Raw genomic sequence first — 72089 nt, 5'->3', positions numbered from 1 at the left:
GTGCCAAAACGAAATTTCTTTGCCAATTTGAAAGCACACTTACTGCTCTTTTTTTTTTGGGCCAAGTAAAAATCTCTTTTTACACTTTGAAATCACTTTTACAGACTGACACATTCTGAAACCTTTTTTTTAAATTTATTTAAATGCACATGTCCAAGCTGTTTTTTTTTCAGACCACCACCGTGTGTATTCTCTGTGACTGCCTACACTCCAGCAGGGGCAACCAGCCTTAGTGATGCTGAATGTATTTGCATTACAGACTTAAACCTGAAAACCCCACTCGCTTCTAATTACTGTGCATGACTATACATGGCAAGCACATGGGTGTGTGCTAACCCTCTGCTTCTTCCCCCAAAAATTCGCTCCTCTTTTCCATCTACTGCAACTGTGAAATCACCAGAGCAAGACGCAATAAATTTCTGCCTATAATTCTTCTATGGACACAGAGTCATGTTTTCACATTAGTCCCAAAACGAAATTTCTTTGCCAATTTGAAAGCACACTTACTGCTCTTTTTTTTTCGGGCCAAGTGAAAATCTCTTTTTACACTTTGAAATCACTTTTACAGACTGACACATTCTGAAACCTTTTTTTTAAATGTATTTAAATGCACATGTCCAAGCTGTTTTTTTTTCAGACCACCACCGTGTGTATTCTCTGTGACTGCCTACACTCCAGCAGGGGCAACCAGCCTTAGTGATGCTGAATGTATTTGCATTACAGACTTAAACCTGAAAACCCCACTCGCTTCTAATTACTGTGCATGACTATACATGGCAAGCACATGGGTGTGTGCTAAGCCTCTGCTTCTTCCCCCAAAAATTCGCTCCTCTTTTCCATCTACTGCAACTGTGAAATCACCAGAGCAAGACGCAATAAATTTCTGCCTATAATTCTTCTATGCACACAGAGTCATGTTTTCACATTAGTGCCAAAACGAAATTTCTTTGCCAATTTGAAAGCACACTTACTGCTCTTTTTTTTTCGGGCCAAGTGAAAATCTCTTTTTACACTTTGAAATCACTTTTACAGACTGACACATTCTGAAACCTTTTTTTTAAATTTATTTAAATGCACATGTCCAAGCTGTTTTTTTTTCAGACCACCACCGTGTGTATTCTCTGTGACTGCCTACACTCCAGCAGGGGCAACCAGCCTTAGTGATGCTGAATGTATTTGCATTACAGACTTAAACCTGAAAACCCCACTCGCTTCTAATTACTGTGCATGACTATACATGGCAAGCACATGGGTGTGTGCTAAGCCTCTGCTTCTTCCCCCAAAAATTCGCTCCTCTTTTCCATCTACTGCAACTGTGAAATCACCAGAGCAAGACGCAATAAATTTCTGCCTATAATTCTTCTATGCACACAGAGTCATGTTTTCACATAAGTGCCAAAACGAAATTTCTTTGCCAATTTGAAAGCACACTTACTGCTCTTTTTTTTTTGGGCCAAGTGAAAATCTCTTTTTACACTTTGAAATCACTTTTACAGACTGACACATTCTGAAACCTTTTTTTTAAATTTATTTAAATGCACATGTCCAAGCTGTTTTTTTTTCAGACCACCACCGTGTGTATTCTCTGTGACTGCCTACACTCCAGCAGGGGCAACCAGCCTTAGTGATGCTGAATGTATTTGCATTACAGACTTAAACCTGAAAACCCCACTCGCTTCTAATTACTGTGCATGACTATACATGGCAAGCACATGGGTGTGTGCTAAGCCTCTGCTTCTTCCCCCAAAAATTCGCTCCTCTTTTCCATCTACTGCAACTGTGAAATCACCAGAGCAAGACGCAATAAATTTCTGCCTATAATTCTTCTATGCACACAGAGTCATGTTTTCACTTTATTGCCAAAACGAAATTTCTTTGCCAATTTGAAAGCACACTTACTGCTCTTTTTTTTTTGGGCCAAGTGAAAATCTCTTTTTACACTTTGAAATCACTTTTACAGACTGACACATTCTGAAACCTTTTTTTAAATTTATTTAAATGCACATGTCCAAGCTGTTTTTTTTTCAGACCACCACCGTGTGTATTCTCTGTGACTGCCTACACTCCAGCAGGGGCAACCAGCCTTAGTGATGCTGAATGTATTTGCATTACAGACTTAAACCTGAAAACCCCACTCGCTTCTAATTACTGTGCATGACTATACATGGCAAGCACATGGGTGTGTGCTAAGCCTCTGCTTCTTCCCCCAAAAATTCGCTCCTCTTTTCCATCTACTGCAACTGTGAAATCACCAGAGCAAGACGCAATAAATTTCTGCCTATAATTCTTCTATGCACACAGAGTCATGTTTTCACTTTATTGCCAAAACGAAATTTCTTTGCCAATTTGAAAGCACACTTACTGCTCTTTTTTTTTTGGGCCAAGTGAAAATCTCTTTTTACACTTTGAAATCACTTTTACAGACTGACACATTCTGAAACCTTTTTTTAAATTTATTTAAATGCACATGTCCAAGCTGTTTTTTTTTCAGACCACCACCGTGTGTATTCTCTGTGACTGCCTACACTCCAGCAGGGGCAACCAGCCTTAGTGATGCTGAATGTATTTGCATTACAGACTTAAACCTGAAAACCCCACTCGCTTCTAATTACTGTGCATGACTATACATGGCAAGCACATGGGTGTGTGCTAAGCCTCTGCTTCTTCCCCCAAAAATTCGCTCCTCTTTTCCATCTACTGCAACTGTGAAATCACCAGAGCAAGACGCAATAAATTTCTGCCTATAATTCTTCTATGCACACAGAGTCATGTTTTCACATTAGTGCCAAAACGAAATTTCTTTGCCAATTTGAAAGCACACTTACTGCTCTTTTTTTTTTGGGCCAAGTGAAAATCTCTTTTTACACTTTGAAATCACTTTTACAGACTGACACATTCTGAAACCTTTTTTTTAAATTTATTTAAATGCACATGTCCAAGCTGTTTTTTTTTCAGACCACCACCGTGTGTATTCTCTGTGACTGCCTACACTCCAGCAGGGGCAACCAGCCTTAGTGATGCTGAATGTATTTGCATTACAGACTTAAACCTGAAAACCCCACTCGCTTCTAATTACTGTGCATGACTATACATGGCAAGCACATGGGTGTGTGCTAAGCCTCTGCTTCTTCCCCCAAAAATTCGCTCCTCTTTTCCATCTACTGCAACTGTGAAATCACCAGAGCAAGACGCAATAAATTTCTGCCTATAATTCTTCTATGCACACAGAGTCATGTTTTCACATTAGTGCCAAAACGAAATTTCTTTGCCAATTTGAAAGCACACTTACTGCTCTTTTTTTTTTGGGCCAAGTGAAAATCTCTTTTTACACTTTGAAATCACTTTTACAGACTGACACATTCTGAAACCTTTTTTTTAAATTTATTTAAATGCACATGTCCAAGCTTTTTTTTTTTTTTCAGACCACCACCGTGTGTATTCTCTGTGACTGCCTACACTCCAGCAGGGGCAACCAGCCTTAGTGATGCTGAATGTATTTGCATTACAGACTTAAACCTGAAAACCCCACTCGCTTCTAATTACTGTGCATGACTATACATGGCAAGCACATGGGTGTGTGCTAAGCCTCTGCTTCTTCCCCCAAAAATTCACTCCTCTTTTCCATCTACTGCAACTGTGAAATCACCAGAGCAAGACGCAATAAATTTCTGCCTATAATTCTTCTATGCACACAGAGTCATGTTTTCACATTAGTGCCAAAACGAAATTTCTTTGCCAATTTGAAAGCACACTTACTGCTCTTTTTTTTTTGGGCCAAGTGAAAATCTCTTTTTACACTTTGAAATCACTTTTACAGACTGACACATTCTGAAACCTTTTTTTTAAACGAAATTTCTTTGCCAATTTGAAAGCACACTTACTGCTCTTTTTTTTTCGGGCCAAGTGAAAATCTCTTTTACAGACTGACACATTATGAATCCACCATGTGTAACTACAACAAAAACAATTCCCATTTCTATTATTCATTTCTTAAGTTACCACATACATCCCCTCTCAAACTGTAAACTCACCTTTAAATTTAGTTAGTTGTGAAAGAAATGTGTCACTCAAACAGCAGATTATCAGAGCCAGGATCTCTGTTCTGTACACCTCTCTCCTCTCAGCAGAACCAGATAATGGCAAACTTTCCCTCTATTTTTCCACACATATACATGTAAGTTTCAAATCTCAGTGCTTCCCCCTTTTTTTCAAATGTAATGACACATTTCTATTGGTTGAAAACCAACCCTTTTCCAAAAGTACCCTGCCCCCAACTTGACTTCTGCCTAGTACCCTTCCCCCAACTTGACTTCTGCCTGCTACCATAGCAACATCTCATGGAACACTGCTGTGTGCAGTTAGGTCAGAAGTTCGACACACAATGTTTCAATTCCACAGAGCAAGAGTGCTTGACTTTTCAATCCTAACTGCAAATCCATAGTACTGTTCTTTGGTTACACATTTTTTTGTACCAATACAAAACATGCTTCTATTAATTTTCACATACAGCCTAGTTTTTTTTCTAGAATGGTATGAAACAGCCAATCAGTTCTTTTTGTTTTGTAAAAAATATGTATGCCTCCATTTCCAAACTGTCTTTCTTTTCATATTGCCATTCTACTGAAAGACACCTCCTGAGTGCATCCAGTTCTCCTTTGAAGATGTTCACAGTGTGGATTGTAGGGCACAGCTATGTCTTCTGGAGTGAAAAGTTTGCAGAGAAAACAGATATGGTGAGAGACCTTGCTTTGCCAAATGTAGACATTAAATGGATTGGTCAGAGAGGGTTAAAGTGGCACCAATTGATGCCATTGGTGAAATCCTTCATGCAAATCCAACACCCTGACCTCATAATAGTGCACTGTGGTGGCAATGACCTAGGCACTTTGACTGGGGTAGGTCTGGAAATGCTTATGAAGGACACCTTTGCACAACTGTTTACACTTTTCCCTAAAACTGCCTTTGTGTTTTCCAACATATGCCAAAGGCAAAAATGGAACTGGTCCAATCATTTCTGTCCACAGATTGACAAAGCAAGAAAGCACGTCAACAAATCTGTTTCTGCTTTCCTCCGTGACTATGGTATGGGTGCCATTTACCACAACAACTTGCGTTACGACATGCAAGACATTTATAGAGGAGATGGTGTGCACTTCAATGATGAAGGGAACAGAGTCTTCCTCTTGAACCTTAGACTCTGCATCGGTACTTACTTGTAAGTACCACTAAAAAAATGACTCCATAAACACAACAGCTCTTTTTAGAGCTCCCTAATTTCTAAACTCTTAAATCTGATTTTCATTTATTTATTTTTATTTTTTTTACCGTACGCTTACCGTGAGCTTACCGTACGCGTACCCCGTGATTTTTTTTAAAATCAATAAATGTTTTTTTTGTACTTTTCTGTCCTTCTTTGACCCCCTTACAATTGTTAGGGGGTCTGTAACTCTCCTCATTGCCCCCTTTCTTTGTTTTCACTCTTTTTTTTCAGAGTGAAATACACAAAATGGCGGCCGCCGCTTCCTGGTTTCGGCCGATTCGAATGTTTACTAAGATCTAAGAGCCAATCAGAATCGCGCTCGCGCACGCCACCGTACGCTTACCGTAAGCGTACGGTAAGCGTACCGTAAGCTGGCTCAGATATATATATTGATTTAAAGGCTATTTTCTCAGAATCTACTGAACAGATTTACACCAAACCTACAAAAGGCACTTCCTTGACCTAGGGACTACCTCTCTGCCAAATTTCTAGTAATTCTGTTCAGCCGTTCGGGCTGTAGCTCGTTCTAAAGGTCCTATGGAAAAATGCATGGGAAAAACGCGTTTTGGGACCCCCCTTTTATCTCAGCCCCCGCTTGACGAATCCCCCCGAGACTTTCAGGGTAGGAGCGGAGCGTAGCGCCCCACCTATTTTGAGAAATTCGCGAGGATTCGTCGACCGGCGCCAAAGTTATTCAAAATAGAATGTTGAGGTTTTCCTATGGAAACGTGGTCCTAACTATAACTACCTACTGGCGACCGCCAGTAGGTAATATATATATATATATATTATCTACTGGCGGTCGCCAGTAGATAGTTATAGTTAGGACCGTGTTTCCATAGGAAATCCGCAACATTCTATTTGGAATAACTTTGGCGCCGGTTGTCGAATCCTTGCGAAATTTTCAAAATAGGTGGGGCGCTCCGCTCCTACCCTGAAAGTCTCAGGGGGATTCGTCAAGCGGGGGCTGAGAAAAAAGGGGGGTCCCAAAACGCGTTTTCCCCATGCAATTTTCCATAGGGACCTTTAGTCCAAGGTACAGCCCAAACGGCTGAACAGAATTACTTGAAATTTGGCAAAGAGGTAGTCCTCAGGTCAGGCATGTGCCTTTTGCATATATGGTGTCAATCTGTTCAGTAGTTCCTGAGAAAATCAAAAGTAAAATCACATATATATCTGGGCGGAGCCTAACCACACATCTCATCGTGAGATCTGATTGGCTGTCAGCACTTCATCCAAGAAGTGTTGGCAGCCATCTTGGGACCAATATACATGATAGCACCTCATTAAAAAGCATTTCAGTTAATAGAAGGTTTTAAGACTTTAGTTACATTATAAATCATTTGTTGATGGTACCATACTCATTTTAGGAATTGTGGTGTGTTCTAAGGTGATTTTACCATGTGAAAAAGCCTTCTGCTGTGATATCACGAACCATGTTTGAGAGAAACAGGGGTGGGGGAATCATATCGCCCGACGCCCGAACCATGTTGTTTATATTGACGGGCAAGAAGATTTATTGTCTATTTATGTCCGACGGACATGTAGACATTAATCACGTTTTAATCACGTTAAAACAACAGGCTGTGGGCACTCTGGGGCTCACAGCCAATCCGAAGCTTGCAGAGAGCCTTTGGCGGCATCTGATTGGCTAGCAGCCCATGACTGGGCTCTAGCCAGTGATTGGCTGGGGGAGTGAAACGTCACTCAGTCTCTGCAAGCAGTAGTCCGTGGCCGCCACGAGGCTTGCAATAAGCATTCAGGTAAAATAAGCAGGTTTGCCCGCTTGAATTGTGGGATATTGTGACGGAGGTGCTGCGAATTTCTTTTAATTAGTACAAAAGCCTAGGCCTGGCCCGCCTCGCGCCTCAGATGAGGACGTCAAAAAAGCGTATCGCAAGCAGGCGCGCTGCGCTACCACCGCTTCATGGGGGAAACACCCATTACAACGAATTCAGATTCACACGCTGCCATCGCAACGCGGGTTTAACATCGCGGGTCCGGAGCCTTCATACCGCAGATGGAAACAGATCTGCAGATTAATGCTTTCAAAAGATACATCTGTTGGTGACTTGCAATTTATAACTTAAAGTCCTAATATAGAATAGTGAACTATTAACTTTCAGCCCAGAACTGCATAAACACACCGCCAAATACACATTACAAAATTGATTAATGTTGCAAAGAGGGTACATTTGGCGAAAAGATCCGTGTTTTGTATAGTTGAGGTTGTGACCTCGGTGAAGTTAGTGCAGAGGGTTAATATGCCTGCTGCAAAGAACATGTACGAAGTCGATTACAGAGTGCATAGGATGGAAACAGATCTGCAGATTAATGCTTTCAAAAGAGACATCCGTTGGTGACTTGCAATTTATAACTTGAAGTCCTAATATAGAATAGTGAACTATTAACTTTCAGCCCAGAACTGCATAAACACACCGACAAATATACATTACAAAATTGATTAATGTTGCAAAGAGGGTACATTTGGCGAAAAGATCCGTGTTTTGTATAGTTGAGGTTGTGACCTCGGTGAAGTTAGTGCAGAGGGTTAATATGCCTGCTGCAAAGAACATGTACGAAGTCGATTACAGAGTGCATAGGATGGGAACAGATCTGCAGATTAATGCTTTCAAAAGAGACATCCGTTGGCGACTTGCAATTTATAACTTAAAGTCCTAATATAGAATAGTGAGCTATTAACTTTCAGCCCATAACTGCGTAAACACACCGACAAATATACATTACACAATTGATTAATGTTGCAAAGAGGGTACATTTGGCGAAAAAACGATTCTTATTATTAAAGGAAGCTCCCAACTTTGCTGTTTCTTTTTCGATACAACTTACCGATTCGCAAGGAACGTAGGGCTCACGTCTGGCCAGCTGCAAAAGTGAGGGGGAAATGGCAGGAGGCACGCTGGCTGAAACCTTTTATATCCCACCCATACGTTTTTACAAGGCTGACGGTAAATTAGTACATTACGTATGGTTTGAAATGTACGTATTTTGTGGGAAAAAATACACAGCCAAGGGTGACGGTAAATTAGTACATTACGTATGGTTTGAAATGTACGTATTTTGTGGGAATAAATACACAGCCAAAAAAAATGGAAAAAAAGGGGAATAGAAATAAAAGAATTGCCGTCAGGGTTAAGGGGAGGGGGCGCAGGGGGGCAGGGACGCGATAATATCGCTTGACAAGTTTTCCTTTAGCATTATTATTGCACAGCATTCAATGGTTTACTGATTTTAATAAAGCAAAAATATATTAATGTCAGCCGGAGCCCTTAGGTTTGATGTGGAACGGGGGTAGGTGGGACAAGTGGATTTTACAGGACATGTAGATCTCAGTGGCATTTTGTCCCTTGGACAACTAGATTATTTGGAAAATTCCACACCCCTGAAATAAAAGACCGGCATCGCGCCGGAGGCCACGCCCCCTCCTTGCAGCACTCTGCAAACGCGCCCCCTGTCCAGTTGTAAGTTGAGGAATTAATTCCCCTTCAATACTGAGGGTCCCTGAGGGCCAACTAACCCAACAGGTATCTCCAGTATGCGCCAGGGAGCTGCGTTGCAGACAGGTGTTCTGAGGCCATGCCCCTTTTTACACCTCCATGCAACGCAGCTCTGTGGCGCTTACTGGAGGTACCTAGTGGGCTAGTTTGACCCTAGGGACCCTTAGGATTCAAGGGGACTTAATCTCTCAACTCAGAACGCCCACAGGCCCTGTGGTGCATTTTTAAGTTGGGGAAATAATTCCCTTTCAATCCTGAGGGACCCTGGGGTCCAACTAGCCCACCAGGTGCTTCCAGTAAGCACCACTGCTCTGCGTTGCAGAGAGGTGGTGCAGGCCGTGCCACTTTTTTCACCTCTCTGCAACGCAGCTCTGTGGCGCTTACTGGAGGTACCTAGTGGTCTAGTTGGACCCTAGGGACCCTCAGGATTCAAGGGGACTTAATCTCCCAACTTAAAACGGCTACAGGGCGTGTTTACACAGTGGGGAAGGGAGGGGATGGGGCATGAGGTGACGTGTTCAAACACGCCCTGTGGTGCATTTTAAGAGGTAGTTTTAATCCCCTGCCCTATTATATACTAGGGGCTTACAGAGGAGGTCATGCTAATCACAGGGGGACCCCAACACATTGTGTGCCCTAGTGTATGTAGGTGTTTTCACTGTATTCTGAGTGTCTTTTAACATAGCACTGGCTCTAGGACTGGTTAGTCAGACTCAGTTATCACCAGTATCCGTCTGAAAAAGTTGAGGGTACAGGATGATTTTGCAACAAGGCTTGTTTCTGCTCTTCTGTTTGTTCTTTATGCACGTTATACTTCTTCCTGCACTTTTCTTCGTCTTTGAGGACTTCTGTTGCTTCTTTCTGCATTTCTTCTTTTTCTTTCTGTGCGTTTTTCCTTCTTTCTTCACATGTCCTATCTCTGTAGGCATAGCTAGAAATTAGCATTTAAAAAACCTTTGAAATTCACTGAAAAAAACATAGGTTTCAGGCACGTTATAGCTAGGAATTAGCATTTAAAAAACCTTAGAAATTCACTGAAAAAAACCATAGGTTTCAGGGGCGTTATAGTTAGCTGGACTTTTCACTCGTACAAAACCATAGAAATTCCCCCGTTATAGTTAGTTCAGCTAACTATAACTTGCGCGCCCGCAATGCACTGCTGATGACGTCACATATTACATCACTCATGACATGGTCAGTGACATCACTCATGACATCACTGATGACATCACTGATTACATCATCCTTGTGATAGAGTGGCAGACCTCCTCTCCCCCTAATATAACCTTTGATACACACATTCAGAAATAGAAATTAAAATTTTCAAAACAATGAACATACCAATACCAGTTACAACAACCTATTCAGTAATTGTAAGATCCACATCCACATCCACTCATTCACCAACAGTCCTATACAGTCACTCATACATGTACTCACTCATCATATGTACTCATACACCTATACATCCTGTTACACAACGCCACTCATCCATAAAGTTACTCACACACATAGTCACTTATGCTAATAAAGAATCAAACATCCGTTTACCTGCATATACAGTTATACACACACCACCACACTTACTTCTACAGAAACTTACACATACTTAGTCTTTTTAACAATCACTTATAGAAACACATACTTATTCATACAGGAACTCTTTCAATCTCTCACTCTCACATATACTCACTTATATATACCAATAGTCACATATACTAGTTTAAAACATATGTAGTTACTCATAAAGACACTATTGAGACAGTCTATCACTCACTAACACACCCATGCACACACTCATCCACCCATACAGTCCTGCACACATGCTGTCTTCAACACATACAAACAGTGAGTCACTCATTCATGCACCTATGCACTACGTAATACCCCCACCGAACCATACAGACACTCAGACACTCATACTGATACTCAAAAAAACAACTAATAACCTATATAGACACTCATGTAGCTACTCACCAACCCATGCAGCCACTTATACACAAAGTGAGAGACTGATACAGATATTTACATATTTAAACATTACTCACTAAGCCATGTATTCACTAAGATACACTTAATCAGTCAGTTATACAATCAATTTTTCAAAAACAAATCATCCATTTAGACACTTATATACCCATTTATTCTTCCATCGACCTTGAGTTATACATATATAAAACATATGTAATTTTCTGAAAAACACACATTCACTGGATGATGTCATCAGTGATGTCATTTGAGATGTCATCAGTGATGTCATGAGTGATGTCACTGACCATGTCATGAGTGATGTAATATGTGACGTCATCAGCAGTGCATTGCGGGCGCGCGAGTTATAGTTAGCTGAACTAACGATAACGGGGGAATTTCTAGGGTTTTGTACGAGTGAAAAGTCCAGCTAACTATAACGCCCCTGAAACCTATGTTTTTTTCAGTGAATATATATATATATATATATATATATATATATATATATATATATATATTCACTGAAAAAACCATAGGTTTCACACATGTTATAGTTAGCGGAAAGTTTACTGATAAAAAACCAATGAAATTGCCCCGTTATAGTTAGTGCTGGCAACTATAACTCACGCGACCGCAATCCTCTGCTGATGCTAATACTGTATTTAGACACTTATTTGCCCATGTCTTCTTCCATACATTTTTAGCTATACATATATTACAAATATTTTTTTTTATAAAGACACATATGTCATCAGCAGAAGATTGCGGTCGCGTGAGTTATAGTTGCCAGCACTAACTATAACGGGGCAATTTCATTGGTTTTTTATCAGTAAAATTTCCGCTAACTATAACATGTGTGAAACCTATGGTTTTTTCAGTGAATTTGCAAGGTTTTTTAAATGCTAATTCCTAACTATAACGTGTGTGAAACCTATGGTTTTTTCAGTGAATTTGTACGGTTTTTTAAATGCTAAGTTACTTTACGCCATTCGAGGCGTGCGCGCCCACTTAACGCAGTTCGTTCCGTGCACGGTTTTTATCAACTTTAATAAGCCCTGTACATTTGGTGGCCTTCGGCCACCAAAAGCACAGGGGGTGGGGTCAATGTGGATATTTTTTTTTTTATTTCGATTTTATAATTTCATGTTGCCAAAATTTAGTTTTTTTTCTGATGTGATAAGCCCTGTACATTAGGTGGCCTGCGGCCACCAAAAGCACAGGGGGTGGGGTAAGTGTGGATAGTGTTTTTTTTAATCTCTATTTTTTAACTGTACGCGTACGGTAAGCGTACGGTAAGCGTACTCGGCGAAATTGCCGAAAAAAAAATAAAACCGTTTTTGCTCTTGGGGGATGTTTGGGGACTCCCTCAACATGACTATGTGGGAGGGAGTTGTCAAAACAGCCCCGTAACATGTTTTTTGGCATCATGTTTGATAAATAACACTCAGTGCGAGAGACAAAATGGCGGACGCCGCTTCCTGGTTTCGGCCGATTCAAATGTTTACTAAGATCTAAGAGCCAATCAGAATCGCGCTCGCGCACGCCACCGTACGCGTACGGTAAGCGTACGGTAAGCGTACCGTAAGCGGGCTCAGATATATATATTGATTTAAAGGCTATTTTCTCAGAATCTACTGAACAGATTTACACCAAACCTACAAAAGGCACTTCCTTGACCTAGGGACTACCTCTCTGCCAAATTTCTAGTAATTCTGTTCAGCCGTTCGGGCTGTAGCTCTGTCTAAAGGTCCTATGGAAAAATGCATGGGAAAAACGCGTTTTGGGACCCCCCTTTTATCTCAGCCCCCGCTTGACGAATCCCCCCGAGACTTTCAGGGTAGGAGCGGAGCGTAGCGCCCCACCTATTTTGAGAAATTCGCGAGGATTCATCGACCGGCGCCAAAGTTATTCAAAATAGAATGTTGCGGATTTCCTATGGAAAAGGGGTCCTAACTATACCTACCTACTGGCGACCGCCAGTAGGTAATATATATATATATATATTAGGGTTCACAAGTGCCAAAGCTTTAGGACGCACTCTCCATCAGCAACCTCCGTAATTAAGGCAGCAGCGCAGTTAGCTGATGCACGGGTCAATCAAACTTGCCTTACGCGTTTCAGACTTTCTGTACGTCCTTGATCACAGGCATGGGTGGCAGCATGATAAATGGCAACAGACTTCTGATGTATTTCACTAGTATCTTTTATTGCCAACAGGTGCGGCTTCACGTGGTGTCAAAATAGCATTGTGGGATCAGTAGTCTCTGAAATAAACACCAACAGTTCATGATAAGACTTAAAGCTGTCAACTCCATATTTCTTTAAACAATACAGCCATTAATGGGCTTCCCCTGCTCAGCACGCTGCGTTGCAAAATATTCTGCCAAACTGATAGACTGAAGCAGGCTCCCAGCTCCAGGAGCCCATCAGCCCGCTTTCGTCCGCGGTGGTGCAGTCCCCACGGCAGGCTTGCCGTGTAATTTATTAGGGTTCACAAGTGCCAAAGCTTTAGGACGCACTCTCCATCAGCAACCTCCGTAATTAAGGCAGCAGCGCAGTTAGCTGATGCACGGGTCAATCAAACTTGCCTTACGCGTTTCAGACTTTCTGTACGTCCTTGATCACAGGCATGGGTGGCAGCATGATAAATGGCAACAGACTTCTGATGTATTTCACTAGTATCTTTTATTGCCAACAGGTGCGGCTTCACGTGGTGTCAAAATAGCATTGTGGGATCAGTAGTCTCTGAAATAAACACCAACAGTTCATGATAAGACTTAAAGCTGTCAACTCCATATTTCTTTAAACAATACAGCCATTAATGGGCTTCCCCTGCTCAGCACGCTGCGTTGCAAAATATTCTGCCAAACTGATAGACTGAAGCAGGCTCCCAGCTCCAGGAGCCCATCAGCCCGCTTTCGTCCGCGGTGGTGCAGTCCCCACGGCAGGCTTGCCGTGTAATTTATTAGGGTTCACAAGTGCCAAAGCTTTAGGACGCACTCTGCATCAGCAACCTCCGTAATTAAGGCAGCAGCGCAGTTAGCTGATGCACGGGTCAATCAAACTTGCCTTACGCGTTTCAGACTTTCTGTACGTCCTTGATCACAGGCATGGGTGGCAGCATGATAAATGGCAACAGACTTCTGATGTATTTCACTAGTATCTTTTATTGCCAACAGGTGCGGCTTCACGTGGTGTCAAAATAGCATTGTGGGATCAGTAGTCTCTGAAATAAACACCAACAGTTCATGATAAGACTTAAAGCTGTCAACTCCATATTTCTTTAAACAATACAGCCATTAATGGGCTTCCCCTGCTCAGCACGCTGCGTTGCAAAATATTCTGCCAAACTGATAGACTGAAGCAGGCTCCCAGCTCCAGGAGCCCATCAGCCCGCTTTCGTCCGCGGTGGTGCAGTCCCCACGGCAGGCTTGCCGTGTAATTTATTAGGGTTCACAAGTGCCAAAGCTTTAGGACGCACTCTCCATCAGCAACCTCCGTAATTAAGGCAGCAGCGCAGTTAGCTGATGCACGGGTCAATCAAACTTGCCTTACGCGTTTCAGACTTTCTGTACGTCCTTGATCACAGGCATGGGTGGCAGCATGATAAATGGCAACAGACTTCTGATGTATTTCACTAGTATCTTTTATTGCCAACAGGTGCGGCTTCACGTGGTGTCAAAATAGCATTGTGGGATCAGTAGTCTCTGAAATAAACACCAACAGTTCATGATAAGACTTAAAGCTGTCAACTCCATATTTCTTTAAACAATACAGCCATTAATGGGCTTCCCCTGCTCAGCACGCTGCGTTGCAAAATATTCTGCCAAACTGATAGACTGAAGCAGGCTCCCAGCTCCAGGAGCCCATCAGCCCGCTTTCGTCCGCGGTGGTGCAGTCCCCACGGCAGGCTTGCCGTGTAATTTATTAGGGTTCACAAGTGCCAAAGCTTTAGGACGCACTCTGCATCAGCAACCTCCGTAATTAAGGCAGCAGCGCAGTTAGCTGATGCACGGGTCAATCAAACTTGCCTTACGCGTTTCAGACTTTCTGTACGTCCTTGATCACAGGCATGGGTGGCAGCATGATAAATGGCAACAGACTTCTGATGTATTTCACTAGTATCTTTTATTGCCAACAGGTGCGGCTTCACGTGGTGTCAAAATAGCATTGTGGGATCAGTAGTCTCTGAAATAAACACCAACAGTTCATGATAAGACTTAAAGCTGTCAACTCCATATTTCTTTAAACAATACAGCCATTAATGGGCTTCCCCTGCTCAGCACGCTGCGTTGCAAAATATTCTGCCAAACTGATAGACTGAAGCAGGCTCCCAGCTCCAGGAGCCCATCAGCCCGCAATGCTATTTTGATACCACGTGAAGCCGCACCTGTTGGCAATAAAAGGTACTAGTGAAATACATCAGAAGTCTGTTGCCATTTATCATGCTGCCACCCATGCCTGTGATCAAGGACGTACAGAAAGTCTGAAACGCGTAAGGCAAGTTTGATTGACCCGTGCATCAGCTAACTGCGCTGCTGCCTTAATTACGGAGGTTGCTGATGGAGAGTGCGTCCTAAAGCTTTGGCACTTGTGAACCCTAATAAATTACACGGCAAGCCTGCCGTGGGGACTGCACCACCGCGGACGAAAGCGGGCTGATGGGCTCCTGGAGCTGGGAGCCTGCTTCAGTCTATCAGTTTGGCAGAATATTTTGCAACGCAGCGTGCTGAGCAGGGGAAGCCCATTAATGGCTGTATTGTTTAAAGAAATATGGAGTTGACAGCTTTAAGTCTTATCATGAACTGTTGGTGTTTATTTCAGAGACTACTGATCCCACAATGCTATTTTGATACCACGTGAAGCCGCACCTGTTGGCAATAAAAGGTACTAGTGAAATACATCAGAAGTCTGTTGCCATTTATCATGCTGCCACCCATGCCTGTGATCAAGGACGTACAGAAAGTCTGAAACGCGTAAGGCAAGTTTGATTGACCCGTGCATCAGCTAACTGCGCTGCTGCCTTAATTACGGAGGTTGCTGATGGAGAGTGCTTCCTAAAGCTTTGGCACTTGTGAACCCTAATAAATTACACGGCAAGCCTGCCGTGGGGACTGCACCACCGCGGACGAAAGCGGGCTGATGGGCTCCTGGAGCTGGGAGCCTGCTTCAGTCTATCAGTTTGGCAGAATATTTTGCAACGCAGCGTGCTGAGCAGGGGAAGCCCATTAATGGCTGTATTGTTTAAAGAAATATGGAGTTGACAGCTTTAAGTCTTATTATGAACTGTTGGTGTTTATTTCAGAGACTACTGATCCCACAATGCTATTTTGATACCACGTGAAGCCGCACCTGTTGGCAATAAAAGGTACTAGTGAAATACATCAGAAGTCTGTTGCCATTTATCATGCTGCCACCCATGCCTGTGATCAAGGACGTACAGAAAGTCTGAAACGCGTAAGGCAAGTTTGATTGACCCGTGCATCAGCTAACTGCGCTGCTGCCTTAATTACGGAGGTTGCTGATGGAGAGTGCGTCCTAAAGCTTTGGCACTTGTGAACCCTAATAAATTACACGGCAAGCCTGCCGTGGGGACTGCACCACCGCGGACGAAAGCGGGCTGATGGGCTCCTGGAGCTGGGAGCCTGCTTCAGTCTATCAGTTTGGCAGAATATTTTGCAACGCAGCGTGCTGAGCAGGGGAAGCCCATTAATGGCTGTATTGTTTAAAGAAATATGGAGTTGACAGCTTTAAGTCTTATCATGAACTGTTGGTGTTTATTTCAGAGACTACTGATCCCACAATGCTATTTTGATACCACGTGAAGCCGCACCTGTTGGCAATAAAAGGTACTAGTGAAATACATCAGAAGTCTGTTGCCATTTATCATGCTGCCACCCATGCCTGTGATCAAGGACGTACAGAAAGTCTGAAACGCGTAAGGCAAGTTTGATTGACCCGTGCATCAGCTAACTGCGCTGCTGCCTTAATTACGGAGGTTGCTGATGGAGAGTGCGTCCTAAAGCTTTGGCACTTGTGAACCCTAATAAATTACACGGCAAGCCTGCCATGGGGACTGCACCACCGCGGACGAAAGCGGGCTGATGGGCTCCTGGAGCTGGGAGCCTGCTTCAGTCTATCAGTTTGGCAGAATATTTTGCAACGCAGCGTGCTGAGCAGGGGAAGCCCATTAATGGCTGTATTGTTTAAAGAAATATGGAGTTGACAGCTTTAGGTCTTATCATGAACTGTTGGTGTTTATTTCAGAGACTACTGATCCCACAATGCTATTTTGATACCACGTGAAGCCGCACCTGTTGGCAATAAAAGGTACTAGTGAAATACATCAGAAGTCTGTTGCCATTTATCATGCTGCCACCCATGCCTGTGATCAAGGACGTACAGAAAGTCTGAAACGCGTAAGGCAAGTTTGATTGACCCGTGCATCAGCTAACTGCGCTGCTGCCTTAATTACGGAGGTTGCTGATGGAGAGTGCGTCCTAAAGCTTTGGCACTTGTGAACCCTAATAAATTACACGGCAAGCCTGCCGTGGGGACTGCACCACCGCGGACGAAAGCGGGCTGATGGGCTCCTGGAGCTGGGAGCCTGCTTCAGTCTATCAGTTTGGCAGAATATTTTGCAACGCAGCGTGCTGAGCAGGGAAAGCCCATTAATGGCTGTATTGTTTAAAGAAATATGGAGTTGACAGCTTTAAGTCTTATCATGAACTGTTGGTGTTTATTTCAGAGACTACTGATCCCACAATGCTATTTTGATACCACGTGAAGCCGCACCTGTTGGCAATAAAAGGTACTAGTGAAATACATCAGAAGTCTGTTGCCATTTATCATGCTGCCACCCATGCCTGTGATCAAGGACGTACAGAAAGTCTGAAACGCGTAAGGCAAGTTTGATTGACCCGTGCATCAGCTAACTGCGCTGCTTCCTTAATTACGGAGGTTGCTGATGGAGAGTGCGTCCTAAAGCTTTGGCACTTGTGAACCCTAATAAATTACACAGCAAGCCTGCCGTGGGGACTGCACCACCGCGGACGAAAGCGGGCTGATGGGCTCCTGGAGCTGGGAGCCTGCTTCAGTCTATCAGTTTGGCAGAATATTTTGCAACGCAGCGTGCTGAGCAGGGGAAGCCCATTAATGGCTGTATTGTTTAAAGAAATATGGAGTTGACAGCTTTAAGTCTTATCATGAACTGTTGGTGTTTATTTCAGAGACTACTGATCCCACAATGCTATTTTGATACCACGTGAAGCCGCACCTGTTGGCAATAAAAGGTACTAGTGAAATACATCAGAAGTCTGTTGCCATTTATCATGCTGCCACCCATGCCTGTGATCAAGGACGTACAGAAAGTCTGAAACGCGTAAGGCAAGTTTGATTGACCCGTGCATCAGCTAACTGCGCTGCTGCCTTAATTACGGAGGTTGCTGATGGAGGGTGCGTCCTAAAGCTTTGGCACTTGTGAACCCTAATAAATTACACGGCAAGCCTGCCGTGGGGACTGCACCACCGCGGACGAAAGCGGGCTGATGGGCTCCTGGAGCTGGGAGCCTGCTTCAGTCTATCATTTTGGCAGAATATTTTGCAACGCAGCGTGCTGAGCAGGGGAAGCCCATTAATGGCTGTATTGTTTAAAGAAATATGGAGTTGACAGCTTTAAGTCTTATCATGAGCTGTTGGTGTTTATTTCAGAGAGTACTGATCCCACAATGCTATTTTGATACCACGTGAAGCCGCACCTGTTGGCAATAAAAGGTACTAGTGAAATACATCAGAAGTCTGTTGCCATTTATCATGCTGCCACCCATGCCTGTGATCAAGGACGTACAGAAAGTCTGAAACGCGTAAGGCAAGTTTGATTGACCCGTGCATCAGCTAACTGCGCTGCTGCCTTAATTACGGAGGTTGCTGATGGAGAGTGCGTCCTAAAGCTTTGGCACTTGTGAACCCTAATAATATATATATATATATATATATGAAATCCAACAGGCTGTCTCCCACCTCCAAACGGCGAGGAAGAAGCACACGGACACCAACTCGTGCTTCTCCGGTTTTTAATGACAATCAGCACCCACACAGCACGCCTTTACGCGTTTCGGCCACCAGATGGCCTTGATATATATATATATATATATATATATATATATTATCTACTGGCGCTTGCCAATAGATAGCTATAGTTAGGACCGAGTTCCCATAGGAAATCTGAAAATTCTATTTTGAATAACTTTTGCGCCGGTTGACATATCTTCGTGAAATTTTCAAAACGAATGGGGCGCTCCGCTCAGCTCCTACCCTGAAAGTCTCTGGGTGATTCGTCAAGCGGGGGCTGAGAAAAAAGGGGGGTCCCAAAATGCGTTTTCCCAATGCATTTTCCCATAGGACCTTTAGTCGAAGGTACAGCCCGAACAACTGAACAGAATTACTTGAAATTTGGCAAAGAGGTAGTCCTCAGGTCAGGCATGTGCCTTTTGCTTAAATGGTGTAAATCCGTTCAGTAGTTCCTGAGAAAATCAAAAGTAAAATCACATATATATCTGGGCGGAGCCTAACCACACATCTCATCGTGAGATCTGATTGGCTGTCAGCACTTCATCCAAGAAGTGTTGGCAGCCATCTTGGGAGCAATATACATGATAGCACCTCATTAAAAAGCATTGCAGTTAATAGAAGGTTTTAAGACTTTAGTTACATTATAAATCATTTGTTGATGGTACCATACTCATTTTAGGAATTGTGGTGTGTTCTAAGGTAATTTTACCATGTGAAAAAGCCTTCTGCTGTGATATCATGAATCATGTTTGAGAGAAAACTATTTTCTCATGCTTTTCCCACAGAGGTTTGGAAGGTGATCTATAAGCTAACTGAGAGCATATTTTCTGGAAATTCACATTATCTTTCTCAGTCATGTGAGAATGAAGTCTGACATTCTCAGTAAAACATGTACATCCAACAAGGGCAGAGACTGTCAGTTGATTCCTTTGTGTTCTACTGCAGCTTCCCAGAGTGTTCTAAAGAACAACTAGAGCGCTAACAGTCCTACTTATGACAAACGTATGGCACACCTGAAGCCATCTTGGTTGGAATAAAGTGGTAATTCTTAAAACATTTAATTTAAAAAGGAACAAAATGAGGGGGTTCATTTTGCCATAGAAAGTATGATTAGTGCTGCAGAAAGAAATATTAGGCCACATTTTGAGTGACTTCTCAAATCCTCTTCTATTTCATTAAACAATTCTGACATGCAGACTGAAACATGCACTTTCAATACCAGCAGCAGACTTCCCTGGTGAGCAGTAGCTTTACTACAGTGATCTAATAAGCAACTAGAGTGCTAACATTCTGAATTTATGGCAAATTTGTGACACATCTGAATGCCTTCTTGATGGAATCAAAGTAAAAAACTGAAAGTATTTCCTACTGAGGAGACTGTAGTAAATGAGGAAATTAGGAAACATCATAACAAATAAGTCTCCCAAAATGGCCACCAGAGACAAAAGAGCCCAAATGTAGCCCAAATATCACCCAGATGTAGCCCAAGTATAGCCCAATGACAGAATGTCCCAGAGTGTTCTAACGAGCAACTAGAGCGCTTACTGTCTTACTTATGACAAAAGTATGGCACACCTGAAGCCATCTTGATTGGAATAAACTGGTAACACCTAAAACATTTAATTTAAAAAGGAACACAATGAGGGGGTTCATTTTGCCATAGAAATTATGATTAATGCTGAAGAAAGAAAAATTAGGGCACATTTTGAGTGACTTCTCAAATCCTCTTCTATTTCATTAAAAAATTCTGATATGCAGACTGAAACATGCACTTTTAATACCAGCAGCAGACTTACGTGGTGAGCAGTAGCTTTTCTACAGTGATCTAATGAGAACTAGAGTGCTAACATTCAGAATTTATGGCAAATGTGTGACATATCTGAATAACTTCTTGATGGAATCAAAGTAAAAAACTGAAAGCATTTCATACTGAGGAGACTGCAGTAAATGAGGAAATTAGGAAACTTCATAACAAATAAATCTCCCAAGATGGCCACCAGACACAAAAGAGCCTAAATGCAGCACAAATATCACCCATATGTAGCCCACATGTATCCGAATGACAGAAGTGTGCAAAACACTTATTTTTTATGTATTTGCAGTTTTATATAGGGCAGACTTGTCAGGTATTGGAATGCTTTACATGAGCATTGGTTACATCACACAAGATCAAATTCATTTTGGTTGTAGACATGGGGAGATTAAGTGATTTGACCACAATCACAGAATGTTGAGCTGAAGCAGAAACTCCAACCTGGTTCCCCAGTTGCAAAGTCTGAAGCTCTGGAAGTAACACCACATCCTCTCGCCAAGGTGCAACATTTAATCAAGTGGTCAACTCGATAAAAAAACATAAAGATTACAAATAATTTTAAAGTTCTTTGTCGCTATTTGAAAACTCTGAAAATATGTCCTCATTTTTGTTTTTTAAAGCACTAACCATAATTTTGATGCAAATAAAACCCTCTCATATATGTAATTTCTAAAGGAAATACTCTAGGTATTACAGTTTTGATTACATCAAGATGACGTTAGGCGTTCCACACTTTTGTAATAAATATAGAATGTTAGCAATCTAATTGTTCATTGGGATACTGTTGAGAGGCAGAGGCCAGGGACACGGACTCTGAAAATTGAAGGCAGGTAGGAGAGTGCAGAGGCAACAATTTGACCACACTGGGCAGGCAGGAAGGGCAGTGGCAGCACAACAGACTATGGAGGGCAGTGGAAAGGGGGGCAGGGGCAGGGGCAACAAACCAACAATACAGGACTGGCAAGAGAGGCTGTGGCAATATAATAGACCATTGTGGGCAGAAGGAAGAGGCAGTGGTACTACAACCATACATGCCAACAGACCCGTTTCAGCCAGGAAACGTCCAATGTTTTTAAGCTCAAATGGGCTTTATTTGATCTATCTCCTGTCTACAATCTCCTCTTTTTCAATGAAACTCAAAGGGGAAGATCAATACCCCAGTTTTTTTTCAAAATCTCCCTCTTACCAAGATCAAAATGTTCGCAAGTACGGTACATTGAATCATGTTAGGAAGGAGGAATTGGGGTAGGGACATGGACTCAGATAACAGAGGACAGGAGGGACATGGAGAGGTGCACCAAACTGACCCTACAGGGCAGGCATCAGTGTTTGCAGCAGCACAATACACCACACAGCGCATGCGGGACGGGAGTGCAGCACAACAATCCATAGAAAGCAATAGGGAGGGAACAGGACCATGCACATGGACAACAGAGAACAGATGGGAAAGAGGCAATGGTAGCTAGCTGACCATAATGGACAGACAGGAGAGAAAGCTGCAGCATAACAGACCATAAGGGGCAGGAGGGACGGATCAGGGGCATTACAATGGAACAGACAAGCCAGGAGGGAGGGAATAGGGGTCTGCACATGGAAACAGAGGGCTGAGGGCAAGGGGGCAGGGCAGGAGCAGCAAGATGACCATGGAGGTCAGGCAGGTTGGGCACTAGAAACAAAACACAGCATGGAGAGCAACAATGAGACTATGGTGGCATACACACAGACCATGGAGGGAAGGTGGGAGGGGGTCAGGGGCAGCTAGCTGACCACACAGGGAAGGTGGGAGGGGCCATGGCAGCACAGAAGACCATGCATGGCAAGCGGGAGGGTTAGTGGCAGCACAATAGCTATGATGGGCAAGAAGGAGGGTGCAGGGGCATACACAAAGGACCATGGAGGATAGAAGGGAGGGTCAGGACCTGGGCACAGACAAGAGAGTTCAGTGGAAGGGGCCTCACAACAGACCACGCGGGGCAGGCAGGAGGAGCCGTTGCAGCACAACAGATCAGGGAGGGCAGAAGGGTGTGGCAGTAAAATGGACGATGGAGGACAGGAGGAAGGGGATAGGGGCATGGCATGTGGACAGGCAGGGTGGAGGTGGCAGGGACAGGTTAAAGTCATCTGACAATGCTAGGCAGGTGGGAGGGGAGTGGCAGCTCAACAGAACACTCAGAGTAGATAGGAGTGGCAGGTCCATGGAACATAGTGGGCAAAAAGGATGGAGCAGGGGCATGTACAAAGGCATCGGAGGGCAGGGGGAAGGAGAATAGAGGCAGCAAGCTAAGCACAGAGGCTAAGCAGGAGGTCAATGATGGGCCATAGAATTGGGCAATGGAGGGCAAGAGGAGTGGACTGGTACATCATGCTAAATGGAGGGCAGTGGCAGCACATCAGACCATGCATGGCAGGAGGGAGGAGGCTAGTCCATGGATTCAGACAACAGAGGATAGGGAGGAGGTGGATGGGGCAGCAAGCTAACTGTTCAGAGAAGGCGGGCATTAGGAACTTTATTGTTTTTAAAATGTGTGTCTGTGCGAACTACTTAAAATATGAACAAGTATGCAGCATAATCTCACTTTTATTCAGGAAGAAGAGGACGTTTGTGACTGTGACTCCGGGCTCACTTGGCAGAAACACCCCCTGACCCTCCACCCCCATCGTAAAATGTAATGCCCGTGAAAAGGGTAGGTGGACGCAGTGTTATATAGAACATAGTCCTGAGAGCACGATTGAAAATGAACACTAGATGTAGTGTTTGGTATAAACTATGCACCAAAAAGTGTGATATAAGATGAACCGGGGCATGAAATATAATATGCAATACATTGTGCGCAATGACAGATTCATTGGAGAGCACGAGATAGCACAGGCACTAGCGCGTGCTATGCGATATGCGCCTTGGAGTGTAATATGCACAGGGCAGTGTTGTGTAACATAACTAGTCTCTAAAGTTGTAATATAAAATATGTGCTGGGGAGTGTAACGTTGCATATGCACTGTGACAAAGATATGGATCCCAGATTGTAATATGTACGGCATAGCGCTGTGCGTTATAACATACACATCGAGGAAGGCACGTTAGATGGGGCAATATAACCCGTGCAAAGGCAAGTGTGGCATGACATATTCACGGGGTGGTGTTACAGTGCACATGGGCTAGAGAGTGTCATAGCATACGCACTAGCTGGTGGAATACAACACAGAGGTGTGAGGCAATCGGCGGGCACTGGTGGGTGTACCACAGCATTGGGCTCAGCCAGGAGCACGCTGTGACTCTCAAGTGAGGTTCGTCTCCTTTCCAGAGAGTAAAATAAAAAGTATTACACATCCGGCGGTGGATGTGTTTTTTATTAACCGTGAGGGGGGTTTCTTGCATAGTTTGGTCGAATTTTTGTCGAATCCCCTTTGAATGGCTTGGTGTGCGTGCATATTAAATGTGCCCGTCAATAGCTACCCATGTTTGTATAAATAAACGACAAGGGTGTCTACTTGGAGAGTACCCACCGGTGGGGGCGCCGGGATTTGGCATGGTAGGGTGTCAGACACGTCACAGCTTCACTAGCGGTGTAAATACATTCCATGTGGATTCATTCTATGCATAGTCGCCTTTTAATGAATATCACGCAAATCGTCATGGTGATAGGTACATACGGTTTGTCCAGCATGTCCTAGGTGTTACTATAAATATATATATTTTTAAAATAATAAAAAACAAAGGCCGGCCCCGGTGGATGGGGTCCCCGGAGCCATAAGTGGCCTGAGGAGGGGGGCAACGCAGCCCCCTCCTAAAGAATTTAAATTAACAAAAGGCCATGACCCGGGGGTTGGGGTCCCCGGGGCCGATTAAGGCCTTGGGAGGGCCAAATTAATTTTTTTCAACAAAAAAAATTAGGGTGCAGGCCCTGGGGGATGGGTCCCCAGGGCCAGTAAATTAGAAAAAGAAGGGGGGCCACACAGCCCTCCTTCTTCAAAAAATAAAATAAATAAAAAACCGGCATCTCGCTGGAGGCCACGCCCCTCCTTGCAGCACTCTGCAAATGCGCCCCCTGGCCACTTGTAAGTTGGGGAATTAATTCCCCTTCAATACTGAGGGTCCCTGAGGGCCAACTAGCCCAACAGGTATCTCCAGTGTGCCCCAGGGAGCTGCGTTGCAGACAGGTGTTCTGAGGCCACGCCCCTTTTTACACCTCTATGCAACGCAGCTCTGTGGCACTTACTGGAGGTACCTAGTGGGCTAGTTTGACCCTAGGGACCCTTAGGATTCAAGGGGACTTAATCTCTCAACTTAGAACGGCCACAGGGCGCGTTTACACAGTGGTGAAGGGAGGGGACGGGGCCTGAGGTGACGTGTGCAAACACGCTCTGTGGCGCGTTTTAAGTTGGGGAAATAATTCCCTTTCAATCCTGAGGGACCCTGGGGGCCAACTAGCCCACCAGGTGCTTCCAGTAAGTGCCACTGCTCTGTGTTGCAGTGAGGTGGTGCAGGCCGTGCCCCTTTTTACACCTCTCTGCAATGGCGTTTACTGGACGTACCTAGTGGGCTATTTTGCCCCTAGGGATCCTCAGGATTCAAGGGGACTTAATCTCCCAACTTAAAAAACGGCCACAGGGCATGTTTACACAGTGGGGAAGGAAGGGGACGGGGCCTGAGGTGACGTGTGAAAACACGCCCTATGGCGCGTTTTAAGTTGGGGAAATAATTCCCCTTCAATCCTGAGGGCCCCTGGGGGCTAACTAGCCCACCAGGTGCTTCCAGTAAGCGCCACTGAGCTGCGTTGCAGAGAGGTGGTCCAGGCCGTGCCACTTTTTACACCTCTCTGCAACGCAGTTCTGTGGCGCATACTGGAGGTACCTAGTGGGCTAGTTGGACCCTAGGGACCCTCAGGATTCAAATTAACTTAATCTCCCAACTAAAAACGGCCACAGGGCGTGTTTACACAGTGGTGAAGGGAGGGGACGGGGCCTGAGTTAACGTGTGCAAACAAGCCCTGTGGCACGTTTTAAGTTGGGGAAATAATTCCCCTTCAATCCTGAGGGACCCTGGGGGCCAACTAGCCCACCAGGTGCTTCCAGTAAGCACCACTCCGCTGCGTTGCAGAGAGGTGGTCTAGGCCGTGCCCCTTTTTACGTCTCGCTGCAACGCAGCTCTGTGGCGCTTACTGGAGGTACCTAGTGGTCTAGTTGGACCCTAGGGACCCTCAGGATTCAAGGGGACATAATCTTCCAACTTAAAACGGCCACAGGGCGTGTTTACACAGTGGGGAAGTGAGGGGACGGGGCCTGAGGTGACGTGTGCAAACACGCACTGTGGCGCGTTTTAAGAGGTAGTTTTAATCCCCTGCCCTATTATATACTAGGGGCTTACAGAGGAGGTCATGCTGATCACAGGGGGACCCCAACGCATAGTGTTCCCTAGTGTATGTAGGTGTTTTCACTGTATTCTGAGTGTCTTTTAACATAGCACTGGCTCTAGGACTGGTTAGTCAGACTCAGTTACCACCAGTATCCGTCTGAAAAAGTTGAGGGTACAGGATGATTTTGCAACAAGGCTTCTTTCTGCTCTTCTGTTTGTTCTTTCTGCACGTTATCCTTCTTCCTGCACTTTTCTTCGTCTTTGAGGACTTCTGTTGCTTCTTTCTGCATTTCTTTTTTTTCTTTCTGTGCGTTTTTTCTTCTTTCTTCACATGTCCTATCTCTGTAGGCATAGTTAGAAATTAGCATTTAAAAAACCTTTGAAATTCACTGAAAAAACCATAGGTTTTAGGCACGTTATAGTCAGGAATTAGCATTTAAAAAACCTTAGAAATTCACTGAAAAAACCATAGGTTTCAGGGGCGTTATAGTTAGCTAGACTTTTCACTCGTACAAAACCATAGAAATTCCCCCATTATAGTTAGTTCAGCTAACTATAACTCGTGCGCCCGCAATGCACTGCTGATGACGTCACACATTACATCACTCATGACATGGTCAGTGACATCACTCATGACATCACTGATGACATCTCAAATGACATCACTAATGACATCACTGATGACATCATCCTTGTGATAGAGTGGCAGACCTCCTCTTCCCCTAATATAACCTTTGATACACGCATTCAAAAATAGAAACTACAATGTTCAAAACAATGGACATACCAATACCAGTTACAACAACCTATTCAGTAATTCTAAGATCCACATACACATCCACTCATTCACCAACAGTCCTATACAGTCACTCATACATGTACTCACTCATCATATGTACTCACACACCTATACATCCTGTTACACAACGCCACTCATCCATAGAGTTACTCACACACATAGTCACTCATGCTAATAAAGAGTCAAACATCCATTTACTTGCATATATAGTTATACACACACCACCACACTTACTTCTACAGAAACTTACACATACTTAGTCTTTTAAACAATCACTTATAGAAACACATACTTATTTATATAGGAACTCTTTCAATCTCTCACTCTCACATATACTCACTTATATATACCAATAGTCACATATACTAGTTTAAAACATATGTAGTTACTCATAAAGACACTATTGAGACAGTCTATCACTCACTAACACACCCATGCACACACTCATCCACCCATACAGTCCTGCACACATGCTGTCTTCAACACATACAAACAGTGAGTCACTCATTCATGCACCTATGCACTATGTAATACCCCCACCGAACCATACAGACACTCAGACACTCATACTGATACTCAAAAAAACAACTAATAACCTATATAGACACTCATGTAGCTACTCACCAACCCATGCAGCCACTTATACACAAAGTGAGAGACTGATACAGATATTTACACATTTAAACATTACTCACTAAGCCAATCTATTCACTAAGATACACTTAATCAGTCAGTTATACAATCAATTTTTCAAAAACAAATCATCCATTTAGACACTTATATACCCATTTATTCTTCCATCGACCTTGAGATATACATATATAAAACATATGTAATTTTCAGAAAAACACACATTAACTGGATGACATCATCAGTGATGTCATCAGTGCTGTCATTTGAGATGTCATCAGTGATGTCATGAGTAATGTCACTGACCATGTCATGAGTGATGTAATATGTGACGTCATCAGCAGTGCATTGTGGGCGCGCGAGTTATAGTTAGCTGAACTAACTATAACGGGGGAATTTCAATGGTTTTGTACGAGTGAAAAGTCCAGCTAACTATAATGCCCCTGAAACCTATGGTTTTTTCAGTGAATTTCTAAGGTTTTTTAAATGCTAATTCCTAACTATAACGTGCCTGAAACCTATGGTTTTTTCAGTGAATATATATATATATATATATATTTGTAAGCCTTGATTATTTTCCCTTCCAAGGTTATCAATGACTCTTTGGCCCATATCAAACATGAATCATGACTTAATTATTAATGTATGATTGTTAATTTTGAATTATGACTTTATTTACAGTTTATTCTTTCAAAGTTTAGGAATGGTTTTGCAGTAGACCTGCGAGCTTATAGAAGGTCCAGGGAAACAAATACTCAGGTAAGAACTAAAAGCGTAAGAGTACACATAAACATTATTGAAAGTATATAGAACCTGCCAAATAGAGAACAGGCAAAACTTTATATCTTATTTAATGCTTAGAGATCTGTGAACCATTAAAGAAAGCTTAGCATCACCAAGATTTCCTATACATTTGAGAAGTCGAGGGGCCATTTTCGACAAAGTGCCCCAGGGGCACAGTGGACGTTTGTGCCATATTTGTGCGCCCCCTGGCACTTTGGTATAACAGAAGGAGCCTCAGACACTTGTGTGGCCCCTACTGTAATACTGAAAGTACTGGCACACATACAGGGCAGAAGGTGTGGGTTTTGGAGCCAGTGGCTTCAGGACAAATGGAGTGGGCCCTATCCTAGTAAGAGAAGGGGAGGTCACCTATGTGGTGGACCTTGGCACTTGCAGGAACCCCAAAAGGATCATCCCTGTGAACTGCCTTAAACCCTATCATGACAGGGATGAGGTGGCCATGCTGATGGTCACTGATGATGATCTGGAGGATGAAAGTGAACCTCTCCCTTACCTCCTCTCTCACAACCCTAAAGATGGGTCAGTAGAAGGACTGCTCTTTTCAGACACTCTCTCTGCCCAACAGCAGGCTCACTATAGGCAAGCCCTGCAAAAGCATGCTGAGCTCTTCTCTTAGACTGCCGGTCAGACAAGCTGGTATACACATGATTTGGTCAATGGGGACAACCTACCTGTCAAAAATAAAATCTACAGGCAGTCTGATCATGTGAAAGAGAGCATCAGAGCTGAAGTAAGCAAAATGTTGGAATTGGGAGTCATCGAACCCTCTGAGAGCCCCTTGGTCAGCCCAGTTGTTTTAGTCCCCAAACCTCATACCAAGGGTGGTAAAACAGAGCTGAGATTTTGTGTGGACGACAGGGGCCTCAATGCAGTAACTAAGACAGATGCACACCCAATTCCTAGAAATGATGAACTGATTGACTGACTGGAGGCAGCTACGTTTCTCAGTACTTTTGATTTGACATCAGGCTACACGCAGATTGGCTGAACCCTGGAGCAAAAGAGAAATCTGCATTCTTAACACCAGATGGGCATTATCAGTTCGCTGTTATGCCCTTTGGACTAAAGAATTCCCCTGCCATCTTCCAAAGGTTGGTGAATAAACTCCTTGCCGGGCTGAATCCTTTAGTGCTGCTTATCTCAACGATATTGCTGTCTTTAGCTCCACTTGGCAGGATAACCTTATCCACCTTGGTAAGGTCCTGGAGTTTCAGTGTAATGCAAGTAAGTGCCAGAAAAGGCAGGATTTGTTTGTATAATTGGTCCCACCTTGTAGGTGAAGGCCAAGTTCCACCATTAAAACCTGAGATCCAGACAATTGTGTGACTGGGTAGCTCCAACCACCAAACTCAAGTCAGGGCATTCCTTAGCTTGACTGGATACTACTGGAGGTTTATGAATGGATATGAGTCCATTGTGCCCCCCCTAATGGAACTGAATTCTAAGAAATGCTGAAGCAAGTAAAGTGGACAGTGAGCTGTCAAAAGGCTTTTGACACTCCGAAGGAAGCGAGGTGCTCAACACCCATTCCAAAAGCTCCAGAATATTTGAAGCAATTCATGGTGCAGACAGATGTCTCTGAACATGGGATAGGAGTGGCCCTAACCCAAACCAATGACGATGGCCATGACTAACCTTTTGCTTTAATTAGCAGGAGGTTCCTCCCCAGAGAGCAGCATTGGAGTGCCATTGAAAGGGTAGGGTTTGCTGTGGTTTGGTCTCTGAAGAAGTTGAGGCCATACTTGTATAGTTCCCACTTCCTTGTTCAAACTGACCACATGCCTCTCAGATGGCTGATACAAATGAAAGGTGAAAACCCAAAACTGTTAGCTGGACCATCTCCCTACATGGTATGGATTTTACAGTGGAACACCAACCTGGGACTGACCATGCCAATACAGATGGCCTTTCTAGGTTCTTACACTTAGAAGATGAAGACTCTCTTGGGAAAGGTTAGTCTCATCCTCTTTCATTCGGGAGGGGGTTGTGTAGGAAAGTTCCCATTTCGACATGGTCACCCACACTTTTTTTGCATGGTATTTGATGTGATTGTGACTGGAAGTGCACTGGGTCCTGCTAACCAGGCCCCCAGTGCCAGATCTCTTTCCAAAAACTGTGCAATTGCTTCCCCCAATTGGCAATACCTTTGGTACCCTCTGAAAGTCCCTAGTAAATGATACCCCTGGTACCTGGGGCCTGAGGTACTAAAATGGTCTCTAAGGGCAGCAGCATGAATTGTGCCACCCTAAGGGCCCCTGTACCGGGCTCATTCAAACTGCCACTGCAGGCTGTGAGTCTTGGTGCAGACAAAAGGGACAACACGACATGGCACACAGCCCGTGTGCCATGCACACCGACACTGCATGGAGTGGAGATAAGTCACCCCTACAGCAGACCTTACAGCCCTAAGGCAGGATGCACTATACTACATGTGAGGGCTTCAACACATGAGCAGGGATGTCCATGTGCTGTTCAGTTCCATTGCTGCCAGTACAAGTAAACAGGGAAGCTATTTTACAAGTGTGTGCTGGACACTGGTAGAAACAAGTTCGCCTCCTACATGATGGCTTCACTGAAAAAGGGATGTTTGGTATCAAGAATCTCGTATTAATAAACCAGCGCTAATGGCAGTGTCGAATTGAGTTTTACATGCACACCAAGGGCCCCACAGAGGTGCCCCCTGCAAACTTACCAGTTAAAGATGTGATCACTGCCTGGTTCTAGCCAGCCTGGCTCAAGAACAAAATAACATATCTAGGCAGTAAACATGGGTTGATTATGAATCAATATCAAAATTCTAATGAATTGAGACAGTGTACTCTCACTGCAGTCAAAATAATTTTAAATCATTTTATTTATATTGAATAAAACATCAGACAATATGTACAAAGAAGCGATAAGAATAGCAACAACATAAGATAGACATTACTAGCACAAAACAGTGATTCCAACAAAATACATAATAACAGGGAAAAGGTGATACATATACTGGCTTATGAAGCAAGAAAAGAAAGATGGTAATTTCAGTACAGAGCTGTAATTTTCTACACGCGTTTCGGCATTAAAATGCCTTCTTCAGGAAAAAGCCAAAATAATTTCTAAATAAAAAGACACTAATGGGTTTGTATAGACAATTTATAAACACATGTACATACATATAATTTCAACAATCGATAAGAACTTTGTTTCTTAAAAAGATGTTTAGAGACCTATGTACAGAGTATATTAGGTCATCTATATGTACATATATATGTCATAGTGGAGTACACTGTATCCATATTGAAAATGTTCACAAGTATGAGGTTGGCACACACAAAAGAAAGGAGAAAATGAAACCCAATATTGGGAAAGAGTTACTGATATAATGCATCAGAAAAGAAATAAAAGATATAATGATATAGTTAAGAGACAAAAAGCTGTCTCAGGATAAGACACCTCCGTGCTAAAGCGTGAAAGAGATGAAACAAAAACAGTGTACTTGCTACTTGATGAGAGTTCAAAGAAAGCCAATCACCAATAAAAAAGAAGACATAATCAAATATACACATCTATTACCTACTATGTCCCTGATGGACATGCAGAGAAAGAAATTTCTCAGGATACAATTAACAAGCTGCAAATGTGGTAAAAAGATGCCGCATATCCAGGGTCTGGCGATGCACGGAGAAACCCGCGACCGAGATGTCCTAATGTTGGATCTATATGTAGTCTAGAGCAAGCAGACTAGGGAATTCTGTAAAGAATAAATTGAAAATGATCAGGCACTGCTCCAATATTTAGTCGAATATCTAAAAAGATGGAAAGGAGTATTTACCTAGGCAAACTCTAGTTCTATGGAAGAGATTCAATCAACCATGGATGGCGCTTAGTCCTAAGTCGCCAGGGTTACCACAGATTACAATGAAGTGGCCTGGGTAGTAATTTACTGCTGGAGGCTGGAGGAAATCAATTAGAGAGTGTCAAGAAGATCACCAAAATAAAAATAGTAAAACTAGTAAAATGGAACTCATGTGCTGAGGAACAGCGCATACATGTTAGAGAAACTAGGCTAGGAAAGCAGCGAGTAAACTTAAAGTTATGGCCTGGCACCAGAGACGAGTTTCTGACCCCCAAGGGTGAGTGCCTTTGCTCTCCGGGGGCCATAAACCAAGCCTGTTGGAGCAGGGGTTGCCTGGCACCCCCACCCACAGGATAACATGCAGATTAGTATTCCAAGACTTGGAAGCTTCAAAGAGGCTTGCCACCTTTGGTACATGAATCTGGCTTCTCTCACAGGAGACACAACTGGCCCCCTTTGTCCAGAGCCCTTGGACACCTGGACAGGCAGTAAAATGAGCTAAGCAAGACAGGTGTGTCCACCCTCAGGTGAGTACTACCCATGAACTGGGTTACCTGAAGTGGATACGACTTTTCAGAAGTGAACATCTTGCTGATGAGAAATTTAGGATCTCTAGAACAGGGTTATTTCCCCGGGAAGTGGTCATAAGGGGGTGTAGTAACCCAAGGGGTAAGTAGCCCATGGGCTACTACCCTACACTACCACAACACGCCTAAATTCAGTATTTAGGGGAGCCCTGGAACCAGAAAATCAGATCCGGTAGGCCTATTCACCTATGCTCGACAATTGCACCAAAGTCATTGTGCCCTACAAACTGCTGATCCTTCAAAGACTGGGAGGACTGCCAGTACTGCTCCAAAGACTCAGGAACATCCGTGGAACAGCAGACCTGTTCCCCTGCATCTTGCAGGTACCAAAGACTGAGCTGGAAGGTTAAAAGACCGTTAAAACCCGACACCGGAAAGCACCACTGCAACCGAGCCACCTAGCCTGACCTGAAGGATCAATCAATCAATCAATCAATCAATCAGTCAGATGTTTTGTAAAGCGCAACTACTCACCCGCAAGGGTCTCAAGTTGCTGGGGGGTAGCTGCTGCTCCGACGGGGTGCTGTGGTTCAGCCGAAGAGCCAGGTCTTGAGGCCATTCCTGAAATGAGGCAGTGATGGTGAATGCCTGAGGAAGAGAGGTAGTGTGTTCCAGGTCTTTGCTGACAGGTAGTAGAAGGATCTTCCTCCGGCTGTGGCCTTGCAGATATGTGAGACATTAGCAACGGCCCATTAGGTGGTGTGGAGGTCTCTGATGGGTGCATGGAATGCGAGGCGGTGCTTGATGTGTACAGATCCCTCGTCATGTAGGGCTTAGTAGGTGTGTGTGTGGAGTTTGAAGGTGATTCTTGTGTTGTCTGGGAGCCAGTGGATGTTTTTCCGGTGGACGGTAATGTGGCTGCAGCAGGGGATGTTGAGGATGAGTCTGGCGGATGTGTCCTGAATGTTCTGCAGTTTCTTGAGGAGTTTATGGTGAAGCCAGCATAGAGTGCGTTGCAGCAGTCAATTCTGCTACTGATGAGTGCATGGGTGACCATCTTTCTGGACTCTGTGGGGATCTAATTGAAAATCTTTCAGAGCAGGCGAAGCATGTGGAAGCAGGATGATGAGACGGTGTTGATCTGGTGACTCATGGCGAGCAAGGAGTTCTGGATGATGCAGAGGTTTGTTGCGTTGTCTGTGGGGGGGTTAAAAGAGCTGAGGGACACCAGGAGTCATGCCAGGAAGAGGAGGTGGGGACCATGATGAGGACTTCGGTCTTCTCTGAATTGAGCTTGAGGTAGCGTCACCAGGTGGCAACAGCCTTCATCCCATTGTGAAAGTTGTTCTCGGCGACTGAGGGATTGTTGTTGAGGGAGAGAATCATCTGGGTGTCATCGGCATAAGAGACAATGTTAAATTTGTGGTTCCTGACAATGGCTGCTAGTAGGGCCATGTAGATGTTGAAAAGTGTGGAGCTCAGGGAGGAGCCTTGAGGCACTCCGCAGTTGATCTCTGTGGGTTCTGAGAGGAACGGAGGTGGTCTGACTCTCTGTGTTCGGCCGGTGAGAAAGGAGCTGATCCATTCCAGGGCTTTGTAGTGGATGCCGGCGTCATGGAGTCATGGAGTCTTGTGCATAGGATGCAGTGAGAGACAGTATTGAAGGTGGCTGAGAGGACCAGGAGGATGAGGGCTGTGGTCCCGCCTCAGTCGAGGAGGGAGTGGACATCATCTGTGGTGATGAGGAGGAGGGTTTCAGTGATGTGGTTTCTTCGGAAGTTGGATTGGGAGAGTTTCAGAATGTGGTTTGCTTCAACGAACTCTGAAAGTTGGCCAATGGTGCCAGCGCAGTGCCGATATCCTGATAACCTATGAAGAAGAAGGACACCGACGTGCCATGAAAGAAGAAAACAGAGGAAGAGCAACTGGCTTGGCTCCAGCCCTGCCAGTTTGTCTGCTGTTCCCAGCCAAAACTGAACCAAACGCATCTCGTCCTGTAGCTGTTGTGCCTCCAAAACCTGGGTGGACTGCTTGCCTTCAATGAAGACTCAAGAGCTCTCGTGGAGCAGCTTAGCTGCTTCCCTGCATCTGGCAGGCACCCCAAAGAAGACTGTGAGTTCTCCAGACCAAAAGAATCCGTCACCGCGAAACACCACTTCACCAAATGCTTCCGAGCCTGAGCTGAAGTGGACTAATTGTGCCAGCTCGGTCACCGGGCCCTCCAGAGACAAAGCCCACCTTGGACGTACCCACTGGGGACTTCCAGATGTCACATGCAGCCTCTGTTTGCAGGGCTCCTATACCGCGAGTGCTCCCAGTGATGAAAACCCGATGCCTAAAGACTGCTCTGCATCTCTGCATAAAGAGCGGCTTTAAAATCTGACATTGTATCTTATCAAGTTTAAGCAGTCTAATAAAGATGAACGTTTAAATTTGTGGCCCCAAGGTGCAATTATTTGCAGAGTAAAAGAGTGCATTAAATAGCTCCACTTTTGAAATATCGGAAAGATAGTGTCCCCCAAAATGTTAATAGGAGCATGTGCATTTGGTGGTTCAGATATGCTGATATATAAGAATACCTCCTTCATTTGTCCCAGGACTCTAGCATATAACTCGCAGAGGGTTTTCTTGCAACATAATTGAGGACTCTTATCCTGGATTTTCCCTTGTACCACTCTCTCAACTCCCCCTTTTATAGGTGGGATGCCTCTGTTACTCTAAATTTGCCCAACTTCAGAGTCACTGCAATTTGGTTTTACTGATCAATTTATAACATGCGCAGTCCATTTTAGTTTGCTCCTTGAGATTTCCAGAGAACAAAGTCTTGATACTTTTTGACCACGGTTGAATTTGTCTCTGACATGTATCATCTAGACCGGAAAAGAGAAAGAAATAATCAGATGCTGCTCAAGAAGCATGCGTATTGTAAATCATTTCGTAGTCACTGCACAGTAACATTATTAATTTTGTTTTTTCTAAGTCTTCTGATCATCATTGTCAGCATACTATTGCACATGTATTGCCCTATTACTAAGCGTGCTTACAATATAACTGCAGAACATATTATGGCTTTATATACTGACGGCGAATTTTCTGGTATGAAAATGCAACAACTTGATCCGATGACCCTGCAAAATCGGAACAAGTAGATAGACAAAGAAACGCTCTTATGAATGGTATGTATCCTCTTCTGGCCGAAGGGTTACCTAAGGCTACTCCGGAAATACCAAAAGACTTAACTCCTCCATTGCTCCCGATAAAAGCACATCCCAAAGCACATCCCAAAACAGCAAAAGACGTTTTCCTTTCCTCCTATTTAGATGACGCAGCTCCCGAGTATGCTAATGCCATACCACCAACACCGCTTGCCGATGGTGTTCAACACCAAGAGCACCCGTCTGTATCCCCGCAACTACAAACTCCTACACAAGTTCCAACAGGTTCGTCCGTTTCTACAGTTTTTCCCGCATCTACAATCTCTATCCTACGCCCAACGAATCCGTTCGTGCCTAGCACCTCAGATGGTGCTACAGGAGGTACGACAGACATGTTTGCCACACCGCCGCGAAATAAACAGACTCTTAGAGATTTAGCACTCCAACGTACACCCCAACTAGCGACATCCGACATGTTTAAAGAACAGCTTGTGGATTGTAGATACGACCCAGTACCAGGTAGACAGGATAAATTGCTCATATCATCCCTACGGATAAGACGAGCTACATTATATTTAATGACGATACCAGGAATGGGTGAACACCTAGACAATATATATCGCTTTGTCCAAACAGGGCAAGGTCCCGAAAGTATTAACGAAGCTATGGAATACCAGAAAGTGGATGTCCAAAGACAACTACTACGTTTTTTCATAAATTGTGTACTTAGGAATCAGGACAGACCTGGGGCAGATCACGATACCATGCAAAGACTTGCCAAATGGGGTCAGAACATATCAGAAGAGAAACATGATAGACAGGCGTGTATAATCGGCATGTGTCGAAAGATCCGCAAGGAAGTAGAACGAATACATAAAGAAAGACGAGAAACCGACAGAGTAGAATCAGAAGAAGAGGAGAAGCAAGAATCAGAGCAATTAGAAACAATAGCTTATGTAGGTAGAGGAAGACCCCATAATAATACCAGAGGTTTTAATGACCCGATACGTCCAATACGTCCAGAATATAATAGACATTTTCCAAACCCTATGCTAAATACGAAATCCCCTGAACACTTATTCCAAGCCGCTGATAAATTACTCCGAGATCGAAGGGGGTACCACATGCTCGATTCCATGGACGAACAAGAATTAGCCAGGTCAGCAGTACAATGGGCTGACAGTCCCGGCGAATACAATGATGATGTACTTGCACACACGTTTCTGAATCTAGACCCATATGAACAGCGTTTAGCTAGTATATACATGATTCAACACCTCCTTATATTATATAAAAGCCAACACTCCGATCAAGGACCCTTACCTGACATATTGACAGAACTACTCACGAACATATGGAGAGGGTCAGGTACTGATTTGATTAAGGAAATTCTAGAATCCCGAAACCAATATTTAAATTTCGTATGCCCAGAACACGTTCCAGTTCCCATTATGGGAAGAAAAATGTATCACATAGATAGACAGAATCCGTTACGCGAAGTGCACCCAATAAGAGGTGCCGGTGATAATTTTACACGCGTATTTGTATACACGCCTATAACTAAACTGGAATTATTAGAAATGAAGAAAGTAGTACCCAGCCATGACAAGGACCCAGCAGGTTTCCACCGTGAGATAAAAGACATGTTACTCATGGGAGAGTATACCTACCCCGATATTATGAAAATATTAAAAGTCCTATTACCCGCCGGTGTTTATGAGAAACTCAAGGAAAAGGAATGGGAGGTGGGAGACCAAAAGATAGATTGGACAGCATTAGAAAACGAAGAAAAGGCCCGAGCTGCAGGAGCAGGGCTTGGGGAAAAGACTACAGCACTAGCAGGATTACTAATACAGGTACTGCCACGTTTATTAACTACGAAAAAGGAAGACTGGGGTGCAATCTCAGCCTGTAAACAAAAACCAGATGAAGACACTAGTGATTTCTATTCCCGATTTGAAAAATGTTTTGGTATAAATAGTGGCATAAAAGCAAGTAGCGAGTCATATCCACATCTGTTTGTGACAAAATTAGTTGAAAATTCTCTGCTACAAGTCAAGAATAGAGTATTGAAGTTCGAAAGTACCTGGCAAGGTAATACCCCATCACAGATGTTACAGATGTTACAATATCACCACAATAGAATTAGAGAAGAACAAGAACACGAACAAAGACGTATGAAAGATACAAAAATGAAAATGCTTGTTGCACAGTCAGTTCCAGCCGATAGTCATCAAAAGGGTGATTCCGCAGGTCCTGCGAAAAGGACATGCAACTATTGTAAACAACCAGGTCATTATATACACGATTGTCCAGTCCTGAAACATAATATTGCAACAGGTAGAACGCATGAGAGACCACGTCCACCTAGACAGGATCAGAATCAACAACAAATCCCTCAGCATGCACAACATAGGTTAGCTCCGCAACAACTAGCTCCGCAACAGGCAGCTCCACAACAGATCGTAGCACCACCACAAGCGCAGCCTATTGCTGCAACACAAGCAACGACACAACAAATGTATCAGTATGCACAAACAGATACTCATGAGATAGCCTAGAGAGGGAAGTTGGCTTACCCCTTATTGAGGTTCCTGTAGACCAAGAGGGACCTTATGTACATAGTGAACTATTAGGGGAAGACAGAAAGTTTTTACTTGATACAGGGACAAGCAGAACAACTATAAAGCGCAGTGAAGTTCCAGGGGCACCCCTCCCAGGCTCACAGAATATTTCCCTTGGATTCTCAGGAAAACCTATAATCAATGACGTAACACAACCTCTACCACTTACGGTCGGTCCATTGACACGTACTACAGATTTATTGCTTACTAAATCATGTCCAGAAAACTTGTTAGGTATAAAAACATTGAAAGCTCTAGGAGCCATAATATGTTGTTCTCCGGAAGGAGTACGACTATTTTTACGTGACTTTAAAGGTCACTACGTGTCCAGAGACATGGATCACCGACTGCAGAATTTACCTACACATTTATGGGCACAAGGCCCCACTGATGTTGGTTGCATGAACATTACCCCATATCGAGTCACACTGAAAACAGGAATAGTACTACCACGAATGCGACAATACAAGTTACCACCAGATGCTGTAGTGGCTTTACTGCAAATCATTGACGAGCTCATTGCACAAGGAGTGGTTGTCGAAACCGACTCCAATGTATGTAATTCCCCGATAATTCTGATTCTTAAAAGAACGGATCCAAAAGCACCACCAGTATATCGATTAGTTATTGATCTGCGCGAATTAAATAAATGTATTGTACCACAATACCCTGTGGTCCCAGATATCTCTTCATTACTCACAGCTATTGACTCAGAAGCAACGTTCTTCACTGTAATTGATCTCAAGAATGCTTTCTTTAGTGTCCCAATCGATCAGGAAAGTCAATATCTGTTCGGTTTTAGTTTAAATGGACGAAGTTTTAAATTCACACGCGCACCTCAAGGATTCACAGAAAGCCCCAGCATCTATAGCCAAGCACTGAAACGAGAACTTGACAGTATCCACATGCCAGTTAACACTGCCTTGCTTCAATATGTCGATGATCTGCTGATCACCGCCCGAAGCGAACCTGAATGTGAAACAGCGTCACTGACGGTTTTAAAATTTCTGGCCGACAAGGGGCACAAGGTGTCCCCTTCTAAGCTGCAATTCTGTGTCCAGCGAGTTGTTTACCTTGGGCACTCGCTGTCCAAGGAGGGAAGGCAGCTTACATCTGACCGCATCCAGTTAATTGCTAACATGCCGCCACCCAAGACACAAAAGGAGGTGCGGGCTTTCATAGGCCTCACTTCATACTGTAGGCAGTGGATCCCTCAATATGCATTTCTAGCAAAACCACTCATCCAGTTGACAACACAGGAGGCAGCCACATCGACTGTCCTCCCTTGGACTCAAGAACATACACACGCCTTTGAAAGCTTAAAGAAAGCTTTATGCCAAGCACCTGTCCTAGCAACACCATGTTACAGTAAACAGTTTACACTCTTTGTTACAGAACGCGAAGGTACTGCCTTGTCAGTACTCACTCAGGAACAAGCAGGATCACACAAACCATGTGCTTATTTCTCTAGTACATTAGATCCAGTAGCTCAGGCTCTTCCAGCGTGCCTGAAATCAGTGGCAGCAACAGCTTTAGCAATCAGACAAAGCGATGCCATAGTGTTAGGACACCAATTAACAGTACAAGTACCACACGCAGTAGAGGTTCTTTTGAACCGCACACAAACACAACACTTGACTATAGCGAGACTCACCGGTTACGAATTAACATTGTTTCAGCCACATATAGAAATCAGACGTTGTAATACGTTAAATCCTGCCACACTGTTACCGTTAGGCGGAACAGATCCATTGGCACATGATTGTGTCGAAGTCATTACTATCACGACGAAACCCAGACAAGACTTGACAGATATCCCTTTGTCAGATCCAGACTTGATATTATATGTAGATGGGTCATGTATGAGAACAAGTACAGGAGAGTTAGTGGCCGCTTACGCAGTCACAACAGACACTGAAGTCATTGAAACAAATTGTATTAACACTTTGTCAGCTCAAGCAGCAGAGCTCACCGCTCTGACACAAGCCTGTATTCAAGCCACAAATAAAAAAGTCAACATATACACAGATTCACGTTATGCATTCGGAGTCGTCCATGACTTCGGCGTACTGTGGCGAGAGAGAGGTTATTTAACTTCTCACGGTGCCCACATCCAACACGGACCACTCATTCAAGCACTATTAGACGCGATTCATCTACCTACTGCAATATCGATTATGAAATGCAAAGCCCATACAAAAGTTACCGAAATTATTTCTCAGGGTAATGACCTAGCTGACAGAACAGCTAAACAGACTGCTCAGAATCAGACTCACACAACTGACATGACAAAGACAATAGTTCCGACACCAACACATTGCATGACAGTTAAGGATCCCGCCCTTGATGTAATTGACATACAGACACATGCGAAACCAGAAGAAATAAAGAAATGGACTGAATTAGGAGGCAGAATCCGTGGTATTAGAGGTTTTAAAATGCTTTATTCCTATACAAAGGAATACAATTCGAATTGTAGGCATTCTATTCCATCACCACGAAAGTTCAGGAAGGAAGGGCATATATTATTGACAGATAGGCAGTTTTATAGAAAATACATTACAGTGAAACAGATGCAAGAGGCGTAACAGCTGATAATACAGATAAACTGTGCATACGTAGCTAATAGAGGCGTATACATGGTCGTAATTTAATAAACGTCATCATACATGATGTCACAAGTGGGTGGATCCATAAGAGAATCCTGCAATGTCAGCAGAAATATTTGGCAGAGATGCGCGCGCAGCCGCATGACGTATTATTGACGTGCAACTAGAGGGTGAAGGGGACTTGACATTTAGCTCTACATGTGGAGACAGAAGTCTGGGGTTATGTCAACCTAATCCCAAATCATATCTAATATCCTATGTTTAAAGAACTGTGTTATCCAAAAAGAGAGGTCTCTTAGGATAGAATCTATTCTATACTGACTATACTGACTGTTAGTGCCTGTACAAGCGTCTAAGTGTCTACACTAGATGCGAGGGGGTAGGAATATTCCATGGTAACAGGGCTATGAATTACTTGCATGAGGACAGCGAGGCCTGGCCCTTTGCGCGGTAGCTGGAGGATTGTTTACCTAAACTACTAGACAGGAATGCATCGGATGAGGAGCGGAGGAGATAATCTTGAAGGTGAAATACAGTTTTTGGCAGGCGACAGGCTGGATCAGGCACCGTTAGCCGCGCAGGGAGTAGGACAAAGTTCATGGATACAGATGCGGGCTCAGACTGGAGCTTTCAGAGGCAGAAGGCAGGAAAAGGCTTGATGACAGAATTCGGGCCTACTCGCCTGAATCTGTAAAATGTGGAAAGTGAACCACATAAAGTCGTTGGCCTTTCATACTTAGGAATGGAATATCTGACCCATTCATGGCGGATCTGAAAGAGGACATGTTGACGGTGGACGCACATATATTTGCGTCTTAAAAACTGGAGCAGGAGGGAACATACATGTACTTATAGCATGTACATGGAGCCGTTGGGGTCTACGATAGGGGACATAACTGATCACAAAATTCATATTTCCTCATTCCCTCCTTGTCCCCTACGGACCCTCAGGAGATATCGATCTTCATCAATCCATCGATCTGTTCATATAGCATCATTTGTTCTTCTTTCTTCTTCCGGGATCTCGAACGAAAACTTGGATGTGGGATACACGAGGTGGCACACAGACCACAAATCGCTGGCCCACATTGTAGACATAAGCAGCAACTGAATAGTATGAGAAAGCCAATACCTAGGAAGGATAGTATTCTCCATCCCCAGGCTGACAACACGCCCCAGAACCAACCGGACCAAGTCCAGGTGCCTGGACTCTGGTGTATCTGGCTTACAATCTTATGAAGGCGAGTTATGGCTTTATATACTGACGGCGAATTTTCTGGTATGAAAATGCAACAACTTGATCCGATGACCCTACAAGCTCCGCCCCTATCGGCCAGGATGACGTCAAGGACAAGACGATTTTGAAGCACAACAATCCGCATAGCAGACTGCTCTTCTGTTAAATTGCTTAAGGCGGAAATAGTTTCGTTCACTACTGCTTCAAGGGTTCTGGTTAATCTACGTATCAGCTTACTATTAGTGACTGTACCTATATAGGGAAAGAAACCTTTATTGAAATCTGTGTATTTTTCCCATGCTGTTTCAGTGTAATCGACAATTGGGAGATCTCTCTGCTGTCTATTGTGTACTAAATGGGTATTTCTATGATAATCAGGAGGAGCTAGGAAAACAGGTGGTAGAAGGAATGCTATGTAACAAGTACCATCCCAATCTAAAGGTAGACGTATATATGCGGTCTGGCCACATATAAAGTAGGAATGGCGAGAAGCTCTAAATGTAGACTTGCCTTGATCACTGAATTTTATTACAGTGGTGCATTTACTATGGCCCATGTGTATGGAACCATTCTTTCTTACACATAATTCCCCTTTTACTGGGAATACTGACATGGCTGGCAAGATTGGTGTAGCTTCAGATTCAACGTTCAGGATCATGAAGTTAAGTGTAAAATTACCTAATCCATATACTTCATTTTCTAGATCAGTTCCTGTTCTTTTGGGAAGTCCCTCCTTGTTAGGGTAGCAGACTTTAAGCAAAACTAAGTTCAGGTTTCCCCATACCCAGTTGTCTTGATAAACCGCGGAATTTGAATCTAGGGAATTAATCAAACTAAACCATGCTCCACAGGAGCCATTGTGTGTGAACGGATAGGGAAAGAGGGGCAAAACTCCCTTATAGTTCTGATAGGGAGGGAGTCGGCCACATATCCAACAATTTGTGGCATTGCTAGTTTGATGGGAATGATGTAGCATACTAATGAATGTGTTGTTGCGCAGCGCAAATCTATAGGACAACTCATGCGGAGGTAATTCTCTAAAAGAATGTTCTGCAGTTATATTGTAAGCACGTTTAAGAATAGGGTAATACATGTGCAATAGGATGCTGACAATGATGATCAGAAGACTTAGAGAAAACAAAATTAATAATGTTACTGTGCAGTGACTACGAAATGATTTACAATACGCATGCTTCTTGAGCTGCATCTGATTATTTCTTTCTCTATTCCGGTCTAGAGGATACATGTCAGAGACAAATTCAACCGATTCACCTTGGAGAGGACTTAAACAATCAAATTGTCTGACTTACTAGACCTCAATTTTAGTTTGTAAAGTTCTGGTTTTGTTAATTCAGCCAAGGGGAGCTTTGAGTCTGTCTGTGAGGGAATACAGGGTTGAGTATCTACACGCGATGGTAGTCCATAAAATTTCTTGATATGACTCGAGTGCAACCACCCCTTCCGTCCCTCGATTTTCACGGCTGTCCTTGTGGTGAGTAGAACCAACTTCGGTGACTTCCACCTAGGATCCAGTTGGGTCTTCCGGTCAAAATTCCTGACCAGCACCAGGTCCCCAGGAACCACGTCATGGGGCTTCACCTCAGTATTGTCGGGAAAAGCTGCGGATACCTGTGAACGACAAGATTGTAGTGCAGACATCAAGGAAGCCAGGTAATCTGTCAGCATATTACAGTCAACATCAGTGATTTTGCGAGGTATAGGCGTCCCCCACATATTTGGTGGTCTACCGAAGACCACCTCGTACGGGGATAGCCCTGTTCGAGAATGTGCTACTACTACATAAATTGGCGCCCGAATAGGGACACTTTCTCATCTCACGCGCCGGTGGTGCGTTGCAGGCCCGGTCTCCTGCCACAGCTGAACGGACAAAAACGCGTGCCTGCAGGATTTCCTGTATCTCCCTCCGGCCAAGCGGGGACGACTGAGGCTGCAATCAACACCCAGACGAGGCGGTGAGAAGTGCGAAGTATCCCGACCAGAGCCTAGCTGAGAGAGCAAGATCAGAGGTATACAGAGACCAGCCAGGTTCCGAAGTTCCGAGTCCAGTCGAGTCGAGTCCAGTCCGGTCCAGTTTCAGTTCCGTTCCGAGGCCTTCCGTTCCGAGCTACCCGGTGAGTACCATTACCGGGGAGGCATTTAACGTGCACATAGTCTGTGCCGATCAAGACGGGTTTGGGTACACAAATCCGGTCTGCACTGTTTTAGCAGTGTATCTGTACTGTTTAGCAGTATATATAGTATGTTTTGCATATAAATAAGTATAAATAATTATTATCTAGTGTCAGTATAATGTCAGTAACTAGTTTTCTATTAGTTATCATTGTTCGTAAAACTATTAAGTGTTAAATGTTTTAAATACGTTCTATATATTGTGGTGTGAATGACTGTTCATTATTGTGTTTTTTCGTATAAAGTGTGTTCTAGTAATAAGGTCTAAAAATGCCGCTCTTTTCGAAACTAAGACAGATCAAAACTAGAAAAGGTGTACTCGAAGAAGCTGTTCCCATCCCACCGAGGGACATTCCAGGGTACTTTATGTATCATAAGCATGGCCTAGATGCCGTATTATTTCTTGATTTATGGGTGGACTACACCAAAGAATTACCAGAGAGTCAGAGATGGCCCGCAGCGGGGACCTGGGATGCAGATTGCATCATGAGAGTAGAAGAAGAGTTATGGAAAAAGAAAGCCAGACAGTCACAGAAAGATGCCATTGAATTATGGCGTAAAGAATCATATAGACGTACGGAAAAAGCACTCAGACAGGAAGAGAAAGGTAGAGAGAATTCAAACAAAACCAGAGAAAATCTATTACTTGAGGAAGGTACCCGAGTAAAATCAGAACAAGTAGATAGACAAAGAAACGCTCTTATGAATGGTATGTATCGTCTTCTGGCCGAAGGGTTACCTAAGGCTACTCCGGAAATACCAAAAGACTTAACTCCTCCATTGCTCCCGATAAAAGCACATCCCAAAGCACATCCCAAAACAGCAAAAGACGTTTTCCTTTCCTCCTATTTAGATGACGCAGCTCCCGAGTATGCTAATGCCATACCACCAACACCGCTTGCCGATGGTGTTCAACACCAAGAGCACCCGTCTGTATCCCCGCAACTACAAACTCCTACACAAGTTCCAACAGGCCCGTCCGTTTCTACAGTTTTTCCCGCATCTACAATCTCTATCCTACGCCCAACGAATCCTTTCGTGCCTAGCACCTCAGATGGTGCTACAGGAGGTACGACAGACATGTTTGCCACCCCGCCGCGAAATAAACAGACCCTTAGAGATTTAGCACTCCAACGTACACCTCAACTAGCGACATCCGACATGTTTAAAGAACAGCTTGTGGATTGTAGATACGACCCAGTACCAGGTAGACAGGATAAATTGCTCATATCATCACTACGTATAAGACGAGCTACATTATATTTAATGACAATACCAGGAATGGGTGAACACTTAGACGAAATATATCGCTTTGTCCAAACAGGGCAAGGTCCAGAAAGTATTAACGAAGCTATGGAATACCAGAAAGTGGATGTCCAAAGACAACTACTACGTTTTTTCATAAATTGTGTAATTAGGAATCAAGACAGACCTGGGGCAGATCACGATACCATGCAAAGACTTGCCAAATGGGGTCAGAACATATCCGAAGAGAAACATGATAGACAGGCGTGTATAATCGCCATGTGTCGAAAGATCGGCAAGGAAGTAGAACGAATACATAAAGAAAGACGAGAAACAGACAGAGTAGAATCAGAATTAGAGAAGAACAAGAACACGAACAAAGACGTATGAAAGATACTAAAATGAAAATGCTTGTTGCACAGTCAGTTCCAGCCGATGGTCATCAAAAGGGTGATTCCGCAGGTCCTGCGAAAGGGACATGCAACTATTGTAAACAACCAGGTCATTATATACACGATTGTCCAGTCCTGAAACATAATATTGCCACAGGTAGAACGCATGAGAGACCACGTCCACCTACACAGGATCAGAATCAACAACAAATCCCTCAGCATGCACAACCTAGGTTAGCTCCGCAACAACTAGCTCCGCAACAGGCAGCTCCACAACAGATCGTAGCACCACCACAAGCGCAGCCTATTGCTGCAACACAAGCAACGACACAACAAATGTATCAGTATGCACAAACAGATTATCCCGATTATCAGCGATACTCATGAGATAGCCTAGAGAGGGAAGTTGGCTTACCCCTTATTGAGGTTCCTGTAGACCAAGAGGGACCTTATGTACATAGTGAACTATTAGGGGAAGACAGAAAAATTTAACTTGATACAGGGGCAAGCAGAACAACTATAAAGCGCAGTGAAGTTCCAGGGGCACCCCTCTCAGGCTCACAGAATATTTCCCTTGGATTCTCAGGAAAACCTATAATCAATGACGTAACACAACATCTTCCACTTACGGTCGGTCCATTGACACGTACTACAGATTTATTGCTTACTAAATCATGTCCAGAAAACTTGTTAGGTATAAAAACATTGAAAGCTCTAGGAGCCATAATACGTTGTTCTCCGGAAGGAGTACGACTATTTTTACGTGACTTTAAAGGTCACTACGTGTCCAGAGACATGGATCACCGACTGCAGAATTTACCTACACATTTATGGGCACAAGGCCCCACTGATGTTGGTTGCATGAACATTACCCCATATCGAGTCACACTGAAAACAGGAATAGTACTACCACGAATGCGACAATACAAGTTACCACCAGATGCTGTAGTGGCTTTACTGCAAATCATTGACGAGCTCATTGCACAAGGAGTGGTTGTCGAAACCGACTCCAATGTATGTAATTCCCCGATAATTCCGATTCTTAAAAGAACGGATCCAAAAGCACCACCAGTATATCGATTAGTTATTGATCTGCGCGAATTAAATAAATGTATTGTACCACAATACCCTGTGGTCCCAGATATCTCTTCATTACTCACAGCTATTGACTCAGAAGCAACGTTCTTCACTGTAATTGATCTCAAGAATGCTTTCTTTAGTGTCCCAATCGATCAGGAAAGTCAATATCTGTTCGGTTTTAGTTTAAATGGACGAAGTTTTAAATTCACACGCGCACCTCAAGGATTCACAGAAAGCCCCAGCATCTATAGCCAAGCACTGAAACGAGAACTTGACAGTATCCACATGCCAGTTAACACTGCCTTGCTTCAATATGTCGATGATCTGCTGATCACCGCCCGAAGCGAACCTGAATGTGAAACAGCGTCACTGACGGTTTTAAAATTTCTGGCCGACAAGGGGCACAAGGTGTCCCCTTCTAAGCTGCAATTCTGTGTCCAGCGAGTTGTTTACCTTGGGCACTCGCTGTCCAAGGAGGGAAGGCAGCTTACATCCGACCGCATCCAGTTAATTGCTAACATGCCGCCACCCAAGACACAAAAGGAGGTGCGGGCTTTCATAGGCCTCACTTCATACTGTAGGCAGTGGATCCCTCAATATGCATTTCTAGCAAAACCACTCATCCAGTTGACAACACAGGAGGCAGCCACATCGACTGTCCTCCCTTGGACTCAAGAACATACACACGCCTTTGAAAGCTTAAAGAAAGCTTTATGCCAAGCACCTGTCCTAGCAACACCATGTTACAGTAAACAGTTTACACTCTTTGTTACAGAACGCGAAGGTACTGCCTTGTCAGCACTCACTCAGGAACAAGCAGGATCACACAAACCATGTGCTTATTTCTCTAGTACATTAGATCCAGTAGCTCAGGCTCTTCCAGCGTGCCTGAAATCAGTGGCAGCAACAGCTTTAGCAATCAGACAAAGCGATGCCATAGTGTTAGGACACCAATTAACAGTACAAGTACCACACGCAGTAGAGGTTCTTTTGAACCGCACACAAACACAACACTTGACTATAGCGAGACTCACCGGTTACGAATTAACATTGTTTCAGCCACATATAGAAATCAGACGTTGTAATACGTTAAATCCTGCCACACTGTTACCAGTAGGCGGAACAGATCCATTGGCACATGATTGTGTCGAAGTCATTACTATCAAGACGAAACCCAGACAAGACTTGACAGATATCCCTTTGTCAGATCCAGACTTGACATTATATGTAGATGGGTCATGTATGAGAACAAGTACAGGAGAGTTAGTGGCCGCTTACGCAGTCACAACAGACACTGAAGTCATTGAATCAAATTGTATTAACACTTTGTCAGCTCAAGCAGCAGAGCTCACCGCTCTGACACAAGCCTGTATTCAAGCCACAAATAAAAAAGTCAACATATACACAGATTCACGTTATGCATTCGGAGTCGTCCATGACTTCGGCGTACTGTGGCGAGAGAGAGGTTATTTAACTTCTCACGGTGCCCACATCCAACACGGACCCCTCATTCAAGCCCTATTAGACGCGATTCATCTACCTACTGCAATATCGATTATGAAATGCAAAGCCCATACAAAAGTTACCGAAATTATTTCTCAGGGTAATGACCTAGCTGACAGAACAGCTAAACAGACTGCTCAGAATCAGACTCACACAACTGACATGACAAAGACAATAGTTCCGACACCAACACATTGCATGACAGTTAAGGATCCCGCCCTTGATGTAATTGACATACAGACACATGCTACACCAGAAGAAATAAAGAAATGGACTGAATTAGGAGGGATCCAAACAGATCAAGGATGGATGACGAAGGAAAAATCTATATGGTTTCTTCCCGACTCAATGGTCCAAGTCATCATTAACACAATACATAGTCCAGCGCACCTAGGAGAAAAAGCTATGCTAGACAGTATTCAGCACATTTGGTTCAACAAACATTTACAAGCAGCAGCTAAATAAAAAGTTCGTACCTGTATGATATGTTGTCAGTTTAATCCAGGTAAAAGCATCCCCGTAGAGCAGGGTGGATTTCAAACTCCCGATCATGCTTTTGAAGTCCTCCAGATGGATTATATCCAGATGGAACGATGTCGAGGATTCAAATATGTTCTCGTAGTTGTCTGTGCTCTTTCCCGTTGGACAGAAGCATACCCGGTTTCAGATTACACTGCCCCGACTACTGCCAAACAGTTAGTTCGAGAATTCTTCCCACGGTACGGTTTACCACGTGTTATCTACTCAGACAATGGCCAGCCGTTCTCATCCGAACTAATGAAACACGTTTCCCTTTTATTAGGCTACCAATGGAAATTCCACTGTGTCCGACATCCCGAGGCGGCAGGTCTCGTGGAACGTCATAATCAAACTCTGAAAATTAGATTGTCCAAAATATGTAGAGAAAAAGGAGTCGATTGGATAGTAGCCTTACCAGTTGCGCTCTTTTACATGAGAATGGTAGCACATTCTCGAACAGGGCTATCGCCGTACGAGGTGGTCTTCGGTAGACCACCAAATATGTGGGGGACGCCTATACCTCGCAAAATCACTGATGTTGACTGTAATATGCTGACAGATTACCTGGCTTCCTTGATGTCTGCACTACAATCTTGTCGTTCACAGGTATCCGCAGCTTTTCCCGACAATACTGAGGTGAAGCCCCATGACGTGGTTCCTGGGGACCTGGTGCTGGTCAGGAATTTTGACCGGAAGACCCAACTGGATCCTAGGTGGAAGTCACCGAAGTTGGTTCTACTCACCACAAGGACAGCCGTGAAAATCGAGGGACGGAAGGGGTGGTTGCACTCGAGTCATATCAAGAAATTTTATGGACTACCATCGCGTGTAGATACTCAACCCTGTATTCCCTCACAGACAGACTCAAAGCTCCCCTTGGCTGAATTAACAAAACCAGAACTTTACAAACTAAAATTGAGGTCTAGTAAGTCAGACAATTTGATTGTTTAAGTCCTCTCCAAGGTGAATCGGTTGAATTTGTCTCTGACATGTATCCTCTAGACCGGAATAGAGAAAGAAATCATCAGATGCAGCTCAAGAAGCATGCGTATTGTAAATCATTTCGTAGTCACTGCACAGTAACATTATTAATTTTGTTTTCTCTAAGTCTTCTGATCATCATTGTCAGCATCCTATTGCACATGTATTACCCTATTCTTAAACGTGCTTACAATATAACTGCAGAACATTCTTTTAGCGAATTACCTCCGCATGAGTTTTCCTATAGATTTGCGCTGCGCAACAACACATTCATTAGTATGCTACATCATTCCCATCAAACTAGCAATGCCACAAATTGTTGGATATGTGGCCGACTCCCTCCCTATCAGAACTATAAGGGAGTTTTGCCCCTCTTTCCCTATCCGTTCACACACAATGGCTCCTGTGGAGCATGGTTTAATTTGATTAATTCCCTAGATTCAAATTCCGCGGTTTATCAAGACAACTGGGTATGGGGAAACCTGAACTTAGTTTTGCTTAAAGTCTGCTACCCTAACAAGGAGGGACTTCCCAAAAGAACAGGAACTGATCTAGAAAATGAAGTATATGGATTAGGTAATTTTACACTTAACCTCATGATCCTGAACGTTGAATCTGAAGCTACACCAATCTTGCCCGCCATGTCAGTATTCCCAGTAAAAGGGGAATTATGTGTAAGAAAGAATGGTTCCATACACATGGGCCATAGTAAATGCACCACTGTAATAAAATTCAGTGATCAAGGCAAGTCTACATTTAGAGCTTCTCGCCATTCCTACTTTATATGTGGCCAGACCGCATATATACGTCTACCTTTAGATTGGGATGGTACTTGTTACATAGCATTACTTCTACCACCTGTTTTCCTAGCTCCTCCTGATTATCATAGAAATACCCATTTAGTACACAATAGACAGCAGAGAGATCTCCCAATTGTCGATTACACTGAAACAGCATGGGAAAAATACACAGATTTCAATAAAGGTTTCTTTCCTTATATAGGTACAGTCACTAATAGTAAACTGATACGTAGATTAACCAGAACCCTTGAAGCAGTAGTGAACGAAACCATTTCCGCCTTAGGCAATTTAACAGAAGAGCAGTCTGCTATGCGGATTGTTGTGCTTCAAAATCGTCTTGTCCTTGACGTCATCCTGGCCGATAGGGGCGGAGCTTGTAGGGTCATCGGATCAAGTTGTTGCATTTTCATACCAGAAAATTCGCCGTCAGTATATAAAGCCATAACTCGCCTTCATAAGATTGTAAGCCAGATACACCAGAGTCCAGGCACCTGGACTTGGTCCGGTTGGTTCTGGGGCGTGTTGTCAGCCTGGGGATGGAGAATACTATCCTTCCTAGGTATTGGCTTTCTCATACTATTCAGTTGCTGCTTATGTCTACAATGTGGGCCAGCGATTTGTGGTCTGTGTGCCACCTCGTGTATCCCACATCCAAGTTTTCGTTCGAGATCCCGGAAGAAGAAAGAAGAACAAATGATGCTATATGAACAGATCGATGGATTGATGAAGATCGATATCTCCTGAGGGTCCGTAGGGGACAAGGAGGGAATGAGGAAATATGAATTTTGTGATCAGTTATGTCCCCTATCGTAGACCCCAACGGCTCCATGTACATGCTATAAGTACATGTATGTTCCCTCCTGCTCCAGTTTTGAAGACGCAAATATATGTGCGTCCACCGTCAACATGTCCTCTTTCAGATCCGCCATGAATGGGTCAGATATTCCATTCCTAAGTATGAAAGGCCACCGACTTTATGTGGTTCACTTTCCACATTTTACAGATTCAGGCGAGTAGGCCCGAATTCTGTCATCAAGCCTTTTCCTGCCTTCTGCCTCTGAAAGCTCCAGTCTGAGCCCGCATCTGTATCCATGAACTTTGTCCTACTCCCTGCGCGGCTAACGGTGCCTGATCCAGCCTGTCGCCTGCCAAAAACTGTATTTCACCTTCAAGATTATCTCCTCCGCTCCTCATCGGATGCATTCCTGTCTAGTAGTTTAGGTAAACAATCCTCCAGCTACCGCGCAAAGGGCCAGGCCTCGCTGTCCTCATGCAAGTAATTCATAGCCCTGTTACCATGGAATATTCCTACCCCCTCGCATCTAGTGTAGACACTTAGACGCTTGTACACGCACTAACAGTCAGTATAGTCAGTATAGAATAGATTCTATCCTAAGAGACCTCTCTTTTTGGATAACACAGTTCTTTAAACATAGGATATTAGATATGATTTGGGATTAGGTTGACATAACCCCAGACTTCTGTCTCCACATGTAGAGCTAAATGTCAAGTCCCCTTCACCCTCTAGTTGCACGTCAATCATACGTCATGCGGCTGCGCGCGCATCTCTGCCAAATATTTCTGCTGACATTGCAGGATTCTCTTATGGATCCACCCACTTGTGACATCATGTATGATGACGTTTATTAAATTACGCCCATGTATACGCCTCTATTAGCTACGTATGCACAGTTTATCTGTATTATCAGCTGTTACGCCTCTTGCATCTGTTTCACTGTAATGTATTTTCTATAAAACTGCCTATCTGTCAATAATATATGCCCTTCCTTCCTGAACTTTCGTGGTGATGGAATAGAATGCCTACAATTCGAATTGTATTCCTTTGTATAGGAATAAAGCCTTTTAAAACCTCTAATACCACGGATTCTGCCTCTTATATTTACTGAGTTATTCTTAATAGACTTTACCGCATAAAAAATAGTACCGGTAACGAAATATTTACCACATAAATTGGTTGACTGTTCCGCCTACTGGTAACAGTGTGGCATTATTTAACGTATTACAACGTCTGATTTCTATATGTTGCTGAAACAATGTTAATTCGTAACCGGTGAGTCTCGCTATAGTCAAGTGTTGTGTTTGTGTGCGGTTCAAAAGAACCTCTACTGCGTGTGGTACTTGTACTGTTAATTGGTGTCCTAACACTATGGCCTCACTTCATACTGTAGGCAGTGGATCACTCAATATGCATTTCTAGCAAAACCACTCATCGAGTTGACAACACAGGAGGCAGCCACATCGACTGTCCTCCCTTGGACTTCAAGGCCTGTTAAGGGTTCAAGGTAGTAAGAAATACAGGCAGTGACCATTGAGGCCTGCAAGCGTTGTTCCTTTTGGGGCTGGGGCAGAGGGAGAGGGTGATACCTATGGAGGTATCCTTTCCTTGACTAATAGGATTGATTACAGTTTTATTGTACTTTAAAGCAATTTCAGGAAGTTAAAGACCTTGGGGGGAGCTCCTGCTGCTATTGATGTCCTGAATAGGCCCTCTGAAACCATTAAAAAGGTGGTTAATTGTACCCCTGGGCGTAGTTCGCGAAGTAGCACTTCGCGAAGCTACGCAAAGTGCAGTTCGCACTACGCGAGCTACGCGTAGCACTTCGCGAACTGCGTAGTACCTTGTTCGCACTGTGCCAGATGTCGTTTTCAATGATTGCACAGTGCGGAGAAGCAACCGGCACTGTGCAATCATTGAAAATGGCATCTTGCACAGTGCGAGCTGTAGTTTTCTGCTGCTCGAGTAGATTTTTACTCGAGTGGCAGCTTTCTCAATGCGAACTGGTAGTTTCTCATCGCGAGCAGTCGCGAGCATACGCGACCACTCGCAATGAGAAACCTGACCTCCTCGCATTGGGAATCTCGCCGGGAGGTTTATTTTCCATGCTCGCGATCGCCAACTTGATGTTGCTGATCGCGAACAAGGAAAAAGTCTCGCCGGGATGTCATTTTACCTGCTCGCGGTCGCCAACTTGACGTTGAGGACCGCGAGCAAGCAAAAAATGACCGCAGCACTACGCAACACTACGCTACGCGTGTTCGCACTGTGCCACGTGCAATTCGCGTAGTGCGAAGTAGCTCGAACTTCGCAAACTACGCGAGCGGAGCGTAGTGCTTTGTTCAGGCTTAGTTAATTGTCTGATCCCAATGGTCAGGCAGTGTCATTCACAGTTTGGAAAGGAAAGCCCATGGTATACATCTATACAGCCCTGGTTTGAGCAATAATGTTTGCATTTAAGGGATTGCCTGAGCAAGACCATGCCATCGAGGGCTGCCCTACTGGGTTCAACAGAAAATGAAAGGTACAGTGAAATAAAAAAGAAATATGCTGCACTGATTAAATGAAACAAACAGGGTTATTATGAGGCAAATTGGGATTTGATTATGTGTACCCTGCATGCCACAGATCTGTAAAAGGTTTAGAAGTTAGTCCAGAGAGGATATGGCAAATCAAGGGAACCTGTAAGATGTGTGGTCTCGGAAAATGCCTGGGTTGCATTCCTAAGTAGCATCTATAAGGTTGGAGGAGATCAGAGAGAAAGTTGGCCTTTTCCAGAGGAGGCTTTACTAGACTCTTTTCTCAGGGGTCTCGATACTGAAACTAATAGCCTCCCTAAAACTAACCATGCAGCAGGACAGGACAATTTCCTTGCCAATATTATAAAATCTAACCGTAAGTGGTGGGCTTATTTCTTTTCAAACGTTTTTGGGCCTGATTATGATCTTAGCTGATGGGATACTCTGTCAAAAATGTGACAAATATTCGCCCTGCCGTATTACAAGTTCCATAGTATATAATGAAATTGCAATTCAGCGGATAGGATAGCTATCATGTTTGTGACAGAGTAACCCTGTCCTCCAAGAACGTAATAAGGCCCTTTGTGTTTTTTTTACAAAGATCGGTAGTTTCCTGCCAAGTTGGAAGGGGGCAATAATTGAGACCATCCACAAGAAAAAGGAGTTGGATGACTCAAGAAATTATCATTTAATAAGTCTGCTCAATGTGAGTGCTAAATTGTATTCTAAGGTAATCGTAGTGTCCCTGAAATATTGGCTCAAGAATGAGAAACTCCTCCCTATGGAACAAGGAGGTTTCAAACAAGGTCATTCTACTATAGTCCACTGCTTTAGTTTGTGGTCTCTCGAGCAGAAGGCAATGGGAATGACAGGGAATCTCTTTTGTTGTTTCATTGATAATAGTTCAGCATTCAACCTTGTTACTGTACCATCCAGTGGGATAAGATTCATCATCTGGCTAACCCCAGTAGCTTACTTGTAATCCTCCAGGAATTGCATCACCATAATTGGGTCCAGGTAGAACTAGATTTAAACAGGACCTTCTTTACAGTAAGCCCGTTGGGTAATGGTCTAATGCAAAAAGAACAATTGATGGGCAGTATACTGAACAATGTCAAACATTCACCCCCAGTACAGAGATCTTGGTCTAAATCCATTTTACGTAATGCTCTAAGGCAGGGTTGTGTCCTGGCTCCCAAACTGTTTTCTTTATTTTTAGCAGATTTGCCTTCTGCCCTTGATAACATAAAATCTAATTTGCCAAAAAAAGGGAGTAGGCACATATCGTGCCTCCTCTACACTGACGATTTGGCCATTTTAGATCTGATTCAGGTGGGCCTTCAGAGGAAGCTGGAAAGTTTCAATTCATATTCTGAGGCTAATAAATTATAGGTTAATTTGTAGAAAACAAAAATTATAAATTTTGGGAAAATAATGAAAGCATATAAGTGGGTGCTAAGTAACAATACTGTGGAGGTGGTAACCTCATATAAATATTTTGGGATGCTGTTTATTAATATATTACATTGGATCCCGCACAAAGAAACGGTGGCGGCATGTGCACTCTTTAATACCAGAAGTAAAAATTCATATGGTGGTCCATCTCTGTCTCCGGTACTTACCACTTTATTCCTAACTCAATGTTAATACAGGGCAGAGCTGCTGATTTTAAGATCAGAGGCAAGTTGGGGAAAGTGTGAGGGTAAATGCCTGAAAAAACTGTTAGAGCTTCCCAAAAGCCCTATGTGCCCTGTGATGCGCTTGGAAGGCAACTAGCAGACATGGTATTTCCTAGTCTTTAAGGCTACCTTACGCTTCTGGGATAAACCCTGGACCTCGGGTACCTTCCTCAAGTAATAGATTTTCTCGGGTTTTGTTTGAATTCTCTCTACCTTTCTCTTCCTGTCTGAGTGCTTTTTCCGTACGTCTATATGATTCTTTACGCCATAATTCAATGGCATCTTTCTGTGACTGTCTGGCTTTCTTTTTCCATAACTCTTCTTCTACTCTCATGATGCAATCTGCATCCCAGGTCCCCGCTGCGGGCCATCTCTGACTCTCTGGTAATTCTTTGGTGTAGTCCACCCATAAATCAAGAAATAATACGGCATCTAGGCCATGCTTATGATACATAAAGTACCCTGGAGTGTCCCTCGGTGGGATGGGAACAGCTTCTTCGAGTACACCTTTTCTAGTTTTGATCTGTCTTAGTTTCGAAAAGAGCGGCATTTTTAGACCTTATTACTAGAACACACTTTATACGAAAAAACACAATAATGAACAGTCATTCACACCACAATATATAGAACGTATTTAAAACATTTAACACTTAATAGTTTTACGAACAATGATAACTAATAGAAAACTAGTTACTGACATTATACTGACACTAGATAATACTTATTTATACTTATTTATATGCAAAACATACTATATATACTGCTAAACAGTACAGATACACTGCTAAAACAGTGCAGACCGGATTTGTGTACCCAAACCCGTCTTGACCGGCACAGACTATGTGCACGTTAAATGCCTCCCCGGTAATGGTACTCACCGGGTAGCTCGGAACGGAAGGCCTCGGAACGGAACTGAAACTGGACCGGACTGGACTCGACTCGACTGGACTCGCGTAGTTTGCGAAGTTCGAGCTACTTCGCACTAAGCGAATTGCACGTGGCACAGTGCGAACACGCGTAGCGTAGTGTTGCGTAGTGCTGCGGTCATTTTTTGCTTGCTCGCGGTCCTCAACGTCAAGTTGGCGACCGCGAGCAGGTAAAATGACATCCCGGCGAGACTTTTTCCTTGTTCGCGATCAGCAACATCAAGTTGGCGATCGCGAGCATGGAAAATAAACCTCCCGGCGAGATTCCCAATGCGAGGAGGTCAGGTTTCTCATTGCGAGTGGTCGCGTATGCTCGCGACTGCTCGCGATGAGAAACTACCAGTTCGCATTGAGAAAGCTGAGCAGCAGAAAACTACAGCTCGCACTGTGCAAGATGCCATTTTCAATGATTGCACAGTGCCGGTTGCTTGTCCGCACTGTGCAATCATTGAAAACGACATCTGGCACAGTGCGAACAAGGTACTACGCAGTTCGCGAAGTGCTACGCGTAGCTCGCGTAGTGCGAACTGCACTTTGCGTAGCTTCGCGAAGTGCTACTTCGCGAACTACGCCCAGGGGTACAATTAACCACCTTTTTAATGGTTTCAGAGGGCCTATTCAGGACATCAATAGCAGCAGGAGCTCCCCCCAAGGTCTTTAACTTCCTGAAATTGCTTTAAAGTACAATAAAACTGTAATCAATCCTATTAGTCAAGGAAAGGATACCTCCATAGGTATCACCCTCTCCCTCTGCCCCAGCCCCAAAAGGAACAACGCTTGCAGGCCTCAATGGTCACTGCCTGTATTTCTTACTACCTTGAACCCTTAACAGGCCTTGAAGTGCTCATCAGGATCATCGCATCATCTCATGCTCGAGTGTAAGAGATCCACTGGTAAGTAGCTGCTTCTTTATTATAGTTAGAGATATAGGGCCACATGCATCAACAAGAAAACTGCTCGCAAACGGGCAGATTAGCAGAATCTGCCCCTTTGCGATCGGTATTTTTGCATTTGGGATGCATCATCCCAAATGCAAAAATCGCTATTTAAGGAATCTCTAAATAGCGATTCCTTAAATTGCGATTGCATTTAAGGAATCCCAAATTGAGATTCCTTAAATGCAATGCATGAAAGTTTAAAAATTAGCGATTTCGCTAATAGGGGGAGCAAATTACCATGAAGTTGAACTTCATGGTAATTTGCAAAAACTTTGAAAAATGCACTAAAGTGCATTTTTCAAAGTTCCATTTTACACACACACATGCCCTTGGGGCATGTGTGTGTGCAAGATGTATTCATATGCAGATTTCAGGGGTGCAACAGGGTGTCCTTTTTGACGCCCTGGCACCCTTGAAATAGCATGAGCAATTTGCGATTCTCTAATTGAGATTAGCAAATTGAGAAAGTCCTCCCATTCATTCCTATGGGCCTCTAGGCCCATAGGAATCAATGGGGAGGTATTCCTTAATTGCGACTCGCAATTTGCGAGTAGCAATTAAGGAATGTTTAGAAATCGCTATATTGTAAGCGATTTCTACATGCATAGCCTTTTGCTATTCCTTATTAGCGAATCCTTATTTTTCGCTATTAAGGAATCGCAAATGGCATTGTTGATGCATGTGCCAGTTATTCTTTTCCATATTGACACTGCAGAATTGTTACTTGACATTTGAAATATAGTCCCTAATCAATGTTACGTTTCATAAAACCTTTTTTTTCCTCATCAACCATATCTTGTTTTGAGGTCTAATGACCCTGAATTCTAAGGAATGCCGTTCCGCTATGATAACAGTCCCACCAGTGACAACTCCATCGTAACAGTCTCATGAGTACAAACATTTCTGCAAACCCTCTCTCACATCTAGCTCTTCTACCTAGTTAAGCTTGCTAAGCCTTTCTGGCCAAGTTAAAACGGGGTGCTTAGCAGATCTGGGTGGGTGTGAGTTGTAATGGGTTCTGGAAAATTAAATGTTTCGACTAGGATGTTTGGATTTGTTGTGGGAGTGAATAGTCAATCTCTTATTTTAAGTTGACCTTTAGCCCCATAAAGATATTGGTTCTAGGCCGCCAGTTGTTTGCATGACAGAAAAAGGTGTGGGGAGTGGGGATGATTTTGCCTGTAGGGAATTGGATAACCACAGCACCCTGTCATGGTGTTGATGGCCTTTGGGCAGCGTGAGGGGTGCTTGGGGTGGGAAGATGGGTGGTGTTCCCACTATAGTGGGGGTGGCTGAATGGGAGAGGAAGAGTTGAAGGAGGAGGGTTTTGGGTAGTACAGCAGAAAAAAGGAGGTGCAAGACATGATAAATCCATCTGGGATCAGGAATTTCAGGAGGTGTCTTAGGCAGGAGGAAGCATCTTGCACTTATCATGTAATGGACTTTATCAATCACAAGCTTTCATTTTAGGATGAATTTGATAAGAGTATGGAATGGGGTGGGTGGTTAATTCCGCTCTGCCGGCAGAGCTTGCGGAGTTTCTCTCCTCCGAGCTCCGCTTAGAGCACGGAGTTTGGCAAAAACTCTGCCTCCTACCACTGCATAGCGGAGTTTACTGGCACTGGCGCACCCCTAGCCATTGTGGGATGCTTAGCAATTACAGTTATAGAATGTGCATGCTGGTGCTCACATAAAGAACTTGATGCTGAAAATTAGCCCTCAAAGTGAGCTATCCTATCTCTCTCTTGATTGCATGAGGATACTAATGACGTGATTGCCGCATATCAACATTCGCCATTGGGTGTCCTTAATTCAAATGAAAATTAGGGTAAAAATTCTGGGTTAAATCAACTCGATGCGCCAACCCTACCCTATTTATGTATGAACCTGAAAACCTGTGTGTTCATGTATCAAGACCAATATCGGTCTCATTCTATTTATGGCACTCGCAGGAAGCCATATTGGAAAACCTTGTGCCTTGTCATTTGTTTTAAGCCGGCAAACATATTGGGTTCACTCATCTTTAATGCAAAGCTATTGGGTGGCGATAGTATCAAAGTACCCAACGGTCTGGTTTGTTCCATAATATATTTTTATGTGGGTTTACCTATTACTCTTCCACTGCACTGGCAAACGGAGAGCTTAGGACCGCAGCCCACTTGTTCGGCTTCCCCCAGGCTTTCCCCACCGTTGTCATTCAACCAGCTCCACACTTAACTTTCTGAGGCCATAAAAACCTAATTTGTTCCAAACTGGGCGTCACGTGCAAACTACAGCAAATCAGCGCTAGAATTGGCTGGGATGCGCCTCATGGTCCAATCATAGGTTACCTTACACAGCAGTACAGCCCACTTCCAGATGATTAACCCGAACATTTTCTGCTGTGGGACTGATTGTTATGTGAGGTGGCACATCAGGGAGAGAGCAGACCATACTACTGGTACAAGAGCACGACTTGGAGTTGGTATAGACACGTAAGGAACAGCCTGGTGCAGGAGGGAGCAGAACAGTTGCCACAAGTGAGGTCATAGCAAGATGGAACCAGAGAGCTCAGGGCAGGGCAGCCTAAAACATAAGAGACAATCAAGGCACATGATAGACCACTCCGTTTACACCTTGATTTGCGCGGGTGCAAAACGTTTCATAAACTATAAAGTAATGCACTGCACTGCTATGAAAGCCTGCTTGGTGGCCCCTCCAGCTTTAAAAGAATTAGCAGCGGGTTCTGCCCAGCTGAGCCCAAAGAACTCCTCTTTGCCGCAGGGCAGGGACTCAGATTTCACACAACTACTGCTGCGCTGTCCTGCACATACTTCTTCTGCACACTGGGCATTAGGGTTGGGCAGATGCAAGGGGCTGCGCGCGCAGTAAGAACCCCTCACCCCCTGAACTTTCACCACTTTACAGATGCATCACTCCCTACCTCAGTTGGATTTGGTAGGACTTAGCTGAAATTTTTTTATAAAAAAGGGTCCTTCTAGTAAAGAGGAGAGTGGTGTTGTGCAGCTTCACGTGGACCGGTGCTGTCCTTGAGCCAAATTAACTGTTTTCTTACTGAATCGGTTGTATGCTAGGGCGGGGCAAGTGGGAGCTTCGCTGAATTTCTCAGCGTTTTTATGCGACTCGGCGGAATTCCGCATAGTGAAACTCCGTGAACTCTTACCCCCCCCCCCCCTCCTAGTCTGGAATAAAATCATGAAGGAAGTTATTGCACCGGTGTTAAATTTGTAGCACTTTAGGCATTTGCACTTTCTATTTATTGTAAGAAATTAGGTGTGGATGGGTTGGGCCACGTAAAATTCTTTGCTGATGTTTTTATATTTGCATAAGAAATGGGTATGTAGGGGGGTTTGCAACTGAGAAGATTAAGTGGTTCTTAAAGTTAGTGGGCGCTATATTTGTAAAATGAAAGTTTTGGTAAGGGACGAAATGGTGACAATATTTTCATTGAAAGTTAATGGATTGAACAATGGAATTACTGTAATCAGTTAGCAAGAAACTTGTATCCATTCTAGTAAGCTGATGGAGTTTGACATGTTTAGTACCTGGGCAGTGTACAAATGCCTTTCTTTGGCGAATGCTACCCATAGGAGTGTTCGCAATTTATATTAATAAGAGTGCCAATGTTAAGATTAATTTAAGGCAAGCTAAGAAAGGAGGGCAGTAGTTATAGGTAAATGGTACAATAAACTCTTTGCAATTGCCTTTAGATATGTGTATGTCCCGGGAGAAGCCAATCCAGGTCCGCTTAGGACGTTTTTTCAATCATTGGCCACTGTTCAGGGGGAAATTATCATGGGGGGAGATTTGAACTTTTTACAAGGTCGTGGTTTAGATACTACGAGTAACACGAAGCAGCATAATCCTCACATGGCGAGAATCCCTGGGGAGTATTCTAGAACTTTTTGATTAATGGATCCCTGGAGAATGGTTTTTCCATATAAAAGGGAGTGTACTTGCTTTTCGAATAGATACAAGATTGCGACCTGTATCGATTTGTTTTACCTCAGGTACAGAGTCGAGCTTATAAATATGCTTCCAAACGGCTTTTCAGACCATTCCACATTAGAATATGAAATAATTGCTGGAACGTCGGTTTTTAAACATGAAAGATGGGTCTTCAATAACATTTATTTGGGAGACGAGAGTTGGGGAGAGTCTTGGAAAGCCGGAATTGAGAGTGTTTTATAGATAAGTGAGGGCACAGCTTCTGTTAATATGGTCTGGGATGCCATGAATGTCTCCTTGTGAGCTTCTTTGATTTCCAAATATATTGCTCGATATAAAACTGAGAAAGAGGAGAGAGTCTGATTGGAGAATTTGATAAACTATGAATATAAAAGATTTTTAAAGAATGGGACGGAAGTGAGTAGGAATGCAGTAGAAGAAGTGAAAACGTCTGTCCGGGAATATTATTATGCTGGGAGCTAGAAATTGGAATCAACGTATTTACAAAAAGTATATGAAGAGAGTGACTTTTAAGGGAGGTTTATGGCAGGGCAGACCCGGGAGCCGCCAACAGAAAATACTATTAGTAAGGTGAAATGCCCTAGAACAGAGATGTGTTACACCCCTGAGAGTGAAATTAACAGTATTTTTACAGTATTTTAAGAGTATTTATAATACCTCCCCTAAGGTGGAAAGGCAGGAATTGTATTATTTTCTGGGTCATATCCCAATTCTAGCAATGTCAGAGGTAGATTGGAGGTTTATAGATAGTCCCTTTTCCATGCAAGAATTGGAGGAAATGGTGAAAAGTGTACCTGAGGGAAAAATTAATGGTCCAGATGGGTTTACTTCCAAAATGTATAAGATATTTGCTGAATTATTAAACCCCTATTTATTAGAAGTGGCATTCTTAAAGAGGATAACTTCCCCATATTTTAATTCTGGGTAAGTGGTTTGCTTCTTGAAGAAGGGCAAAGATCCTTTACCCCAAATATTAACAGCCCATCACACTTTTAAATTATGATTACAAAACTATAATGAAGTTGATGCCAACAGGATTAATAAGGTAGCTCCTGGACTGGTTCATGCGTACCAGAATGGTTTTATAACAGGCAGGCAGCTTTGTACCAATACAAATTATTTGCTGGAGGCCTTGTATGTGCTGGCTGTGAAACAGGTGCCGGATGCAATCTTTTGCTTGACACAGAAAAAGCATTTGATCTTGTATCCTGGGAAACCCTTTTTTGTATTTTAGATTTGGATTTGCGTCCCAGACCATGGGATTTATAGAAAAGATGTATTTGCATGCTAAAGCTAAATTGATCTTAAATGCTTCGGAAGTTGGCACATTGAAGGTCCTGCGAGGAACCAGGCAGGGCTGCCCCCTTTGAATGATCTTTTTTGCCTTTGTTTTTGAGCCTTTAGCTATACCAGTTCAGAGTAATTGAAGGATTCAAGCACCCACTCCCCAGAGGGACAAAATGAAGTTATATTTGGACGACATTATGCTAATATTAGCTCCTGAAACAGTAGCTCAGGCAACAGTATTTGGCATTGTTTCTACCTTTCAAACTTTATGGGGTTACAGAGTTAATAATCTAAGACAGAGGTTATCCTCTGTATTTGTTCAATAGAAAATCTACTGCCAGAATTTCAGAAATGTGCCCATACTCTTCCTAAACATTATATGGTCGTTTTATGAAAATGTAGGAGAGCTATACAATATAAATTATATACCTCTTTTAGGTAAAGTTAAATGACTGTTGGCTAAATGGAGGTCTCTCCCACTGACTCCTTTGGGCTGGGTAGCTTAGTTTAATTCTTTTTTTTCCAGCGGCTCCATGTATTTTATACAGGTTGATGGTTCAATGATTTCATCTTTTATTTGATCTTACCCCTAACTGAGACTAGCACTAGACACTTTATATAGAAGTACAGAGGAAACCGGGCTCGCCCTCCCAAACTTTAAATGGCACCATTTTGCACTATTTGCACAATATGCTTTTAGGTTTTTGGAAACAACCTCCCTGAAGGATTTGATGCAGATTCTCAGAGGCTAGTAAAATCCAACAGAAAGGTGACAAGACTCTAAAATGAAGCACAAAGAAAATATAAATTATGCAAAAGGTACGATGCCCCCTATGTGGACACAGAACCCTTCTAGAGCAGGTCGAATGGGAGATTGGGGCCAGGATGAATCTTGTAATTGCCCGTCAATGGGAAGTTAATGAATTTAGATGATTTTCTGAAGACTAATAAATGAAAAACTTGGAAAGATTTAGAAACTCTTATTAGATGGAATAATAAATGGTTGCAGTGGTCATTTAGGTGGTATATGGTATCCTACAGCAGATTGACCCTAAGATTTTATCAGATAAAAAGGAGCTGGTTAAAAGTGTAGGACCATATATTTATGGCCAAGGCACATAGGGCAGTGCAGCAAGTCACCTTGCTGCTATGCAGTGCGTGATTGGGAAAGGGCAGGACTGCACTGTATTTAAGGCAATATGGCGGAGTCCTGTGTGGTGGTGCCCTTTTTGCAGCCTAGACCAATGCAGGCACCCTTGCTCAATATGTGCAAGGGTGCCTGCGTTGTAAAGATGATTGTTTTTGTGCAGGAAGGGGCACCTTCCTGCAAAACACAATCCATTGAGACGTTTTCCGCTTTCTATATGTGATGCAGAATGCAGACCATGGAAATACCTCCCTGGCACACAGTCACGCTGCTTTGCATTACTCGTGATTTATTAAGCTAATATGGGCTATGCAAGGTGGCCTTGCTTCAAAAATTCAATTTTCAATTTGTGTTGTTTTTGCGCCATGTTGTGTGGTGCAAGAGTGATGCAAATGGGCTGTAAATATGCCCCTTAGGGCCCGATTCACAAAGCTAACTTTGACCTGATGTCTACATTTAGACCTAAAGTCTAAGTCTAGAACCTGAAGTCTAAGTTTAGACTGAAAGTCTAACTTTAAAGTGGAGTCTAAGTTTTGATCTAAAGTCTACCTTTAGACCTGAAGTCTAAACTTAGACTTCAAAACTAAACTAAGACTTCGAGTCTAAGTTTACCTTTGTGAATCGGGCCCTTAGTGTGAGCTACATATATGAAGAAATTGGGGCACTGGCATAGATATTTGCTGATTTAGAAAAATGTGATGTCTTTGGCAGGATTTCTTTGAAATATCTGAGAGAGGGGGATATAGTTCTGACCACATACAACTGGCAAAGAATAAATGATGTGATCTTTACAATGTTAAGAGGTGTGAATTTTCTGAAGATGCAATTGTTCTCCAAATGGTTAATATAGGGGATCCCTCAATTCACAAAATGAATGAGGGATATCTCAACCAGTGTTTTAGGTGAAATAGGGTGGGTAGCAGAGATTGCTTGCATATTATCTGGCTCTGCAATAAATTGGATGTGTTTTTGGGGCTGTATTGTCAGGTTTTTGGAACATCACCTGCAGGTTCAAAACCTCAAAACCCCGATGATTGCACTTCTTGGCTATTGCCTTATGTCGGACATGATGGTCTGGAATCAGTATTTGATTTTTATTTCAATGTTAGTGGCACGATCATTGCTTTCACCCCCTTTGTGACAGGGAAATGGCAGGAATGTGCTGTTTTTAAGGCAATACGGTGCATTCCTGCCTTTCCCCTGTGCTGGTACCCTTTTGTCAGATTAGCATCATTATAAGTACCCTTGCACCATGGTGCAAGGCTTCCTGCGTTGTAAGGAGGAATTGCTTGTGTAGGAAGGGGCACCGCCCTTCAAAAAACCCTTTTTTCCTCTTTCTATGTGTGCTGCAGAATGCAGCCCTTGGAAACGCCTCCCTGGCATAGAGTAATGCAACGCAGGAATTTGTTCACTCGTGGACAACATTTACAGTTACTAACCATCAGCAAAGTCATATGCTGCTATGATCTACTTTCAGACCTTTGGCTTTGTTTCTTGAAACACCTCCTTAAATGATTTACTTTCTGCTCACATGCTCTTCAATCTTCCTCGGTGCATCTCCACTTTCACCATCATTTACTATATTAATTAGTTCTCCGTGCAGAAGAAGTACAAGTTTACATTCCTAGACCTGCTCAGCAAATTAGTTCATGCTGTTACCTTTTTACTTCTCAAACATCAGTTCCTTCTACATCTACTGTCTTTGATACTAAACCACTCACATCTCCATCACCCACAAGCTCTTACTGCTTATATACTAGTTTTGATCACTTACTCTTATTCCCCTGGAATTCACTACAACTCAGCTTCAGTACCTGCTGTACCTTCAGCAGATTAAAGTGGGCTGAAAATGTAATACTGTAGGTGTGGGGATCCAGCAGCGGCTCCTGGAGGGGTGCTGCAGGACGGTGGGGCGGGGTGGGGGAAGTAAATTACGGCATACGGCCGAACAGAGTTAAGTAACTAAATAAAACCAATTACATTGCACACGCTGCATCGCAAATGGCGATGCAGCGTGTGCAATGTAATTTGTTTTATTTATTTATTTAGTTACTTAACTCTGTTCGGCAGTATGCCATAGTTTACTGCCCCCCACCCTGCCCCTCCCCCACCCTGCCTTACCGCCCCGCAGCGCTCCGTCCAGGAGCCGCTACTGTGGGGATTGCGTGCTTGCATTCCAGAGTCTTTCTGTATGGAATGCTGTCACGCGATGGTTGGTACGTTCTGTGGATCGACAGTTGCTGCTGGCACCCGGTATTGACGGAGAATAAATCTTATCTGCGAATTTACCTGTGGTTTGAGGTGACTTCTTTACAGTGGCAACGAGGATGGGATCTTCTAACACTTCTGGGGATCGGCAGTTGTTACCGGCTCCAGGTTTTGTCAGAGAATAAATCTTATCTATGAATTTACCTGTGGTTCCAGGTGACTTTTTTACAGTGGCAACGAGGATGGGATCTTCTACCACTTCTGGGGATCGGCAGTTGTTGCCGGCTCCAGGTTTTGTCAGAGAATAAATCTTATCTATGAATTTACCTGTGGTTCCAGGTGACTTCTTTACAGTGGCAACGAAGATGAGATCTTCTACCACTTCTGGGGATCGGCAGTTGCTGCCGGCCCCCAGTGTTGTCAGAGAATAAATCTTATCTATGAATTTACCTGTGGTTCCAGGTGACTTCTTTACAGTGGGAATAAGAATGGGATCTTCTACCACTTCTGGGGATCGGCAGTTGCTGCAGGCGCCCGATGTTGCCGGAGAATAAATCTTATCTGTGAATTTACCTGTGGTTCCAGGGACTTCTTTACAGTGGCAACGAGGATGGGATCTTCTACTACTTCTGGGGATCGGCAGTTGCACCCAGCCCCCGGTGTTGTCAGAGAATAAATCTTATCTATGAATTTACCTGTGGTTCCAGGTGACTTCTTCACAGTAGGTAGATGTAAATCCAGTTCAGCACTACTAACTTTAATCTTAAAAGCTCCAATACGATTTAAATGATTTGCAGGATTTTGTCTCTGTACTTCTACGATTTCAAAGAGTCAGCTTTAGCAGATGTGCTTCTCTGTCCTGGTTTCTCTCTGGAAATTTCTACCTGGAAGAGAGGCAGACTATGCCACGTTTTCAATTGAGATTGAAAAATGTTTCAGTTAGCCAATGCTCTATTTCTTTTGGTCTGGCTCGCCTCCCCAGTACCAAGAAACCCAGTGGGTGCTTTTATAAAAATGTAACAGAATAACAGAACTTAATGCACCATAATACAACAAAAGATGACACTAGTAATGATGGTCTTCAACTCAACACCCTTTAGACATGATGCTGTGTTACTTAACATGTTTTATTACGATGAAGCATGCACTGGGTATTATATAGTTTATAGCTGGTTGAAATTCTCAAGAATACAAAGCATGTCTGCAACTAAATTTTAGAATACCAACACCACTTTTACATTCCTCAAATGTTATTCTATGCCGCCCTTGTGGAAGAACGACGCTCAAAAGAGGAAAAAAATTTCCGGTCATTTGGTTGCCTGGCATTTTTACACTCTGGAGCGTTCCAAATGTTTCTGAAAATTGCACGTGGGGAGGGGCGTCTTGGCAGGGCCGGACTGGCCACAGTGGGCCGGTTGTGGTTCCCAGTCCGGCCCTGCGTCTTGGGGATAATGGTAATACACCTTTGGTCCTCTTCAGGAAAGGACTTAAGTGTCAATGTTTTCCTTTGTTGCTTGCAGATACGTCGAGTAATGACCAATGGAAACAGAGGGGCTTATTTATGAGCCCTCGCATCACTTTTGCACCGCCGGTGCGTCACTTTTTGTGACGCACCAGCGGCGTAAAAAAATGCGCCAGGTTGCGTCATATTTACAAAGTGACGCATCTAGGTAGATGTGTCGCTTTGTAAACCCCTGCGCCACATTATACCTGCACCAGGTATAATGTATGCAGGGTGGGCGTTTTGATGCAAGTAAGCCTCGTAGAAGTGACGCAGTGAGATCTTTGAGATTTCACTGCGTCACTTCTAGGACACAAATGCGTCAATATCTTATGCCTGCCTCATGGCTGGCGTAAGACTGTCGCAGGATCATTGAACATGGGACTTGCCCGTGTGTCATGGAGTTGTGACACACTCCAGCAATGCATCATTTTTGGCACCTGCAGATACGTCAGAAATACTGATGTATCTGTAACTCCTTGCAACATTATGCGACATACTGTAACTATGACGCATCATTGGTGCCGCGACGAGGGTGCAATGAAAAGTGACGCATCGCTGTTTTCTCGCAGCGATGCGTCACTTTTCATAAATGAGGCCCAATATTTCTGTGAATTATCGCCAAACTATCCGACAGCCTTCAGCCACGGCGGAAGTGCTGTCAGCACCGCTAACACTGAACCCGTCCCTTCCTCCATACTTTGGCTACTGTTTTCCGTGCATTCCAATGTGTTCCATGTATTCTCTTATATGTGTTCTGTTTTAATGTTTATATTATTCTTTTTCTGTCACATGCTTGTGATAGGTCAACTATCGGATTAAATAGCTTAGAAAATCTATTTAACTATTAAAACACTACTCACTGTACAGCGAGCCAACATCTGAATTAACTGTTCATGGGCTTATTAAAAATCATTAACAAATGAATAGAAAAATGACTGCCCCATTCTGTCCTGTGGATAATCATCTGCTTTACATTGCAAAGAACAAAAAAGATATGGGGGCATATTAACAAGGCAAAATCCAAAGGAAATGATGGACGGAGTGTTGAACATTGCAAGCACTCACTCCCAGTCAACTGATCTGGGTTTAATCCATCACCGTTCTTTAGCCCACTCTGCCACCCCAGTTCAGACATGGTCATATGCAAATCAGTCTGACCCTGTGCCTCATGGGAACAGTCCAGCCCGAACTGCCAAACCATGTCTTCCCTGGACCGGAAACAACCTTCCTAGGACCGGTTTCTGGCATTTCAGCCGTCTTCAGCCAGGCTTGCTTGAATCCAGTGGCAAAGTGAGCAAGGGACTCACGTCTGAGCATACCCTGCCAACTTATGGCGAACAAAGCAAAATCCAAAGGAAATGATGGACGGAGTGTTGAACATTGCAAGCACTCACTCCCAGTCAACTGATCTGGGTTTAATCCATCACCGTTCTTTAGCCCACTCTGCCACCCCAGTTCAGACATGGTCATATGCAAATCAGTCTGACCCTGTGCCTCATGGGAACAGTCCAGCCGAACTGCCAAACCATGTCTTCCCTGGACCGGAAACAACCTTCCTAGGACCGGTTTCTGGCATTTCAGCCGTCTTCAGCCAGGCTTGCTTGAATCCAGTGGCAAAGTGAGCAAGGGACTCACGTCTGAGCATACCCTGCCAACTTATGGTGAACAAAGCAAAATCCGAAGGAAATGATGGACGGAGTATTGAACATTGCAAGCACTCACTCCCAGTCAACTGATCTGGGTTTAATCCATCACCGTTCTTTAGCCCACTCTGCCACCCCAGTTCAGACATGGTCATATGCAAATCAGTCTGACCCTGTGCCTCATGGGAACAGTCCAGCCCGAACTGCCAAACCATGTCTTTCCTGGACCGGAAACAAGCTTCCTAGGACCGGTTTCTGGCATTTCAGCCGTCTTCAGCCAGGCTGGCTTGAATCTAGTGGCAAAGTGAGCAAGGGACTCACGTCTGAGCATACCCTGCCAACTTATGGCGAACAAAGCAAAATCCAAAGGAAATGATGGACGGAGTGTTGAACATTGCAAGCACTCACTCCCAGTCAACTGATCTGGGTTTAATCCATCACCGTTCTTTAGCCCACTCTGCCACCCCAGTTCAGACATGGTCATATGCAAATCAGTCTGACCCTGTGCCTCATGGGAACAGTCCAGCCGAACTGCCAAACCATGTCTTCCCTGGACCGGAAACAACCTTCCTAGGACCGGTTTCTGGCATTTCAGCCGTCTTCAGCCAGGCTTGCTTGAATCCAGTGGCAAAGTGAGCAAGGGACTCACGTCTGAGCATACCCTGCCAACTTATGGTGAACAAAGCAAAATCCGAAGGAAATGATGGACGGAGTATTGAACATTGCAAGCACTCACTCCCAGTCAACTGATCTGGGTTTAATCCATCACCGTTCTTTAGCCCACTCTGCCACCCCAGTTCAGACATGGTCATATGCAAATCCGTCTGACCCTGTGCCTCATGGGAACAGTCCAGCCCGAACTGCTGAACCATGACGGCTGAAATGCCTGAAACCGGTCCTAGGAAGCTTGTTTCCGGTCCAGGGAAGACATGGTTTTGCGATATTTTCATGTGTTGTTTTCACAGCCTCGCCTTCTTTGCATCTCATTAGCGATGCAAGGCTGTGAAAAGGCTGTGAAAAAACGGGCTCTACATCAAAGAAACACGCACTAGCGTGTCCTTGATGATATTGCGATATAATTATCGCCGCTTATCGCCCGAAAACGGACTCTAAAGCGGCGATAATTATATCGCCAGCCCTTGCTAATATGGCCCATGGTTTGTCCAGCTTCCAAAATAGAAAAAAACAGATGCTTCTTTTAAAGACACCTGTGCTACATATATATTGTGTAGGCCTGGCACGGAAGTGACACATGCACTTTTCTGTGCTTAATTAATGTATTGGGCATACACACATGTACTTTTGTAACCTACAATGCTGCTGATATTTTTAGTCTGCTTTCTGTGACTTCAACATGGAATGATCAGCTGGCACATTCGAAAGAGCGAAGGCCAGCTTGGCACTTCTGGTTCCCTGGGTGTGAAAGAAGGGACGTGCCAAGGGGAGGGAGGGCAGGTGACGGGTGAGATCTTGCACTCTTGCCATCAAACCAACAGCCGGCACGGATGACACGGTGTTACACGTTTACAACAGCTGCCGGCTTATGTTTGATCAGGGATAAAATATGCCGAGGTGACAACATCTTGCTGCCCTGCTTTTCAGGGACCATCATTAAAAATTCAGCAGGGCTAGTACAGGCCCAGAAGGTCCCATGTTCTCTCTAGATACAAGGAAGAGATACAATCTCACAAGATGTCAGGAGCAATATCCACTGGTGCTTACTATTCAAACCCGCCGAGTAACCATCCTGCAAATGTGTGTACGAAGAGACCATAGAGAATAAAACAAAGAAATAGTAAAGATGGAGGTTAGGGCTAATATTTTAAAGAGATGTAAAGCCAAAATCCGTGCACGACATCACTGCAAAAATGCATCTATTTGCACATTAAAAATATATATTTATTTGCTCACATTTGTTTGTTTTCTTCTCTATTAATTATATATTGATGTGAGCAGCTTGGGCATGCCAAACAGATTCTCTACATTAAAAGGCAACTGTCGGAATGGAGTTCATCAGTCTGGCAAAGTGCGCTCAGGTAGAACGCCTCACAGGGAACAAGCCTTGGCAACCATATTGTTCAGAGGGAAGGGACTACTTCATCTGACGCATCTCATAAATGTTGATGAAAGACACTACCTTCCCCGCGACACCGAAGAAGGGTTTCTGTGGAATACATGAAGCGCCAGATTTGCACCGTGAAATCAGCATGAATCCAGTTATTCTGAGATGCAGACACTGGTAGAAGACTACAGTAGTGTATTTAAAATAGGCATTTTTAGTTGCCCCATCCGGCCTCTGTGCCAAAAATAAATTCTTTTGCGTTCCTTTCAAAGTGGGCTAACGAGCTGCAGTCTGTTTTTGCAATTGCTTATGCCCTGAAATTATGTTTGGCTGCAACGTTTTCTTTCGTGATGAATACTGAATTTGTCCAGAATTACACATTATTCATGAGTTCAGGCCACTGCCAGAGGAAAAAACTAATTTCAAATAAATCCCTTTCAGATGGAGTCACATGCTGTGATTTGGCAAAAAGAAATATATGCTGTATCAGGACATG

This window comes from Triturus cristatus, chromosome 5_1 (assembly GCF_964204655.1).
Source record: "Triturus cristatus chromosome 5_1, aTriCri1.1, whole genome shotgun sequence".
Taxonomy (NCBI): Eukaryota; Metazoa; Chordata; class Amphibia; order Caudata; family Salamandridae; genus Triturus; species Triturus cristatus.
Note: the sequence above shows the minus strand (reverse complement) of the source record.